We start from the raw sequence: 72,089 nt of genomic DNA, 5'->3' as shown, positions 1-72,089 counted from the left end.
TAGTTGCCTGTGTTGTGTAGCAGATAACCTGGGTAGCAGATTTCCTTCTTTGTTGAAGTTGGGGGCTTCACAACTGACCTGTTGTGCCACTAGCCTGCTGATCCAGGAACAAAGGTTTTCAGCTGCTGATCTGTGCTGTGGCTAAGAGCCTTCTACTGGCTCACCCAGATACCCTGTGCACTGTGCTTCACTCCCCTTTTACCCAAGTGAAACGGACCTTTCCTGAAGTACTTCCCAGTTACATAAAATAAGAAGATTATTCCACTTCATCCTTTTGTAGGTTTTGTTGCTCCAGAATCTGTTTGGAGGCTTAATTTAACATTGTTTCTTGGAAAAATTTGGGAGAACTCAGGTAACTTTCTGGTTTCTCTCCACTATCTTGGCTCTGCCCCTGGTTTCTTGATTTTCAAATTCATAGCAGAGTAAATGTAGATAAGGAAGGAAATTGTTTGCTCCAGACTGATACACAGACACAGATATACAGAGACAAGTGATTGCTGACAACCTGATTTCAAAAAGCAGACCAAAATAAACTCAGGGCAACATTAGGAGCCACTTATTGTAGAGGCAAAGAGCTCTATATTCCTTATTAGGCTCTAGGGCATTACCATGTTACAGCAAATTTTAATAACTGACGTTTATGGTGTGGCTATGTCATTACGAAAAGGTAAAATTTAATTTAGCATACTCTTTTTTCAATATCCAGTAAATAAGAAATAAGTTTAAGAAAAAATCCAACCTGAATGGTCACTATTAAAAAAAAAAAGGTTTGGTGATCCTACAACTATCTAGTAATTCATATCCAGGAGAGAAAAAAAAAGAGGTTCCTTCTGGATTTTTTTTCTTCTTGACTTCATTCATGTAGTGAAGAAATACTCTTTCCTAATGCATATTTGCAACTCTTCGATAATCTATAGTCTTAGACTAGGACACCAGGATATAATTTGTCCATGGTTGCATATTAAATAGATGTCACAAGTGGAACTTCAACCCAGATCTTCCTGATGTTAAAGCCCTATGTCTATTCTCTATACCATGAAGTCCCTCTAGAACAACATGTTAGGTGCTTAATACATATCTATTAAATTGAATTAAGTATTTCATAGTTGAGGTTCACTCTAGTCTGTTAAATATGTCATTATGTGCTCTTTTGTGATGAATGTGTGTATTACATGTTTATTCCTAGTTTTGTAGAAGCTTTGCTTCCTCAGAAAGACTCCAAAGTCCTTGTAGGAAAAAACTGTGTTTTACATTTCTTTTATGTCTCCCACAGTGCCAAGCATTGTTCGAGGCAGTAAAGATGTGCCTATCTTGCTAAACTGAGTTGAACTTTTTTATGTTTATTTGTGTATAGCATAACATTTAACCTAGGCTCCCATGTAGCATTTAAAATTTAAAAAAAAAAAAAAAAACCTCAAGTTGGGCTAGAGAGACTGACAATAGGCAAAGTTCTGTTTTGGCACATCTAGGAAAGCAGTCTGTTCTGTACTCTCCCTAACATACCTGAAAGCTAGCATTTCCCAGGGTTCTTAAAGGTAGTGATTCTCCAGTGGTTTGCTTACATTATAAGATGAAGCACAGCAGCTGTGGATACTGGCAGTGGTGCTGGGAGGGATTAGGCAGCAGGTAGCTTGTGCATATGGGGGCCACAATGGCCATGCCTGATAGGACAACATATCATCAATGGAAGTAGTGGAAAACATTGTAATTAAGACTTTTCCTCCTCTTCTACTGCAGTGTTGTTCACTGCTGTGAGACATTTGTCATCTGAGTTTGTTCTTACTTCACTGATAAGGAAAGTGTGCTAATGAGGGCAAGGAAGAATACTGGTGGTTTTCTCCTCTAGCACAAGAGTCCAAGTGCCAGGTCACAGACCAGAGGAAGCACAATAACTCTTCTTAGACTAATAGAAACAATGATGTCAAAGGAGATCAGGCTAGGAAGATTAAGCTACTGATTTGCATTTTCTTTAGCACAAAAGTAAGTTGCATGGAAATGAAAATATTCACTCTGGGGGGAAAAAAGAGGGAGAATAGCTTACTCTTTAGGATAAAATTCACCCACAGGAGAATATTTTGCTAGGAATAAAACTTCAATAAAACCTGAGTCAGGGTTTGTTTTTTTAATTTAGAAAAATGATTTTTTGGTAGTCAATATCGTAGAGCCTTTAACCATGAAACCCAGAGCTTCCCTGACTAAGGTCCAACTTAGAGACTAAGTAACTGAATTCCTTTAGCATTTATCTCTTTCTGTTCCTTCACCAAAGCAAAAAGGAAAATGAGAGTGTAGGTTGGGATAATAATAATCTTTCCTAGCTGGCATGCATTATGCAGAGCTGCCTGTGACCTTGAGCCAAGGCTAATCCTGAGGAAAGTAGGCTGCTGATGAGAGTCTGGCCAGGTTTTCCTGCTTGTATGTAGCCCATATGAACCTATTGGTGAAATTCTTTGCAGAACTGACACTTAAACATTCACATTTCTATTACTTTCTTAATGATTAAAATGAAAAACTATGACAGATTTAAGGTAGGGGAGGGATGAAATCACAGTCAAGTGAACCAAAAGGAAAAAAAAAAGACTTTTCCCCCCTCTTATAACCCTGAGATATTGCTCTTTACTTTGATTTCAGCCCAAGAACCAAATAACTTCTTCTTATGTGTGATCATTAATCTAAGTCAAATATATGGATATTTTTAATTCTCTTTTTTTCAAGCAAATCTGATCATTTAATTTAAAGTACACACTTAAGGGATCATTGGGGAAGTAGGATGAGAAGAGGGTTGTTTTAATTAGCTTTCCATTTTAATCCATGCTTTTCTTTTTAGTGGGAAATTTTTAAGCTTGTAAGTGACCCCACAAGATAAAGCGTTTTTTTTTTCTTCCTACTAATCAAACAGTGAATTTATAAGTCTAATGTGATGTGTAATTTTGACATCCCTGGCTTCATATTTAGCTCTTACATTTCTATTGGTTAAGGCTGTTCCCTACACAGCAGGCTTATTTATTACCAGCCAGGTAGAATTTCTCTTTCCCTATTTATGCCATGTTTCCAACCTTAAACCTGATAGCTTACCACCTATTCCTTAATCTATGATCACTATGGTCAACAAGGGCCAATAAGAAGTTGCTGTTGGAGAATAGCCAGATGTCATTATACCCTACGTTGTATGTTTAATTTTGGGACATAAAATGTATGAAAGGCTTTGAGGATGCCTAGCTACAACCTGTGACAACTATGAGTCTTGTATGTCCTGTACAGGGCTTCTGAAGTATGAACTCATGGAGTCCAAAGTCCTGTTATCTTTATAAAATGCTAAGTTCTGGGTTGTAGAGGTAGGGTCAGGATAGCCCTGGTGGGGCATAGAGACTGCTATTCATTTATCCTTCCCTCTTGGATCACTGCAAGCAACTTGTAAAGCTCAATGAGCTGTACCATGCAAAGTTAGCCAAGATGGACAGGTCCAGTAGAGAGTTCAGATGAGAGATGATCCACTGGAGAAGGAAATGGCAAACCACCTTAGTATCTTTCCCAAGAAAACCCTGTGGATAGTATTAAAATAATAAAAATATGATATATCATGTGTGTTAGTGAAGTTCAATGGATGAGAATAGGTGAATTCAATTCAGGTGATCACTATATATTCTACTGCAGGGAAGGAACTTTCAGAAAAAAAATGGAATAGCTTTCATAGTCAGTAAAAGGTGAAAAAATCATTAGTGCAGTATAGTCTCAAAAATGACAAAATAAGGGGCAGCTAGGTGGCATAGTGAATAAAGCACCGACCCTGGATTCAGGAGGACCTGAGTTCAAGTCTGGCCTCAGACATTTGACACTTACTAGCTCTGTGACTCTGGGTCAGTCACTTAATCCTCATTGTCCTGCCAAATAAAAAAATAGTATCTATTCTATTTCATGGCAAACCATTCAACATCACAATAATACAAGTCTATGCTGCAAATGCTGATGACAGAGGCCAACACTGATCAATTATATAAAGACCTGAAAAACTTCTAGAAATAACACCGAAGCAAGATGTCGCATTTATTAGAAAATCAGGCAAGTTTGGCCTTGGAGTATAAAATGAAATAGGGCAATGAATAACAGAGTTTTGCCAAGATAACTCAGTGGTCATAGCAAATACTCTTTTTTAACAACCCTAATGGTGTCTACACATAGACATCAGTATTTAAGTCAGCTTGATTATATACTTTGCAGCCAAACATCAGTTAAAACAAGACCTGGAACTGACTATGGCTCAGGTGATGAGTTTTTTATTGCCAAATTCAGATATAAATAGGAGAAAGTAAGACAAACCATCAGACCATAAAGTTTTGACCTGAATAACATCCTTTGTGAATATGAGGTGGAAGGGAACAATATATTTAGGGGATTACATGTGGTAGAAAAAGAACCTGAAGAACTATGGACAGAGATATGCAGTATTGTATGGGAAGCAGTAAAAAAAAATCCAAAGAAACAGAAAAGCAAGAAAGCAAAATGGCTATCTTATGAGACTTTGTAAATAGCTGAAGAAAGAAGGAAAACAAAAGAAGGTAAAGGACACTGAGAAAGACATATCTAACTGAATGCAGAACTCTAGAGAATAGCAAGGAGAGATAAGAAGGTTTTCTTTTTTATTTCTCTTATTTTAGTATTTTATTTTCACTAATTACATATAAAAACAATTTTTCACATTGATTTTTAAAAATTTGAATTCCAAATTCCCTCCTTTCCTCCCTGCCCCACATTGAAAAAGCAATCAATTTTATATAGGCTAAACATATGTACTCATGCAAAACATTTCCATATTACTCATGTGAAAGAAAACTGAAAAAAAAACTCAAGAAAAATACAGTAAAAAAATGTTTCAATCTGTATTTAGACACCAGCAGTTCTTTCACTGGCGATGGATAGCATATTTCATCATAAGTCAGAAGGTTTTTTAAAAAGAGAAATACAAAGAGAAGAAAATAATAGAATGAGAAAGACAAGAACTATCTTAAAGAAAATTAGAGATATCAAGGGAATGAAACATTTCCTGAAAAAATGGTTATGATAACAGACAAAAATGGTAGGGGCTTAACAGAAATAGAAGAGATAAAGAAGAGGTGGCAATAACATACATATGAACTATATAAGAAAGATTTTAACAACATCTATAAGCATGATAGTATGGTTACTCATCTGGAGTCAGATATTCTGTGGAGTGAAATGAAATGGATATTAGGAGGTATGTCATTTGAAATATTGGGGAGAAGCCTTTCCCTGTTCTAAGTTATTGGGGAACCTATCTGGGGTTTCTAATATATCGCTCCTTTTAAATTAGAGGCTACTGCAGCAGTTTTGGCATTAAGCCTTTATTAATCATATTAAATGTTAGTAAAGAGAGAGCACACGGCTTAAAATTAAAGTTCAGAAGCTCTACATCACCTCGACAGAGAGGAGAGGGAGGAGGGATGTGTAGCTGCTTCCTCTAGCATCCTAGACCAGAGAGAGAGCAAGCTTCCTGTGTACCAGAGGAGGGTGGCCCTTACACATTATTCCAATTGGCTAGCATCATTCAAATCAATTAGTTTACTGGACCTGAGGGTGGTCCCTATTAAAATGAGAAGTACATACTGAAGTCAGAATTCAGAGGACAGACTCTTTGAGGGGAAAAGGCTTTCAGGTAGGTGTGGTTTTAATCTCTATTGTCTCTACTGAGACTCTGATTTCCATTTCTAAGGACTCTGGGCTGGCTCTGAAAAACTAGCCAGAGTTTCTGAGTGTGGGGGGGGGGGGAGAGGGGGGGGGGTCTCTGCATTCCCCCCTCCAAAAAAAACCCATTACTAATAATTATTTTGTCACAGAAGGATTGCTAACAATAAGACTAGTGAAGGTGATGGAATTCAAGCAGAGCTATTTAAAATCCTAAAAGATGATGCATTAGAGTGTTGCACTTGACATGATAAATTTGGAAAATTTGGAAAACTCAGCAGTAGCCTCTGGATTGAAAAACATCAGTATACATGCCAAACATAGAGAAGAACAATGCCAGGGAATATTCAAATTACTGGGCAATTGTGTTCATTTCACACTCCAGAAAAGTTATGTTTAAGATTCTACAAGAGAAGATGGAGGAGTAAAACCAGGAAGCTGCCTGAGCTCTCCTAAATTTTGCTCAGAAACAATGTTAAATTAAGCCTCTCAACAGATACTAGAGCAGCAAAACCTGCAAAAAACATATGGAGCAAAACAATCTTCTGACTTAAGATAAACTAGAAGATCTTCAGGAAAGGTCTGTTTCATCTGCAAAGAAGGGGAGCATAGCTCAGCTCAGAGGGTGTCTGGTCAAGCCAGAAAAAGGCTCTCAGTCACAGATCAGAAGCTGAAGACTTGAGTTCCTAGCTCGACAAGCTAGTAGCACAGCAGGCTGATTGTGAGGTCTCCAGCCCCAACACAGAAGGCAATCTGCAAACTGGGGTATCAGCTACCTAACAAGAGAGCTAGGCCACTCCATTCCAGTGAGAAGCCACAAGCTGCTCATGCTTAAGAGCAGAAATCTGGTGACTCAGCTCCCCCAGCCCCAAGCAAAAGAAACTCCAGACAGTACATGCTATACCCCAGGAGCACTATTCTGCCTCAAAAGGCAAAAAAAAGGCTTAAATAAAAATTAAAATATGAATAAGAAACAAAAAAAGAACCCTTACAATTGACAATTACTATGGTTACAGGGAGGGTCAAAACAAACTCAGAAGAAAACAACAATGATAAAACTCCTACATATGAAGCCTTAAAGGGGGAAGAAGAACTGGTCTAGAGACCAAAAAGCTCTCCTGGAAGAGCTCAGAAAGGATTTTATAAACCAAATAACAGAGGTAGAAGAAAAATTGGGAAAAGAAATAAGTTATGCAAGAGAAAGTCAATAGCTTCCAAAAAGAAAATAATGCCTTAAAAATACAATTGCAAAATTGGAAAAGGAGAATAATTCCTTAAAAATCAGAATTGAGCAGATGGAAGCTAATGACTTAATGAGACCACAGGAAGAAATAAAGCAGAATGAAAAGAATATAAAAGGAGAAGAAAATATAAAATACCTCTTCAAAAACAACAATTAGAATTACACAGAGCCTGGCAACTTCAACATTAAAGGATCAGAGGGCTTATAATATAATATTATAGAGGGCAAAGGAGAAAATAACATATTACTCAATAAGGTTAAAATGTTTGCATCTCAACATGGGAAGAAGATACTTGTAACTCTTGAGAACATTATCTTTATTAAGGCAGATAGGAGGATTATGCACTAACAGAAGGTATGGGTATAAGTGGACTCTGATGTGATGATATTAAAAACAAAATTTAAGGTATTAAAAAAAAAGGATTATGGGGGCAGCTAGGTGGTGCAGTGGATAAAGCATCGGCCCAGGATTCAGGAGTACCTGAGTTCAAATCCGGCCTCAGACACTTGACACTTACCAGCTGTGTGACCCTGGGCAAGTCACTTAACCCCCATTGCCCCACCAAAAAAATTAAAAAAAAAAAGGATTATACTGGGAGAATAGGAAAGGGAAGGCAGAATGGGAAAATCACATCAAGTGAAGAAGCACAAAAGACCTATTACAATACAGGGAAAGAAGGGAGGGGTAAGCATTGTTTTGAATTTAGTCTCATCTGATTTGGCTCAAAGAAGGAAGAGCATACACACTCAATTGGGTATAGCGTTTTATCTTACCCTACAGGAAAGTAAAAAGGGAAAGGGGAAAGAAGGGCAGGGTGTTGATGAAATGGAGGTTAAAACCAGGAGAGTAAAGGGGGAAAAGACAAAAAGGAGGTGGGGCTGTTAGAAAGAAGGGTAGACAGAGGAGGCTAGAAACAAAACACTAGTGAGAAGGGATAGGGGAAAAGGAAAGAGAAAAGTAAAAACAAGGTGAAAAATGAGATGCAGGGAAATACACAGTTACTACTGTGAATGTGAATGGAATTAACTCTCCTATAAAACAGAAGCAGATAGCAGAGTGCATTAAAAAGCAGAATCCTACAATATGTTTACACAAAACACATCTGAAACAGAGAGAAACACACAGAATAAAGGTAAAAAGGCTAGAGCAAAATATATAAAATTTCAGTTGAAGTAAAAAAAAAAAACAGGGGTAGAAATTCTTATCTCATAGAAAGAAAAAAGCAAAAATTGACCTAATTAAAATAGATAAGGAAGGAAACTATATCATGATAAAAGTTACCATAGACAATGAAGTAATAACAATACTAAACATGCATGCACCAACTGGTAAAGCATCCAGATTCTTTGAGAATAAGTTAAATGAGTTACAGGAAGACATAGATAGCAAAACTATATTAGTGAGGGACCTCAACCTCCCCCTCTCACAACTAGATAAATCTAACCACAAAATTAATAAGAAAGAAGTTAAGGGGGTAGCTAGGTGGCACAGTGGGTAAAGCACCAGCCCTGGATTCAGGATGACCTAAGTTCAAATCCAGCCTCAGACACTTGGCACTTACTAGCTGTGTGACCCTGGGGAAGTCACTTAAACCTCATTGCCAATAATAATAATAATAATAATAATAATAATAATATCAGGCAGAGATAATTTTAGAAAAATTAAATATGATAGATCTCTGGAAAAAACTGAATGGGGTTATAAAAGAATATACATTTTTCTCCACAGCACATGGAACATACACAAAAATTGACCATGTATTAGGGCACAAAATCTTCACAGTCAAACGTAGAAAGGCAGAAATTGTAAATTCATCCTTTTCAGATTGTGATGCAAAAGAAACTACATGTAATAAAGGGCCATGGTAAGATAGACAAAAATTTATTTGAAAACTAAATAATCTCATCCTAAAGAATGAGTGGGTCAAACAACAAATCATAGAAACAATCAATAACTTCATCCAAGAGAATGACAATAACGCAACAGCATACCAAAACATATGGAATGCATCCAAAGCAATTCTTATGGGAAATTTTATGTTTCTAAATGCATACATGAATAAAATGGAGAAAATGGATATCAATGAATTGGGCGCACAACTCAAAAAGCTAGAAAAATAATTTAAATCCCCAATTAAATACCAAATTGGACAATCTGAAAATTTAAGGAGAGATTAATGAAATTGAAGGTAAGAAAACTACAGAATAAATAAAACTAAGAGTTTGTTCTATGACAAAAAATACAATAGATAAACCTTTAGTTTATCTGATTAAAACAAAGAAAAAGGAAAACCAAATTCTCAGCATCAAAAATGAAATGGGTGAACTACCACCAAAGAGGAAATTAAAGCAAGATTTAGGACGTATTTTGCCTGACTATATGTTTAAATTTGACAATCTAAATGAAATGGACGACTATCTACAAAAATATAAAGTGCCCAAATCAACAGAAGAGGAAATAAAATCCTTAAATAAGCCAATTTTAGAAAAAGAAATTGAACAATCCATCAATGAACTCCCTAAGAAAAAATCACCAGAGCCGGATGGTTTTACAAGTGAATTCGACCAAACATTTAAATAACAATTAATCCCAGTACTATACAAACTATTTGGAAAAATAGGTAAAGAAGGAATCCTACCACATTACTTTTATGAGACAAATATGTTACTGATACTTAAACCAGGAAAAACAAAAACAGAGAAAGAAAATTATAGGCCAGACTCCCTAATGAATATTGATGCAAAAAATTCTAAATAGAATATTAGCAAAAAGATTACAGCAATTTATCACCATGATAATACATTGTGATCAGGTGGGATTTATACCTGGAATGCAGGGTAGTGTAATATTAGGAAAACTATCAATATACTCAACCACATCAATTACAAAACTAACCAAAATCATATGATTTTTTTCAAGAGATGCTGAGAAATCTTTTGACAAAATACATACCCATTCCTATTAAAAAACACTAGAGAGCATAAAAATAAATGGAACTTTCCTTAAGGTGATAGACAGTATATAGCTTAAATCATCAGCAAACATTGCATTATATGAAATGGGGACAAGTTAGAGGCATTCCCAATAAGATCAGGGGTGAAATAAGGATGCCCATTATCACCACTATTATTCAATATTGAACTAGAAAACTTAGCCTTAGCAAGAAGAGAAGAAAAAGTAATGGAGGAATTAGAATAGGCAAGAAATAAACAAAACTATCACTCTTTGCAGATGATATGATGGTATAGTTAGAGAATCCTAAACAGTCAACTAAAAAAATACTTGAAACAATTAACAACTTTGGAAAATTGCAGCATATAAAATAAACCCACGTAAATCATTAACGTTTCTATATATGACCAACAAAGTCCAGTAGCAAGAGATAGAAAGAGAAATTCCACATAAAATAACTGTAGACAACATAAAATACTTGGGAGTCTACTTGCCAAGGCAAACCCAAGAAATATATAAACACAATTACAAATCATTTTCACACAAATAATATCAGATCTAAAAAATAGAAATATTATATTGCTCATGTGTATGCTATGCTAATATAATAAAAATGATAATGCTACCTAAATTAATTTACGTATTCAGTGCCATAACAAACAAACTACCAAAAATTATTTCATAGAGCTAAAAAAAATAACAAAATTCATCTGAAAGCACAAAAGGTCAAGAATGTCAAAGGAATTTATGGGGAAAAAATGCAAAGGAAAGTAGCCTAGCTGTACCAGATCTAAAACTATATTATAAAGAAGCAATCTTCAAAACTATTTGGTACTGGCTAAGAAATAAGAGTGGTGGATCAATGAAATAGGTTAGCACAAAAAATAGCAGTAAATGAATATAGGAATCTCCTGTTTCATCATCTCAAAGACTCTAGCTTCTGGGATAAAGACTTACTATTTGACAAAAACTTCTGGAAGAACTGGAAAATAGTATGACAGAAACTAGGCATAGACCAATATCTTATGCCATACACCAAAGTTAATTCAAAATGGGCACAAAATCTAGACATAAAGGGTGTTAACATAGGCAAATTAGAAAAGGAAGGAATAATTTATTTGTCAGATTTATGGATAAGGGAAGTATTTATGACCAAAGATGAGATAGAGAACATTACAAAATGCAGTGTGGATCATTTTGACTACGTTAAATTAAAAAGGTTTTGCACAAACAATACCAATGCAAACAAGATTAGAAGGAAATCAGAAAGATGGGAAACAATTTTTACAGACAGTGTTTCTGATAAAGGCTTCATATCTAAATATATACAGAGAACTGAATCAAATATATAAGAATACAAGTCATTCCCCAAAAGACAAATGGCCAAGGGATATGAACAGGTAGTTTTCATATGATGAATTTAAAGCTATCTACAGCCATATGAAAAAATGCTCTCAATTACTATTAATTAGAAAAATGCAAATTAAAACAACTTTGAGGTACCACCTCATACCTGATTCTCTAATATGACATAAAAGAAAATAATAAATGTTGGAGAAGATGTGGGAAAATTGGAACACTAATGCTTTGGTGGTGGATTTGTGAACTGATCCAACCATTCTAGAGACTAATTTGGAACTATGCCCAAACTGAGTATACCATTTGGCCCAGCAATACCACTACTATGTCTATGTCCAAAAGAAATCATAAAAAAGGACAAGAAACCTCATGTACAAAAATATTTATAGCTGTTCTTTCTGTGGTGACAAAGAATTAGAAATTGAGGGGATGCCCGTTAATTAAAGAATGGTTAAACAGGTTGTGGTATATGATTGTAATGGAATACTATTCTGTTGTAAGAAATGATAAGTAGATGGATTTCAGAAAAATCTGGAAAGACTTACATGAATTGATGCTGAGTGAAATGAGCAGAACCAAGAGAACATTGTACATAGTATCAACAATATTGTAGGATGTTCAACTGTGATAGACTTAACTCTTCTTAGCAATGAAATGATCCTAGACGATGCCAAAAGAGAAAAAAGAACTATGGAATCTAAATGCAGATTGAAGCTTACTATTTTCACTTTTGTTGTTACTTTTTTGTTATTATTCTTGTTTGTTCTTTCATTTTTCCCCTTTTGTTCCGACTCTTCTCTTACAAATATGTTTAACATGATTGTAATGTATAACCTATATCAAATTACTTGTTGGCCTCAGGAGGGAGGAGGGAAGGGAAGGTAGTAGAAAAACCTGGAACTCAAAAAATATCTTCACATGTAATTAAAAAAATATTTAAAATAAATTTAAAAATATTAAAGAAGAGAAAAAAAGATTCTGCAAGCTAGGCTTCAGCCATATGTGAAGCAAGAATTACTAAAAGAGCAGGCTAGTTTATGAAGAGGCAGATGAACTAGAGACCAAATTGCTAACATTCCCTGTATTATGCAAGAATGCATAATGCAATGCAATAATAGAATGAAAGGGAGTTCTGGAAAAAAAAATACATTTCTCCTTCATTTACTACACTAAAGCCTTTAATTGTGTGGAGCACAAAAAATGTGTCAAGTCCTCAATGAAATGGGAGTACCAGATTATCTTTTTTGTCTTCTGAGGCACCTATATGTAGGCCAAGGGGTAATGATTAGGACTGATGGAACAACTGATTAGTTTAAGATTGGGAAGGAAGTACTACAAGGCTGTATATTGTAACCTTATTTATTGCACTTAAATGCAGAGTATATCATGTAAAATGCTAGGCTGGATGAATCAAAAACTGTAATTAAAATTGCTTTGAGAGATATCAAAAATCTCAGATATCCATATGATACCAGTCTGATGGCAGAAGTGAAGAATTAAGAAACCTCTTGATGAAGGTAAAAGAGGAGAGAGGAAAAGATGTCTTGAAGCTTAATATAAAAAAAAAAACCCAACAACAGCAACAACAACAAAACAACAAGAAGATATTGGCAATTGGTTAAATCAATTTCTGGCAAATAGGGAAATGGAAACAGCATTAGGTTCTATATTCTTAGGCTAAAATATCACTATAGACTACACCCATGAAATTAAAAGATGCTTATTCCTTGGAAGGAAATCTATGGCAGATCTCAATGGCATACTAGAAAGCTGAGATATCATCTTTTCAACAAAGGTTCATATAATCAAAGTTATATTTTTCTAGTAGCAATCTATGGCTATGAGAGTTACACTACAAGGAAAGCTGAGTGCTGCAGAATCCCCATTCAAATTGCAGTGTGTGAGAAGACTTCTGAGAGTCCACTGGATAACAAAAAGATCAATTTAACAATACTTGAAGAAATTAATTCAGATTATTCACTAGGAGGTCAAATATTGAAGCTGAAGCTTAAATGATCTGGCCAAATGATGAGAAGGCACCTTCTCATATGGAAAGAAAAAGCAACCTCTGATGTCAGGAAAGATTGAAGGCAAAAGGAGAAGAGAATGGCAGATGATGAGATGAATATATAGTGTCATGGAAGCAATGAACATGTACTTGGATAGATTTCAGGAAACTGGATAATAGAAGGCCTTAGCATGCTATGGTCCATGGAGTCATGAAGAGTTGCACATTGTGATGTTTAAAATTTAATGTCTGGTTGCCTTATCCCTATCCCAAGTGTAGGGAAAGCTAGCTAGGGTTTACTTATAAATTGGAAGCTTTAGCACTAGTTTTGGGGCATTAAGAATTTATTAGAGCATACCAAGTATTAGTAAAAAGAGAACACTTGGCTCAGAAAGTTAAGAAAAGGCCTATCTTGCTTAGAGTTCCAGCCTGTCCTGGTTCTTCCTCAAGTCTTCCTTCATGAGCCTATTTGACAGATGAACTGACCCAGGATCCTTTCCCAAATCTTGAGGAGAGGTAGTCCTTCCACCCTGTTTCAAGCTAATTGACTAACATCACTGGAGTCCATTGGTTCACTGGACTTGAGGATGGTACTGTGTTAAGGTCAGAGTTTCACAGCCTCTGAGAACACACCCCCTTCAAAGTCAGGCAGATGTGCATTCAATTGAATTAACTTTAAGTAAGTTAATTAGCAAGTCAGTCCAATATAATCTGTCCAAATCAGTCCCAGCTGGGGCCTCTGGGCATTGGCACAGTCCATTGTTTTCTTACAACATAACTGGGTGATCAACAACACCAGCAAGTCATTTAATTCTAGAGTTAACAAAAATAACAAATTTCAGCCTGGTGATGTAAGCCATTAGAATGGACTATCACTGCTACATTTCAGTATAGCAGATTTCCAATAGAATGTAAATTCCTATAGGGTAACAACATGTACACATATAAGTACATATGAAATAGATGTTCAGATATATCTATGATCTTGATTTTGAAGTTATACCAATAATTAAGATTCGCAACCCATCCACAACTACCCATTACATGAAATTCTTGTCTACGTCCTCCACTAAGTTTTCTACAAGATGTCTACTGAAAGCACTGCTGGCTTCTTTGCTTTCTCCTGACATTGTAAGGATATTAGCATAACACTTGGTGAGACTGTCTTTTTTTCTTTTCCTTCACCATATGGCCAGCTCATCTTTCTGATTTTTTTATGATTATGATTGTTTTTTCAACTATTTCCTTTACACGTCTTCTTTGAAGTTCTTTATTATTTATTGCAGCCTGATCACAAACCGTCTTTATATTCTTTTCATTGCCCTCTATAGGGCAACCATATAACAACATTGGTAGGATGTAGGCATTAAACATGTGGTTATTTATTCCTGAGAGAAGATTGGAGTTGGTTATTAAAAGAGGCTTGCAATTTCCTGAAGGCAATGTTGTTTTTTCTCTTATTTAATCCTCAGTTCAATTTGCTTTCACTTTTTATACTCCATTCCATGGTACAGACAATAGAAATGGTAACAAATGTATACACAGTCACACATGCATAGAAATTAAATTTAATAAGCAGTTTTCAGAAAAAGAAATAAAAACTGCTTATACTCACATAAAATGCTCTAAATCACTCTTGATTACAGAAATGAAAATTAAAACAACTCTGAGGCCCCACCTCACACCTAGTAGATTGGCTAATATGACAGAAAAGGAAAATAACAAATGTTGGAAGGATGTGGGAAAATTAAGACATGAATGCACTATTGGTTGAGTTGTGAACTGATTCAACCATTTTAAAGAGAAATTAGTAACTATGCCCAAAGGGCTATAAAACTGTGCATAACATTTGATCTACCAATACCATGAATAGGTCTGTATTTAAAAGAAATTTCTGAAAAAGAGAAAATTATCTATTTTTACAAAAAATATTTACCACATTTCTTTTTGTGGCAGGAAAGAATTGACAATTGAGGGGATATCTATCTATTGGGGAATGACTGAACAAGTTGTATTATGTGATTGTCATGGAATACTATTGTGCTATAAGAAATGATGAGCAACCTGGAAAGACTTCAGTGAACTGATACTGAGTGAAGTGAGCAGAACCAGAAGAACATTGTACACAGTAACAGAAACATTATATGATGACCAACTGTGACAGATTTAGGTCTTCTCAGCAACAAAATGATATAAGACTATTCCAAAGGACTCATAATGGAAAATGCTCTCTATGTCTAGAAAAAAAGAACTGTGGAATCTGAATACAGATTGAACCATACATTTTCTACTTTTTTTGTTTTTGTTTTTTGTTTCTTGGGTTTTTTCCCTTTTGTTCTGATTCTTCTTTTACAACATGACTAATACAGAAATATGTTTAGTGTGATTGTACATAAATAACTTACATTAGATTGTTTTCTGTCTTGGGGAGGGGGAAGGAAGGGAGGGAAAGAGAAAAATGTAGAACTCAAAATCTTATGAAAATAAATGTTGAAAACTATCTTTATATGGAACTGGAAAATAATGGAATACTTTTTGATTAAAAAAAAGAAATGATGAGCAAACAGACTTCAGAAAAACCTGGAAAGACTTACACGAATTGATGCAAAGTAAAGTGAGCAGAACCAGGAGAACATTGCACACAATAACGGCAGTATTTTATGGTGATCAACTGTGAATGACTTAGCTATTCTCAGTAATACAATGATCTAGGATAATTAGAAAGGATTTATGATGAAAAATGATATGCAACTTCAGAGAAAGAAGTGATGGAGTCTAAATGCAGATTGAAGCATACTATTTTTCACTTCATTAAAAAAATCTGTTTTCTTTCACAACATGACCATTATGGAAATGTGTTTTTTTATGATTGCACGTAAAAACCTACATCAAATTGCTTACTGTCTAGGAGAGGGGCAAAGTTAGAAAGGAAAGGAGAGAATCTGGAACTCAAAAGTTTTTAAATTAATGTTAAAATTGTTTTTGCATATAATTGGGAAAAATATATTCATTGAAGAAAAATGTTTATAAGTAATTAAGAAAAAACTAAGAATGAACAACATTAAAAAGAAATTAATCTGACATATGTAGATATATATTTACATATACACAGTCATATATATATATAAACATAATTTTTCAAGTGTGAATATTTATATACACAACCCACATATGGACAAACTCTAGGATTTGTTGATTCCTTTGCCTCTAGCAATCAGGGAAACATATTCTTCATCTATTTGGTTTTTCCTGTCAATGAATTTTTTAAATTGTGTTGAGTGATTACAGATCTCTTTCAGGGGATTCTGAAGTATTCCAGGAAATATTATAAGTGCAAAATTATTCAAATTATTCAAAACCAAAATCATCCCAAGAATCTCACCCAAATCTCTCTTCAACTTGAACTATGCACTGGATTTCCTCTATTTAGTAACAGATGTCAATGGTTTTATATCTTTTAAGGCATCTTTAATGACTTTGATGTATGCATTATAATTTTTTTTGGAAAAGAATCTTTAAGGTATGATTTCATTTTATAAATCAATTAATAGCAAGCAATAAGCAATAGATCTATTCTCTACATCTTTCAGTCAATTCTGTGATACAAATGCTGTTTTACAGTAGAATATTATTTTTAAAAGTAATCTTAATTCAAAAGTATCCAATGGTGGGGGGGCAGCTGACTGGCACAGTGAATAAAGCACTAGTCCTGGATTCAGGAGGACCTGAGTTCAAATCCAGCCTCAGACACTTGACACTTACTAGTTGTATGACCCTGGGCAAGTCACTTAACCCCTATTGCCCTGAAAAAGTATCCTATTGAAGGTGCTTTTGATACTTATGTAGCTTTTTCTTACAAATATTACATTTTCCTTTATTAAAAGGTCTGAGATTTTTATACATTGTCACCTTCCTCAGAAACTTTGTGAATTCAGATCATTCACAATGATGCTACTTCTTGATATTATATCCTATACATTATTAAGATCTGACTGCTTTTCCTGTATTCATTCTTTTTTACCTCCTCTAAAAGCACATCTCTGACTGTGACATTGACACTCAAGTCTAGCGATTATTCTATTCTTGATAATGAAAAGGTAAAAATCATTGCAGATCATTTCTGTTTCTTTGTTATCTTCTTTTCAGTTGCTTCCATCAATTCTGTTTTACTTTGTTCTTTGGCTGAATTATCTTTAAGTTGGGCTTATCTTCTACTGCTTTTACTAGTCTCTATCATTCTTCTCCTGAGATTTTGTGAACAATTTCAGATTCTAAACTTTTACTGTTTTTGGCTACCATCTCTCTTGGCTTCCTAAGTATATCAAGAGTTTTCAATCCAGGGTGTTTAATACTTTTTTGACCTGCTTTTTATGGTAATTGAGTTATATTTTTTATGTTTTCTTACTTTTTTTTCTTTTAACTTTGTATTAATTTTTATCTTTGCCTAACAAATTGGATGGTATGTAAGTAGATAGACAAATGATCAACTGATACAGGTCACTGTATGACTCCTGTGTATTTAACAGTCAACTGTATCAGTTGGCAGGAAAGGTCTATTATACCAGGGTGAGAGTGGAGTGCAGATCCATGTCACACTATGCAGACCCAGCTCCAGGACAAGAGAATAAGGCCTCCAGAGCCTTGGAATCAGCTGAGGCAATGGCTACTTCTGTAATTTCATTCACAGACCAGTGAGGAGTTTGAGTGGTTTGCCAGGGGGATATTGCAGAGGTCTCTGCTTGTGCTGAGGCACAACTCTGTAGTGTTGCCTGTGTTCAGAACCAGGAAGCAGTCTTGAGTGGTGGCCCAGGTTGGGGAGGAGCTCAGGTAGCCAGAGCTTGCAACCACAGTGAGACCAAATTCTGGTCCTGGGTTAATGAGCAAGTATACCTCTGGTTACTTAGGGATGAGAGCATGGTCCAGGGGAGTGTAGAATGTTCCTCTCCTGAAAACATACCACCCGGGGCCCCCTGAAGCTTGGAACAGTGTGCCCTGGAAGCATGGCCCAATTTCAAGGAGGAGTTAAAAGTCAAGAAATAGGCTGGCTAAATGAGAAGACAGAAAAAAATGTGGACACTATAAAGTTTCTTTGGTGACAAGGTAGATCAAAATATACCCTCAGAAGAAGATAACAAATTCAAAACCCCTACATCCAAAGCTTCCAAGGAAACATGAATTGGTCTCAGGCCATGGAAGCACTGAAAAAGGACTTTGAAGATAAGATAAGAGAGGGTGAGGGAAAAAATGGAAAGAGAAATGAGAGTGATGCAGGAGGGATATGACAAAAGAGTCAACAGCTTGAAAAGCCAAATGGAAAATGAGGTACAAGAGCTCCCTGAAGAAAATAATTGCTTAAGAATAGGACTGATCAAATGGATGCTAGTGACTTTATGAGAAATCAAGACACAATAAAGCAAAACCAAAAGAATAAAAAAATAAAGGGCAATGTGAAATATCTCCTTGCAAAAGCAAGGAAAGGAGATCCAGGAGAGATAATTTGAAAATTATTGGACTACCTGAAAGACATGATCAAAAAATTGCTTAGAAATCATCTTCCAAGAAATTGTCAGATAAAATTTCCCTGATGTTCTAGAAGAAAGTAAAATAGAAATTGAAAGAATTTGCCAATCAGTTCCTGAAAGAGATCCCAAAATGAATACTCCAGCAATATTATAGCCAAATCCCAGAACTCCCATTTCAAGGAGAAAATATTGCAAGCCTTCAGAAAGAAATAATTCAAGTACTGTGGAGCCAAAGTAAGGATAATACAAGAACTAGCAGCCTCTACATTAAAGGATCAGAGGGTTTGTAATATGATATTCTGGAGGGCAAAAGAATTCTGATTAACGACCAATATTCACCTACCCATCAAAACTGATTATAATCTTTCATGGGGAAATATGGGAATTGAATGAAAGAGAGGACTTTCAGGCATTCATGATGAAAAGACCTGAGCTGAATAGAAAATTTGACTTTCAAATACAAGAACCTAGAGAAGCATAAAAAGGTAAACAGGAAAAAGAAATCATAATGGATATTAAAAGGTTAAACTGTTTACATTCAAACATGAGAAGATGATACTTGTAACTCATAAGAACTTTCTCATTATTAGGGCAGGTAGATGGAATATATTTAGACAGAAGACACAGATATGAGGTGAATATGAAGGGATGATGTCTTTACAAAATAAAATTAAGGGGTAAGAGAGGAATGCAGTAGTAGAAAGGGAAAGAGAGAAGTGGAATGGGGTAAGGTATCTCACATAAAAGAAGCAAGAAAACACTTATGGAGTAGAGGGGAAAATGGCAGAGTTGCACGGGAGTGAATGAGTCTTACACTCATCAGAATTAGTTCAAAGACCTTAATCTCTTCAGCGTTGGCTCAAGGAGGGAACAACATACACACTCAATTGGGTAAAGTAATCTATCTAACCCTGCAGGAAAATAGGAGAGGAAGGGGATAAGGGGGGGAGGGCTGAAAGAAGGGAGGACAGATTGGGGAGGAGGCAGTCAGAACCAAAACACTTTTGAGGAGGGATGGGGTGAAAAAAGATAGAAAATGGAATAAATATCATGGGGAGGAAATAGGATGGAGGGAAACTCAGTTAGCAATAGTAACTACGAAAGAAATTGAAGCAGATGAGAAGAATCAGCTGCCACTTTCCTTGTTTCAGTGGCTTATCTTTCCTCCTTCCCAGATTGTCAAGTTCTAGGCTAAATAAATCTGAAGGCAGAAAAGTAAAGAAGAATGAGCTAAAGAAGATGAGGAAAAGGAGGAGGAGGATGGTGGTGGTGAAGATAATGATGATGATGATGATGGTATTTGCTTTGCTGGGCTATTGTGAAGAAAATTCTTTGTCAGAGATAAGGTACTTTATAAATGTTAACTATTATTGTTGTTGCAATAATCAACCTCATGGGTGTTTTGTAAGGAAAGATCCCTTTAAAGTGCTATATAAATGTAGTTTTCTATAAAGAAAGATGAACCAGATGCTATTAGAAAAGCCTGGAAATACTTACATGAGCTGATGCAAAGTGAAATGTACTGTAAACAAAATAACAGCAATATTGTAAGATGATCTGCTGTGAATGACTTGGTTATTTTCAGCAATGCAATGATGCAAGACAACTCTGAAAGACTTATGAAAAATGTAATCCATCTACTGAGAAAGAACTGATGGTATCTGAATACAGATTGAAGCATAATTTTTTTTTCTTAGTCCCTTTATCTGAAGTTTTGGTTTTGTTTGTTTTCAAATGTTTTGCATGACTACTCATGTATAACTTATACTGAGTTTCTTGAGTTCTTGGGGTGTGGTGGGGAGGGATGGAGGAAGAGAATTTTGAACAAGAGGTTTTAAAAAATTGATGTCAAAATATTGTTTTTACATGTAATTTGGAAAAATAAATTTCTAAATAAAATTTAATTGATTTCTTTTAATTTTTTCTTCCCCTTTCCTTTTTTTTTTGCTCTGTTCTTCACAAGGTATCAATCATACTGACTCTTTTTTCAAAGCTATTTATTATGTAGAATCACAAAACCTCTATGTAGATATTATATATCCTTGGTCTCTTATTTCTTATTCTTGATCCATTTTTAATGAGTTTCTCATTATGTTAATCTATTCCCACCTTTGCATTGAAGTTACTGAGTTTTAATTTGGAGGTTCTTAATGTTCTTCATAGAACTTTTCTACCTCTTTATGCTTTGAAACAGATGTGAGTACATAAATTGTAATTGTTTTCATAGTGATCCATTCCCAAATGTTTAAATTAAAAGTGCCTACTGCATAATCAGCAGACTATCCCTCCATTCACTGGCTTCCATTGTCCCCTCTAGAGCTTTCCTTCTTGAGTATCAGTTTCTTGTTAATATTGTCCAACTTTTGTCTTCCTTTGCTACCCCCAAGGTCTTCTCCAGTCCTGAGCCCAGGTGGATTATCTACTCTGAGACAAGACACTGTCAACTATCGCAGCTTCTGTTGTCCCCAAAGGCTTTTTCTAGTATTAGGCCTTAACTTTACCCATTTATGCATATTGTGAAGCTAACCTCACAATATTCCAGCCTTACAGCACATATGACCATGTGTTGTGAGGAGGAGTCCTTATTAAGGATTTAAAACAGGAGAATCCCTCGAGGGATCTCACTCTACCAATAATACTTTGCCTGGCCTCCTATTGCTCAATGGTTAACATACTTTGACTTAATCATACTCTGGCCCTACAAATGATTTTGAACTTTCTTCTTGCTATATAAAAACCCTGTTCCCCATCCCCAATTTTCCTTTAAATTACTTTTTTTTTTTTGCAGAGCAATGAGGGTTAAGTGACTTGCCCAGGGTCACAGAGCTATTAAGTGTCAAGTGTCTGGGTCTGGATTTGAACTCAGGTCCTCCTGTATCCAGGGCCAGTGCTTTATCCACTGGGCCACCTAGCTGCCCCGTTAATTTACTTTTCAACTACCTCAACCCTAGTGTCCTCTTACCCCCTGATATACCAGTCCAGATCTGCCTAACTCCTTGCATTATGACCTCCAGAATGCTTACTCTGTATTCAACAAACTTCTTTTTATTTTAAATATCTTCATTTATTTCTCTTTTTATCTTGTGGAACATTGAAACTTGACTTCCTCTTAATAACAATGCTTTCCTCATCATTCTTTTTTTTTTTTTTTTGGTGGGGCAATGAGGGTTAAGTGACTTGCCCAGGGTCACACAGCTAGTAAGTGTCAAGTGTCTGAGGCCATATTTGAACTCAGGTACACCTGAATCCAGGGCCAGTGCTTTTTCCACTATGCCACCTAGCTGCCCCCCCCACCTCCCCCATCATTCTTGAGAGTTTAGCCAACACTTTCTCTTATACTCCTCAACTCACTGGTCATGGTAGTGGAACTGGAATATTGCTTGTTCCCAATTGCTACTGTTAATCTTTCCCTATACTATCATTCAGTAACCTCTAGTTCTTTGAGGTTCATGATATCTAAATTTACTACTCAATCTAGATCCTGGTAGGTATTGGTTAAAACCTCCCCCTCTATGACATTTTCCCCCTTTCTCAATGAGTTCACATACTGGCTTATATGCTTTCTCTCTACTCTAGTTCCTGCTCTCAAATACTTTAAATGCCCAGTTTTTCAATCTACTTAATTGTCTTGACCTACTCCTTAATATCACACACAGAAGTGATATTGTTAATCTTGCCATTATCCATAAGTATTCCACTTTCATGTTCATGACCTCCAAAATTCCTTTCTATGGAGATAGATTTTTTATCATTCCATCTTTCTCTATGCCTTAGGTCATCTATACTTGTTCTTGTTCCCAATAATAAACTCCATTCCCCCCATCCTTCACTAAGTTCTTTCCTAGACTACCACCCATGTACATTATCCTTCCTTATCTCAATCCCTTAATGAGGCAGTTTAATCTGCATTTTCCTCTTACCTCCACTGTTACTCCTATCTCAGATGAAGAGGTAGCATTACTCCTTGACAAGGATAACCCTTCTACATGTACTCTTTATCCCACCCCCTCCTCACTTCTTTAACAGATTATTCCCACTATCATCCCCAACCTGTCTAATCTTTGATTTCTCTCTATCTATTGGTTCTTTCCTTACTACCCACAAACATACCTATGTCTCCCTATCCTAAAAAAACATTCACTTTATCTGACCATTCCAAATATCCATCATCATAAAGCTCTCCTCTCATTCTTGGATAAATTCTTTGAGAAAACTCTCTATATTGGTGCCTCCACATCTCTTCTCACCATCTTCTAAATAATCTACAATATAGCTTCCAATATTATCACTCAATTGAAACTGTTTTTGCTCATGTTACCAATTATCTTTGCATAATCTAATGTTTTTTCAACTACTCATATTTCTTGACTTTTCTAATGTATTTAATATTGTTGATCAACTTCTCCTAGTAGTTCCTACCTGATCTATACATTTTCATGAGATTTTTCTTCCTACCTAGGTAAATGCTTTGTCTCATTCTCCTTTTGCTAGATCTTCATATATGAAATGGAAACTAATCATAGACCTGCCTGAAGAATTTGTTCAGAGCTCTCTTTTCTTTTTGGTCCATGCTATCTCATTTGGTGATTGCAATACACACCATGGTTCATGAATATATGTGAATATTTCTGAGATCCATATATGTAGCCACCATCTCTCTAGTGAGCTTCATGTCACCAATTGCCTTTTTGACATCTTAATTTAGTGTTTACTTCACCACCTTGCTGTATATTCAAGCCACTATGCCATTATAAAATGTTATTCAAACCTCAAATATTTATCAATTTTTGAAAACAATGTCTCATTCATTTGTTTGTTCCTTCAACACATTTTTTATTTTTCTATTGAATATATTGATAGAGATCATCTAAACAGAATATCCTTATGCATTTCAAACTCACCATTCCTAAAATAGAACCAATTATCTTTCTTCCAATACCTTCCCATCTTCTGAACTTCTGGCACCATTATTCTCCTAGTCAACCAGGCTTGCAACATTAATGTCATCATTGATTTCTCACTCTCTCACTCCAAGTATATAGTCCATGGCAGTGAACTATTTTTAACTTCAAAATATCTCCTACATACATTGTCTTCTTTCCACTAAGAAAACTACCACCTTAGCACAAGTCTTCATCAACTCACTCATGGATTATCTCAATGGCCCTCTAATTGCTCCCTGACTCATCTCTTTACTTTGTAATCCAAAGTCTATTCAGTTGCCCAAGTCATTTTGCTGAAGTGCAGGTGTGACAATATCGCCCCTTACACAGTAAAGTCTATTGGTTCCATATAAACTTCAGGTTCAAATATAAACTTTCTTTTTGGCATTTTCACCTCTTTACAAACTGTCTTCTACCTACCTTTTAAGTCTTCTTATAATTTGTTCCCCTCCACACAACCACACAATCTACTATCTAGCTATAATTCCTTCCTGTTTCTTGAACACAAAAATAAATTTCCCACCTCTGTGATAATCCATAATGCCTGAAATTCTCTCTCTCTCTCTCTCTCTCTCTCTCTCTCTCTCTCTCTCTCTCTCTCTCTCTCTCTCTCTCTGCCTCCCTCCCTCCCTCCCTCCTTCCCTCCCTCCCTTTCTCTCTCTCCTTACAGGTTGTCTCTTGAAATCTCTGATGTCTTAGAAAACACAACATAAATGAGCCCTATCTATTGGAGATCTTCCTGGTCTCATTAATAATTTGAGGTTTCTCTAAGATGACCTTATCTTCTGTACCTTTCATATAACTATTTATTTACATGTCTTTTCCATTGGTATTTAAGCTTCTGAAGAACAATTGAGATTTAAAATTTTGTTGTTGTTGTTTTTGCAACTTTTTTTTTGTATCTCCAGAATAGCTTAGCAAACATTTGTGGATTCCACCATCTTGCTGGACTATAAGCCACTATACCATTTTAAAAGGGCATTCAACTGTAAAATATGGATCAGTGTCTGAAAACAAATTTCAGACATTCATTTCATCACTGAATACATTTAAAACTTTTTTCTATTGACAACATTGATAGAGGTTATGTAAAGAATGAACAATATATATATATATATATATATATATAAATTGAAAACTTTATTTACTTGTCTTGATTTTTTACACTTCTTTACATTTTAACAGTATCTTGGCTGGTTTATATCATATCCAATTCACATTCTTTCAACTCAATTCAGATTTTTGTGCCATTTTCATATTAGTAAATTGAATAGTTGTAGGTAAGATTAAATCCTTATTTGTTGTCATTGAAAACTACATATTTTATAATAGTATTTGGTTCCTCATTTTTATTTCTATGCCCATCCACTTTACTAGAGAGGGATATATGTCTCTCAAGAAAACTTTTGATTCCTTATTAATAAGAAAAGTGTCATACTAAGCATCAGCTTTCCTCAGAAGTGTTCAACAGATTTATTCCCCCTAAGAATGGCCTTAAAAGTAACAACTCAGTAAGGATTTTTTATTTCCCATAACATTTTGTAATGATTCAATGCTAATTATAGTTGAGGTAAACATTAATTGATTCAAACATACAATATTTACCTTAAGGAATAATATATCAAATATTCTTGTAGTTGAAATGGATTCTTTATTATTTTCTTGAACAATATACTTTTAAAAACTTGGTAGGTTGAGTAGTTATTTTTAATAGAAACTATTTTCCATTTTAACAAATATTGTTTCACTTAAAATGTTAGCAAGAATATAAACTTATTAAAAATAGATATTAGTGACTATGTGTTGTAAAGGAAAGAAGCTTGGATGAGGAGTCCTAAAATTGTGTTTAAGTCCTAGCTTCTCTGATGATTCCATGTGTCATTTGGGTAAATCTGTATCTGGAAAATATACCACACTTCCTCTCTTGCAGAGATTTTAAAAGTAGATTTCTAAAATAAAAATCATTGTGTTTATATCACCTAAATTCTCTCCTATATTCTTCCACTCTCAAAGAGCCACAACATATTATGGAGTTTTTTTAAGAGAAAAAAAGAAGAAGAGGAAAAAAATCTGCAAAACAAATTAATACACAAAAAATTGACATTATGCAATGTTTCACACCCATGTAACCCACATATCTGGAAAGGAAGGAGGTGTGAGGAGGGAAGCAGAATTATTTTCTTGTATCTCTTCTTTAGGATACAAGCTTACTCTTTGCAATTTAAAAAATTAATTTGAAATATTGTTTTATAGTTGTTCTTTCTACTAACATTGTTCTAATCTTTGTGTATATTGTCTTCTTGGCTCCATTTACTTCACTCTGCATTAGTTAAGGAAGCCTTTCCATGCTTCTCTGCATTCATAGCCATTGTTTCTTATTAACATAGCAATATTCCATTACTTTCATGACTTCAAATTGTTCAATCTTTCTCTATCAAAGGGTATCTACTTTATTTCTGGTTCTGTAACCACAAAAAAATATTGACATTTGTATCTTGGTGTGTACAGAGCTTTTATCTTCATTAATGACCTTATATTATACCCTAAGCCATACAATCTTTGGATCAAAGGATACAAGCATTTCAAACACTTTATTTGATGTTGTTTAGTTCATTAGTCACATCTTACTCTTTATGGCCCCCTTTGGGGTTTCTTGGCAAAGATACTGGATTGGTTTGCCATTCCCTTCTCCAGCTCATTTTAAATATGAAAAAACTGAGGTAAACAGGCTTAAGTGACTTGCCCAGGGTCACACAGCTAGTAAGTTGCTAAGCCTGATTTAAACTTAGGTTCTCCTGACTCCAGGGCTACCACTGTATCCACTGTGTCGACTAGCTGCCCCTAGTCAATTTATTTGCCCAATTCAAATTGTTTTTCATAATGGTTGTACTAATTTACAGCTCTACCAACAATGCATTAAATATGCCTGTCTCTCTACAATCTCTTTAACATCTCCAAGATTTTTGTGAGAATCAAATGAATATGAAAGCCCTATAATATTTACAAAGCTCTATACAAATGTAGGATAGTATGACATCATCTTCTTCACTTTCATCTCTCTTTCTACTCCTTGGAAAAACCTTTTCCAACATATTCAACCAAAAATTATACTAGGAAAGTTAGGTAATAATAATATTAATAATAATAATAATAATAATAGCTCACACTGATAAAGAACTTTAAAGATTACCACATACTTTATACACAACAACTCCATGAAGTAGGCCATGTAAACATTAACACCCATACCCCTTTTCCACATGAGAAAACTGAGATTCTGAGAGTTGAAAAGACTTGCCTAAGGTCAGACAGTTAGCAAGAGTAAAAGATAATATACAAACCTAATTCTCCTGAACTTAGATCTTAAACTCTTTCTATCATATTGCCCAGTCCCATGCCAGTGCTCATATAATATGTACAGAAACAATTTTCAGAGATGAACCACAGCATTTTAAAAATGAGTAAAATACAGTCTTGTTTTTATTTTGTCTGATAATTAGAATTGTCTTTTCTGAATCAAAGGAGGCTAAATCAAACAAATTCCATCATTTGTACACCAGAGAGAGACATTCTAAGGTGGGTCACTCTGACATTAATTCAATCAAATTTTGGAGAAATTCTAAAAAATAACTCTCTCTTTCCTAGAAAAGAATAATAGAGCCATCATCATCACAGTGCAAGTACTCTTTGCATAAAGCCTTTATTTCAATTCTATTATCCATAAAAACTCAAGCAGGAATTCAAATGAATAAAAATCCAAATGATATGAGAAATTATCTATAGGCTTCCACAACAATTACTAGTATTTCTAGAGGCAGTTACATATTCACATAGAAGAAGGAAACAAAATTTGTGAGACTGTTTCTTTAAAAAAAATTAACCTTTAATATTTTTCTAATCTTCTCTCAAGTTTACTAGAGCCAAAGCAGCCCTAATCACTTATAAAAGGCCACTACATCATGTGTCATCTTAGATCTTAAAGGCAGAGAAGACCTCACTGTGGTTAAATGAGCAAACTACGTTTTGATAGAGGACTCATTTGGGGAGATGATTACAACTTTTGTGCTGATGGTCTTCTCCTATCACTTAGCATTATCATTCTTATTCTGTTCAATTTCAAATGTCATTCAATCCTCTGATAATTATTTGATTTTTCTGGACAGTTAGCTTCCAGAAAAAGCACAGAATAGCATTTTTTTAAAGAAAGAAATTGAAAGTTGGTGACCATCAGCTGAAAAGACTGACCAAAGAATCTGCATCCTCTTTGGTGGACTCTGAAGTGTCACTCACTCTCTATGGCCCGGTCCAAACAAAAGGCCATAAAAGGAACCTTCGAGTATGTAGCTATTCTGTTTTTTTTTTAAATATCTTAATATGTGATTTCATTGATCTAGGGAGCTCCTAAATAATAGAATTCCTTTCACCAATGCCAGTTACAACTTGCTTTTATGACTTGGATTCAACTCTTGGCTCTGAGACAAGCTTTCTTTGCATTACATATACTTCTTAGCTATATCTTCTTGCAATATATAGCTTGTTGCTCTAAATAAACTTAGCTAAAGCCTGAAGATGTTTAAGAGGACCCTAAGACTTATTCTCCATTGTTTTATTATTCTAAGAGAGTGGATCCTAAATCACTATTTTATTTCAGCTATAGAATGGGGCAAAGTCAAATAAAATAAATTCACACAGGGGTCATTTCCAAAATTGTACATAAAAGCCATACCATTCAATGGGGGTTGTGTGAAGAGGCTCTTCCCTTTGATGGACAATGGACAGTAAAGTTAAACAATTGAGAATATTTGTCCTCTAAATGTGGAGCATTTTAATTTTACTCACCCATGTACTTTTTCAGCACATCTTCCTTAGCTTATGTACAAGAGGAGTTTGCCTAAAAATAGCATGTCCCTATTTGGTCAGTCAGGATGAAAGACAATTTCACAGAAAAAAGAAGATAATGTCCACAAATATTAGCTTGTTTTTCGTGTAGTTTCTGAATCCCAAAAGATAACTACCCTCCATCTGCTATGATAGACTTGAAAAGCTGTCAGAAGTGAATCCCTTTTACATTAACTGTTTACTAGATTAATATATCACAAAGAAAAAAAAATAGCATCCAAGAGATAAGTACTAGGCCTTCCAGAGCAAATGAGTAGAGAGGGTATACAACCTATGGTTGCATAAAATGAAACAAATAATACCAAAACAAGAATAAATTTGAAAACTAGAGCATTCTAACAAAAATACCCATTCTGTTAATGGTTCCTTGGGCTTCTCTTTCCCAATGCACTTTTAAAAAACAACAACATGCAATTGTTATGCTCCTTATGTTTGGGTATGCACACATAAATATATGCATTTTAAATTGTGAAATATAATTTTAAAGCAATACAATTTGTGGGTTTTCACCTAAGTTGCAGAACAAGCAGAGATGGAAGTAAAAGCAGTGTGGCATCCGGGATATGTTATCCTGGATTTGAAATCAAGAAAGCTTGTATTCACATGCCTTCAAATACTTACTTTGTGAACCCAGGCCACACATATTTAATCTCTCTGAGGTTCAGTTTGCTCACCTGTAAAATGAGGATAATACTATCATCTACTTACTGAATTGTCATGAGGATCAAAAGAGGTAGATATGGAAAATCCTTTGTAAGTCATAAAGCTTTATGTCAATTTGAACTATTATGATTTCGATGCCTTTAAATTTTTATGATTTCTGTGATGGAAACTGAGTGAGTAATAAGTGTTCTACATCTCATAAAGTCATAGAATCTTTCAATTAGGAACTTGATATTATGAAGTTTTATATCTGGATTAGAAAGATCAGCTGCACAAGAGAAGAATGGGGAAGACCTGGATAGAAAGCAGCTGGGATTGGACCTGATGAGTAACAGACTATTGTTGTAGTCCAGGTTGATATTTGGAATGAAATGAAATAATCAAAGTTCATCTAGAATTTTAAAAAAGTCTTTATTTAGTGAAGGTCCAGAAAGAATATTAAATTAATCCAATTTGCTGCAGTTTCCCCACCTCCAAATCTTCCTTAGTGGAATGCCAGGTCCTAGTATATATCCAAATTGTGTTATCCTTCAATTCCACTCACACTGGGCTTCTGAACTTAGGTGACCAAAAACCTACCTAAGTTAATGGTTCCAGTCTTTCTCTCTTGACAATCATCCCCACCCCAAATGGAAAAAAAATACTTTATTTCCAATTTTCATAGTTAAGCAAAACACATTTACACACTGGTCAAGTCCAAAAACTTTAGTCTCATCCAGTATATTTAGTCCCTTACTCCTCTGTCAGGAGATGGATAGCATTCTTCATCCTTAAAATTCTAGAATCACAGTTGGTCTTATTTCTTAAGTCTTTCAAAATATTTATTTTTACAGTGTTCCCATTTGCAAGGATAAGATATTTTCCAATTAATAAATGGCTAACTTTGTGAATAAGCATTTTCTGGGAGAGAGAGAGACAGAGACAGAGACAGAGGCAGAAGCAGAGACAGACAGTGAGACACAGAGAAAGAGAGAGAAATACAAGCCATATCTATAGTCAAATCACCAAAAACTAGAGAAATGAAAAAAAGCAATTCTGAGTTTCTACTTTACATTCATCATATTGAAAAATTTGGCCAAAAAAAGCAAATGACAAATATTGGAGCAGTTGTGGGAAAACAGGCACATTAATGAACTTTTAGTTCAGTTGAGGATAGGTTAGATTATTCTGGAAAACAATTTGGAACAATGCTTCAAATGTTACTAAACTAAGCATATCCATTGACCCAAAGATACCACTACTAGATCTGTAAGCCAAAGAGGTTAAAGAATGAGGAAAAGGTCACACGTGAAAGAATGTATTTGTAGCAGCTCTTTTTTTGTATGTATGATGGAAAGTATTGGAAATTAAAAGGGTGTCTATCAATTGAGGAATGGCATCGGAGGGTTATGGAATACTATTGCACTGTAAGAAATATAGAAAGAAATGGTTGCAGAGAAACCTGGCAAGTTTTATATGAACTAATGCATCAACATTTTTTTTAATCATTTTGAAAGACTTAAGAACTTTGATCAGCAATGATTCCAGAGGGCTGATGATGAAGTGCAACTCACCTCCTGACAGAGCAGCAGTAAGGGACTCAAGATGCAGAATGATACATACATTTTTAGACACAGCCAATATTAGAATTCTCTTTTTTTCTTGTCTATACCCATTTGTTATCCTTTGAACCAGAGATACTACTTCTTGCTATTGTTAATTTTTTAATTATGTCCAAATCTTTGTGACCTCATTTGGTGTTTTCTTGGCAAAGATACCAAAGTGGTTTGCATTTGTTTCTCCAGCTCGTTTTAAAGATGAGGAAACTGAGTTAAACAGGGTTCATTGCCTTGCTCAGGATCATGCAGCTAGGAAATGTCTGAGAAAATATTTGAACTCACATCTTCCTAATCCCTACTTGTCCCTGAGATACCACAACTAGACTCAATTTCAAAGAAATTAAAGAAAAAAAAATATGTGTACAAAAATGCAGATTAGCTCTGTTTGTGGTGGGAAAGAATTGGGAACTAAAGGAATGCACATCAATTGAGGATTGACTGAAAAAATAATTACATATTAATGCAATGGAATACCCTTGTGCCTTCAGAAATAATGAAGCGGGTGGTTTCAGAGAAACCTGGGGAGATTTGCATTGATTAATGCAGATTAAAATGATCAGAACCGAAAGAAGAATTTATACCATAACAGCAACATTGGCTTTTGGGTAAAAACTAGCCCGGACTACACCTAACTGGGACCTTGAGCTGAAATCTTCCTTCTTACGACTTCCAACCTTTAGCTTACCCCATGAAGGGTATACAGAATTAGTCTAACAGATCTTCCTTATGATGGCTGATCTATTAGATCATGTTCTTTTTTCTTCAATTATGTGTGTGTTCCAGTATAAACATCTATAGTTTATAGTTTAAATGACATGGTTTGGATACCCTTCATAATCCTGACCTCCTTTGGATACACTCAAGTTTCAATGTACTTCCTGAAATGTGGTGCCTAGAACCGAACACATATGTGGTTCCACCAGAGCATAGAATAATAACGTGCTTTACTTTGAAGATTATGCATCTGTTGAGGGAGCCCAAGATCTTGATTACTTTTGTGGCTTTTGTATCACACTGTTGACTTATTTTAGAGTTCACTAAAACAAATAAACAAAACTCCACAGGGTTTTTTATATGCCCTTTTGATCAGTTATTTCTGCCCCCCCCACCATAATGATTATACTTAGGCTTTTGATTTTTGATAAAAATGCAGGATTTGACTTTTTCCATATTGAATTTAATCCTATTAATTTTGACCTATTTTGTCCAGACTGTTGACATCTTTTCCATTTTGATTATATTATGCAGTATTATCTCTTCCTGAAAATTTGATAAATATAACATCTATATCTTCATCTAAATCACTGATAAAATATATTTGAGAAGTACTAGTGACAGAAAACTATGGAAGTTGGGTGTTTTTGGTTGAAATTGATCAATTAATCACTATTATTTGAGTCACTTCTTTACTCAGGTCAGAATCTAATTAACTGAGCTATCTTATATTCCATATCTCCCTTTCTTGTTCATAGCTGTTCCGTAATGAGTTTTTGAGAAAATCTGTTAAGTGACTCACTAAAATTCAAGTGTATTATCAAAGAATCACATAAGTTTAGATTTGAAATGGTATTAGTAGCCATCTAGTCGACATGCAAAAGAGGCAGCTAGATGGTGCAATGGTGATAATAATTGCACAAGATGTCATATAAATGTTAGGTTTGTTAGCTATAATATCCTGGGCCTGGAGTCAAGATCTGAGTTCAAATGCAGACTCAGACACTTACTAGCTGTGTGACCCTAGGATCACGACACAAAGTAGATGAGGACAAAAGTAGAAATTCCTCATTCGGTAGCATATTTCCAATATCACTGATGGGGCTAAACAATCATCTGCACTAGTTTGTTATGGTTTGTTTGTTTGTTTTTGCTTTTGCTTTTGCTTTTTTCAGTTTCTAGGGATGTAGCTATTATGGACCAATATCTTCAATTCATTAAGGACAGTTATGAGGACTCTTTATAATACCTTACTAATACTGATAATCAACTACTAATCATTTCTATTTCATCCTTTCAAATCAAAAGGCCATCTTCATTGTCAGAGTAATAAGGATTAGACAGCAATACTCAATCTAGGTTGTCAGTTATCCTCATCCCATCCACCTGGATCAGGGGACCTGTCTTTTTCACCCTCTCCCTTTTCCCATTATAGTTTTTAAACAACATTTGTTCTTATTGTTGTTGTCCTTGACTTTCCTCACCACTTCCAACACATTCTGAGCTGGTAATAGTGAGGCACTGAAGGTCCTTGAGCATAGGAGTGAAAATTAAAATTCTACTTCAGGAAGATATTTTGATAGATCTAAAGAAGATGGATTGGAGAGGGGGGAGGCTGGAGACTGGAAATACAATTAAGTGCTCTAGAAGAGGTGCTCCCTGTGTTAAAAGCCTCAGAAAATCAAGAAGGATTTAGACCAAGAAAAGGCCATTATAAATAGCAATTAAGAAATCCTTAATGACTTTAGAGAGAGGAGTTTCAGTTAAGTGGTGAGATCTAAAGCCACGTTATTATAAAGGGTTGAAAAATGGGTGAATGAATAGAAGGTTAGTATAGCATGAAGTATATCATTTTGTTTAGGACTCTGACCATGAAAGGGAGGCAACATTGAGAAGTTAGTTTCCTATTCAGACTGTTTTTATAGCTACTTACAAATTCTGCTATACATGGTAGGTCCAGTATGGCAGGCATGGGGAGTGATCTGATAAATATCTTCATGTACCTGCCTCTCCAATCCACTACCATCTATACACACAATGAAGATCATCCGGTTCATGATAATGGTGGCTAAGGACTAATATCAGGGAGAGATTCCACCCTCTTATGAACTAAGAGTACAGTGGTAATGGGAGCTTGTGCCAATCTGACCCAGGTTGAGTAGATGCATGCTTTAGTACTCTTGTCTCCACTGGATATGAGGAGAAGAGGTGGCCAAAGAAAGTTTGTCCCTTTCAAACTATCTCAAGTCCCTCCACTCCTAACCCCAGTATCTGTAGGTGACTGGGCTATACCTTTTCTCCTTAGAATCATAGGTCATGCTATATGCAGAAGTAAAGAGTCCAGACAATTTTTAAAGTGGGGAGTGATTATGGTGGTGGCCTTCCCAATCCAATAGACTGCTTCCTCCTCCCTTCAAGACCTGCTACAGCAAGTCACTGTGAACTGATATGAGTCTTTTGTTCTGAGCCTACTATCTACCTTGGAAGAAGGAGCCAGTTGAATGGATTTATAGAAAAAACAGAGTCTGATGGAAATTGATAATGGGGGGTCAAGCAATCCCATGCTTCCTCAGTTTTCTACACTCTTCTCTGTTCACAGGTATCCAGATTGTGTCCAATATCCTCAGCTTGGGTGGGAAATGTTCATTGTGTGTAATTTAAGATTCTAAATGTGGATTCTAATCTGTTCCCCCCGTTTTGGGGGAAACTGACTGAAATCACTGATGAAACGAGTTTAGGTTTTTAAGGGTTTATTGGAAAATAGAAAGAAAAAGATTGAGAACAGAATTCTAACAGCCTGGCATTCCTATCTTTCCTCAAATTTCCTGTGAAGTCCTCTGCCACCACCACCACCATCAAGTCAGGAACCCAAAAGAGCAAGAGCTCTCTGCGCAGGCTCTCTTTCCTCCTTCCTGTCTCCTCCCAGAAAATAGGAGGCTCCTCAAGTTGATTAGCTGGTAGCCTTGATAGACAGCACCCATGAGCAAACATCATTTCCTGACGCCAAGGAAAAGCCACATGGCCTTGCCCTCTGAGGCATTTTCCTCATGGCAGAGCTTTCCCACAGCAAGTCTCCAGTAGGTGGCATCATTCCAATCATTACAATTGTTAGAGATGAAGTAACTTGAGTCAAGTGCAGATGTATTTTTCTAGCTATTTCATACTCTGGTGGAGGAACAGGAATTGAGTGGTGAAAGCCTTTTCCTTCTGGAACCTTTCTGAGTCTGAATTTATAGTCCACCATTCTCCCATACAGGAGCCAATTTGGTACCCCCTGAATTCAGTCATTCCTGGGGAAGGAAAAACAAACTTACTGGTTAGACTCTAGTAATGGTTCTGATATCTTGCCTCAACACAAGGTTTGCTAATTTCATCTTTCCTGAACTCTTCAAGTATTCATGCCTTCTATTCAAATGGGCTATAGTATATTCTGATGACAAAAATCTCTTCCAATTCTCCCTTCCTTGGTCTTCACCTAAATGCCCTTTCCCAGTCTTGTTCCTAGATTTCTGTACATGACTATACACATGGCTATGCACAGGACTATTTCCTAATATACAATCCCCATCAATAATATACAATAGCCCATCAACCCCTCCCCATCCTATTTCTTTTAAATTAGATCCAGAGTCTTCTTCCACTGTGTCTCAGTGATACCCATGATGTGAAATTTAGCTTTTATTTTAGGAACTCTTATTGCCTAAACATTGTGAATTTGTATATAAATATTTGAGAACATAAGTGTTATTACTTCTCCCTCCCCTTTAAAAATTGTTGTCTTCTATGAACCTCTGGGTAGCTCAACTGCCATTCTGTCTGCAGAATAAGTATTCCCCCCCGAGTCCCGTGGTTAAGTGACTTGCCCAGGGTGACACAGCTAGTAATTGTCAAGTGTCTGAGTCCAGATTTGAACTCAGGGCCTCCTGAATCCAGGGCCAATGCTTTATCCACTGCACCACCTAGCTGTTCCTCAGAACAAGTACTTTTAATGGTATCTAGGTTTTTGGTTATAAAGAGGCTTTTTTTTCTTTTTCTACTCCTTCTCAACTCAAAGTCCTTTCATTTAGCTTTGCAAATTGTCAGGCAAATATATTCTTGCCAGTCTAGGCCAGGGTGAATTTTTTCTTATATTTTAAGCTATGGTCTAGAAATCCAAATTCATTTCTCAGATCCTATACTGTTAGCAAGCTGTCAAAATGGAGTTTTGTAGGGCTTATAACCCATCCCCCACTTACCACCAAATGCTCTCAAAAAGTGATGATAGGGGGCACCTAGGTGGCACAGTAGATAAAGCACTGGCCCTGGATTCAGGAGGACCTGAGTTCAAATTCGACCTCAGACACTTGACACTTACTAGCTGTGTCACCCTGGGCAAGTCACTTAACCACAATAGCCTCACCAAAAACAAAAACAAAACCCAACCCCCCCCCAAAAAAAAGTGGTAAGATATCAGCCATATTAGAAAAATTAAAAGCACAATGTCTGCACAAAATATTTGTAACTAAAACCAGATGCATTGGGATGAATTTTTAGGGTTCATTTTTCTGGATTTTGGTCACATGAAAAGACAAAAGAAAACATTTAATGACTTGTTTCTCACACTTTTCAGGTTGTGGTGTTTTCTGCCAGTATTATGCTATTTCCAGCTTCAGGCCCACAATTGACTACAACAGTGTAAGTACAAACAGCTAAAGCTCTGGTCCATAAAAAAAGCAATAGACCAGGGTTGGGGCTTTTAGTTTATTCCATATAAATAGACATGGGTGTTTCCTAAACTGGGCTTGCATTTTTTTCTGTTTTTCTTTCCTCTAAGATCTATACTCTATAGCATTCAGGAGACCAGAGGCAAAACTTAAAACTTAGATTGAGAGCAATTCTTTGTTTTCACAGTCCTTGGACTTAGGTCTGTGAAGTTATATTCTTATTTGCCCTCAGAATCAGGATGTTTTTAAGAATTCTTTACATAGGCATTTTAGAGTCTCATAGCATTTGTGGCCAATAAGAATTTACCTCAGCCTTAGGAATTTAAGTTGAATGATAATCCTGAGACCACTGAGGTATTTTAGCAATGCTAGAATACAAATTTTTATACATATATAGACATATAGTTCCTTATTCTAATAGAAATGGTTTCCTGACTAAAATCATATGCATATACCCTTTGACCCAATAATACCACTACTAGGTCTGTATATCAAAGAGATCATAGAAAAGGGAAAAGGACCCATATGTACAAAAATATTTCTAGCAGCTCTCTTTGTGGTGGCAAAGAGTTGGAAATCGAGGGAATGCCCATCAATAGGGGAATGGCTAAACAAGTTGTGGTATATGAAGGTAATGCAATACTATTGGGCTGTAAGAAATGATGAGCAGGCAAATTTCAGAAAAACCTGGAAAGACTTAAGTGGGCTGATGCTGAATGAAGTGAGCAGAACCAGGAGAACATTGTACATAGTAAGAGTTACATTGTGTGATGATCAACGGTGATAGACTTGTCTCTTCTCAGCAGTGAAATGATCCAAGACAATTCCAAAGAACTATCCACACCCAGGAAAAAGAACAGTGGATTTTGAAGGCAGATTAAACCATACTGTTCCTACTTTTTGGCTGGTTTTTTTTTTCATTTTTGAGGTTTTTCCCTTGTGTTCTGATTCTTTCATAATATGACTAATGCAGAAAAATGTTTAATGTGATAGTACATATATAACCATATCAGATTGTTTTCTGTCTTGGGGAGAGGGAAGGGGAAGGAAGAAAGGAGAAAATTTTGGAACTAAAAGTTTTATGAAAACAAATGGTGGAAAATATCTTTATATAAAGCTGGAAAATAATAAAATACTTTTAAGATAAAAATAAAATAAAATCATATGCATAGCAAAGTGTGTATGTGTGTATGTCTGAATGCAAGGACCATATGAGACATTTATTGGTGCAATACACAGGAGGGAGTTATCTATTTTTAATGAATATTAGTAAAATATGGCTCTAAGAAAAAGGAGCTTACCTTGATCTAATAGTAAATCAGATATTGCTTAACGATAGAACAAGTACCACTATTGAAGTATAAAAGTCAGAAAAATGCTAATATAAATTTGTACTTGCTAGAAAACATCCCTGCTTGGTTCATAACAGTAGAGAACACTCTTTATACTTCTAAATGATTTTTCAGTCTCTTATTCATGCATAGACAAAACTCGAGAACCTTTCCTTCAAATGATTGTCTGAGGGGAGAAAAGCAACTGAAAGCCTCTCCTTCAAATGATTGCCTTAAAGGAAAGGAAAACAACTGAGAATTCAGTATATTCAATAGAAAAAGCTTAGAATATTTCCTTATTTCCCCAAATGTTTTCTCAATTGTGTTAAGCAGAGTTTACAATATATAGGAATAAATACCCACAACTCTTGCTTTCACATGTTCTTCCTATAAGTAAAGCTCCCTGCAAAGCCTTATTACTAAGAGGGTCTGGAATGTAAAGAGAAGAGGTTATATTGTGATAAGGTAGGATAGTCTATAACCTGCAACCAGAAGAAGAGAAGTTAGGACAATCAGTTTGCTGTTTCAGTGGTGTCTACCTCATCATGACACCATGTGGGATTTTCTTGGCAAATACACTAGAGTGGTTTGACGTTTTCTTCTCCAATTCATTTTACAAGTGAGGAAACTGAGGCAAACAAGTTGAGTGACTTACCCTGGGACACAGATCATAAATATCTGAGGCCAGATTTGAAATCAGGAATAAAAGTCTTCCTGACTCCAGGCCTGGCACTCTATTCACTGTACCACCTAGCTGCCCAATGGATAAAGTAGGTGAGTAAGTAAGAGTAAGAGTCAGAGGTAGAGCAAAACAGCAGAACTTAGTAACTCCCCCATTAAGGAGTACTGAGAAGCTTTAAGTATATTTTTTCCTTCCTCTTTTATGTGATATCATTATACTTACTTTTTCCTGATACAGGACAGGTTTTCCTTCTGTCATTTCAGATGCTTTTTCATTGTGTTGTTGTTATTGTTGTTGTTTTTCTTCATTGAGAGTCTTCACCCATTTGGAGTGTTGAGTGTTGGAAAAGGTGCAGGGGACACTGAATTATCCCTGATAATCTGCAGAATGAATAGGTATTCTTCAAGCCCCTTTACCTTCCCTTTTAGTTGAAAGACTGGCCTGTGCCTGGCACATTGAGAAGAGTAGCTTGGCTGTGGCAAAAATATAAACATTGTGTGCTAAGTGCAAGTCATGAAAAATGTCTCCCTGTTCTTCATATTTATTGAGATTCTCACCTTAATTATTCAATTCTCATCTTAACAATTCAATTCAATAATTCCAACTGATTATAGATGTTCATAATTCGCCTTCTAAATGCCTCCTTTTTTTGGTGAGGCAGTTGGGGTTAAGTGACTTGCCCCAGCTCACACAGCTAGTAAGTGTCAAGTGTCTGAGGCCGAATTTGAACCCAGGTCCTCCTGACTCCAGGGCCGGTACTCTAAATACCTCCTTAAAAGCTCTACATGGTTTTCTCACTTCTTAACAATTTGACAATGTACCCAAGTTCCTTTTCCTTCACTGGACAGCTTGACAACCAAACCAAACTTTCCTTTTCCTCTCTCATTAAACTCTTATTTTGTTTTATTTACTTTTGTTTACTTAATATGACAAACAGCCTTCTCCTTTCCCTTCAGTCCTATTTGTTTCATCATGTTTTTTTTTACTCCTTTAACTTTTCTTCAAATCTAGCTAAATAGCTCCAAATTTCTTTTCTCTGAAATAAATTCAACCTTTGTCTTTCACAAGGCCTAAGCCCTTTAAGCCACTTTTGGTTTTACATTTACCTTTGAGAGAATTTTTTATTATTATATTAATAAGAACTTATTAATTTGGGATGCAGGTTTCTCTATTTTATTTCCTTATTTAAGGCCCAGACTCTAAAATGTCAGTCTCTGGAGGATATTACTGATTGATGAGATTGTCCTAGCCCTTAAGGCATGTGGTCTTCAATCTTGGGATAACCAAGAGACCCAATCTGTTTAAAGTATAAATAATGTCCCTGGAGGAAAAGAGTTCCTGCTCTCATACCCCTCCATTACAGTTTAGGATAACCCAGATTATGAAGGAGAAAATCAACCAGAGTGGTTTGGATGTAGATAGAATCTCCTGTCTAGATTGCTAGAGGTGACTGAGTCTCATGATGAAGTCACATTCTCAGAAGGAAAAGCTGAATACTTTTAGCCTTCCTCCTCATTAAATCTCCACCAGTCAGGGTTGATTTTCACTTTTTTTTTGGGGGGGGAATGAGGGTTAAGTGACTTGCCCAGGGTCACACAGCTAGTAAGTGTCAAGTGTCTGAGGCCAGATATAAACTCAGGTCCTCCTGAATCCAGGGCCCGTGCTGCACCTACATGCCCTGATTTTCACTTCTCAAGTGTATTTCTTTCTACAACATTATTTAAGGCTTTTAAGATCTTCATGGTTTTGTCTTTGGCTACTGAGAGAAACTACTGACCATCAATTTATTGATTGTCAGCTAGTGTAATTAATTAATTGATTATTAATTACCGAGAAACTCTTTCTCTTGGGGTTTTTCATTCATTACATCTTCTCCTCATCATTTCTAGTTTTTCCCTCCTCTAAATTCATTTTCCCATGCAATGTTCTTCTTTGGATGCCAGAACTAGAAGCACATTCATTGACTCAGAGATTTAGAGATCAAAGGAAAATTGGAGGGTATATCTAGTTCGATCCTCTAATTTTATAAGTAGGAAAACCAAGGTCCAGAAAGTTCATCTACTGTGTCCAAAGCTACACAGTTAAAGGCAAAGACAGGATTTGAATTTGCATCCACTAACTCCCAACTCGGGGTTCTTTCCCCCAAAACATCCTGCCTTAGATTTTTTTCCTGACCTGTCAGTTTAGTAATGTTAAAAGAAAGGAACTCGTGCTAACCTAACATGATTTCAATTGAATTCAATGTTAATTTAATACCTACAATGAGTAAGGCAGTATTTCAGGTGCTAGGGACATGGAAAAGCAATAAAACTTAGTTCCTCTTCACAATCTAACAGGGCTAAGAAGCAATGAACACAGATAACTTTACTATAAAAAGAACATAAGGAATACAAATAAAGGGTTTAGATAGTGTCATAGGAAATTCCAAGAGGAAAAAAAAAGTCATCTTCATCAAGGTTTGGGGTGATGTTATAAGAATTCATGACCAAACAATTTCCTTTTCTCTTTTTCACTAACCTCTTATTTTGTTTATCAAATGTTCTTTTTCATCTCTGCCAACTGGTATGCTTGGCTGCCTTTAATTCTCGGCAAAAATTCTCACCTTATATAATTACCTTCTCCTGATCTTCCTTAATATTAATGCCTTCCCTCTGTGATCACCTCTGTGTTATACTGTCTATAAATTATCTGTACATAGTTCTTTACTTGTTTTCCCTCATTATATTGAGAGCTTTTTGAGGGCAGGAATTGCTTTTTTGCCTTTCTTTGTATCCCTAGCATTAGCTTTGTATCTGGCACAGTAGAAAAGTAATAACATTTGTTGACTTGACTTCAAGGAAATCTTCAGAAAGAAAGCCACATTGGAGACTGGCATTGAAGCTATGGAAAGATTTTAATAGGCAGACTGGAGTGTGGGGTCACTTCAATCATGGTAAATGGCAGAAGGAAAGGAATGGAGAAAGGGCAGGAGAAGAATGAGGGGCAGTAAGTAATCCAATTTGTTTGGATATAGATAGAGCTTATTAAGGGGAAATGTTCAGAGATAAAACTGGAAGGATCATTTTGTACCAGACTGTCAAAGGCCTTTAACATCTGGAAAAGGAGCTATTGTTCTTTTCCATACACAATGAGAAGGCTTCAATTATTTCTTAACATTGCCATGGTGTGATAAGATTTATGAACTGAGTGACTGGGAGAATGGTGCTACCATTATCAGAAATAAACAAGTTAGATAGTGGGGACCTGTTTTGGAGCCAAAGATAAAACATTTAGTTTAGAAATTTTTGAGTATTAAAGAGATATTGGATACCTTTTTTCTTAACCAACCTGTACTATCTTTTAGTGGTCATGATGTTTCCTTTCATGTGATCAGAAAAATTACCTTTAATAATCTGATCTAGAATTTTTCTAAGAATCATTAAAAACTTCACTAGACAGTTTGAAGCATCCACATTCTTCCTTTTTTTTTCTTTTTAAATTGGCACAAGTGTGGTCTCCAGTTATGTAGCACATTTTCCACTCCTCACTACTCTTCAAAGATCATCTTTGGCAGTTTAATAACCTACCCAAATCATTTCAGTCTCTTTCATTCACTATGACAAAGTGCCTTAAACTCTTTGAAAGTAGATATCTTAATATCTCATTTATCCTGGTTTTCAATTCCTCATTTACCATTTTTGTGTTATATATATATATATATATATATATATATATATATATATATATGTGTGTGTGTGTGTGTGCATATATATATATATACATACATACACACACACACACACACACACACACACACACACACATATATATATATATATATATATATATATATATATATATATATATATATATATATATATATAAAATTTTACTTGATAGAGAAAAACAGAAATGGAATAGGGGTTAAATAATTTTACCTTTTCCCCATCAAGTTATTATTGTTTCATCAGTCAATAAGTAAGGATTTCCTTTTCCTTGTTCTTCCTATTATACTGAGCAATTTTGTTTTCTAAATCTCTTTTTAATTGTCCTCCATATTTATCAAAAACTCAACTTGCCTCCTGACAATATTTTCATAATATTTTACCACTTTTTGTATTTGTCCCTAGTTACCTGCTGCTATGTCCCTATTTTGTATATGTCCTTTCTAAATCTCAGCTGGTCAATAAACCTTCTCTACAATCACATCAGTCTCTTTCCATTTTTTCCCAACCACTTTTTTCTTTTTTTGTCAGAGTTTTGTTCATGGAATCCTTTCATCTCTCTTGAGCAGGCATCTTTCAGAGTATCAGACCAAGAAACCCTATCTGTCTTTTTTTTTTTCAAACTCTTCAAAATCTGCTCTCCTAAAATCTAGGATATGCAACAGATAATTTCTGGCTATTGCTTCATTATTTATTAGGATTGCTAATGCATTTCTACTTTAGCAATCACTTGCTAATCAATGGTCATAAGTTTTGACCTGAATTCTTGCATAATAATATCATATTTTAGAGCAACTCTTATAGGAAATGATCTCAAGATGATTCACAAAAAGTTACATGTAAGAATGAAAGTACACAAAAGAAGTCAATTTTTTTTAAGTCGAAAAATAAGATGTCACAATCTAGAATCTTATTTCCTCTTCTAATTTTCTCTCCTATCTGGAGGATAAAATTATTAGCAAGGCAAATTGGGAATTTACCATATGCTCTGCTTAGAGCAGAGACCAATCCAGCAGATGACCTGTCAAAGACTTGTTTTATATTTGTTAGAGATTGAGCTGAAGTCCCTTTTTCCTTATACCCATTCGCTTTTTGGCTGAATGTGACAAAATGCTCCACTGGGACAATTAGTAGAATAAACAGCCTAATCTCATCAGAAATATACCATGGTTTATGTGGTATATGACATGACAACAAATGCTAATAACACAAAGGGCTCCCTGTATGACTCATGTGAATGAGCCCCATTATAGATGTAGCCCCCCCAAATGTCAGCATTTGGAGCAATCCTGCTACCAATGATCTCTAATACCCATGCATTATTCTATCATTCATTGTCATCATTGTTTAATTAATCTCTGATGAGAGATATTAGAAATACTATAGGATAAGCAGAGAAAGAACTAAAGAGGTCACCCAACTTGTCATAGCCCTTCAGATCTCTAAAAATCTGAGTGACAAGGTGAGGAAGAATAATATCTAATCAGTGTTAGTCTTCTAACAGAATTAGAAAGAAAGAAATGGAAATGAAATTGCTATGATTAAAATAAGGTCACTCATCATGATAGGCTTCAGTAGTATAGCATATTTTATTATTTTATCATCCTTGTAATGAAATAAATTGCTTTTTTACTATATAATTCATGAAAATAATAAGTGTCATTATTTGGAGATCCTGGATAGGGACAAAGTTTGGATTTTGCTAAATAATAGTCTAAAATTCTTGGCATTGAAAGCACTTGACCCAGTATGGGAGAAATGGCTTGTATTGTTAAAGTGGGCTCAGGCTGCCTTTAGCAATGTTGGTCTGTTCATTCTTTACCAGTCACCTGCTCTTGTTAGAGACTCTTTTGCCATGGCTATAGAATATTATCCCTCAGCATAAGTGGTATATTGTGGGCCAGAGCCTGACCTTACACAAACCAGAGGTTGGTAGGCAATCCCAGGCTCTGGGATGGAGAGTTATGGGTATGAGGAGTTAGTCTGATATTTAAGAAAGAATGCTGGTCCTAGGGTCAGAAAAAAAAAACAGGGTTCAAGCCTCAGCACTGCTCCCTGTGCACCATATGAGGACTTTTTGGGCAAATGACAGGGTCTCAAGATTTTTGTTTGAAAAAGAGTAACATTGAACTAGATTATCTCTGAGGACATTTATAGTCCAAAACAAGCAATTGGACAGGTATAAAAGAATAATGGGGAAAGAAACTGAGAGGGAAAAGAAGTTTCGAGCAATGTTGAAAAATCAGTGAAACAAACATTTTTGGTGGTACCCCATTTATTAGTTTTATTGCTATAACAAACTATATCCCTTAATTTATTTTATATTTGTTTCTTTTGCCAGAGAGGATCCTAAGATATTCCATAGGCATTCTAAGGACCGCCAAACTCTTACATCATCCTTGTTAGAGTCATCTAGATTCAGTATAGGGATGAAAGCAATACTGGATGCTATGTACATTTCTGATGGCTGCATCTTGAGAATGACATAATTAAACCCTAAAAGGACAACTAAAGAGACCAAAGGGATGAAGGGAATTGTTTAAGAATATGCTAAAACATCTGGACTCTTTTGTTTAGAAAGATGAAGTCTGAGAGGCTATGTGACTAAAGTTCATAAAATCACAAGTATGGAGAAGATGAACATTTACTGATTCACTCAATTTCCCACTTTCCGGCTGGACTGTGTGTGTCCCTCTCAAAGGCTTGAGTTCTACATCTTTGGCTGCCTTTTGAACATATCCAAATAGATGCCCCATAGGCATGTCAGCCTCAATAGGTCCAGAACATAACCCATTATCTTTCTCCAAATCCCACCCCCATCACTTATATTCCTCACTTACCTATTTCTTTTTGCAACCTCTAATTCTTCCCTCTCCCCCACCTCACATGAACAGCCAGTTCCCATGACTTGTCAATTCTACTTCTACAACAAACATCCCTCACATATACCTCCTCTCCACTCGCATGGCCATCACCTCTTCTTCCCTGGACTCCTGCAAAGCTCTACTAATTGGTCTACCTAGATTGCCTCTACCCCTAATCTCTGTCCCTTACAATTTATCCTTCACACAGCTACCAAAATCATATTCCTAAAACACAGGTCTGACCATACCACTCCTCTGCTCAGGAAAACTCACTGGCTCCCTTTTGTCTATATTTCAATTTTCAACCCCTTTACAATCCATCTCCATTCTACTTTCCTTGAATACCTGTGTGTTACTGTTCCTCACATATTCCCCTTCCCAATCAAACTCCTCTGCTTATTACCTGTGCCCTAGATTTCATCTTACATTTCTATGACTTGGTACAGGTTGTTCTCCCATGCCTAGAATACATGTGCTTATTATCTGTCTTCTAGAATAACACGTTTCCTTCAAGACTCAGGTAAAGAGCTATCTCCTATAGAAGGCCTGTTCTGAACTATGAAGGTATGAATGTCTTATACCCTGAAAATTTCTTTATCTCTACTTTGTATACATCTTGAATGCACTTACCCATATTCATATTGCTCTGCAGCCTTCCCGTGTAAACACCAATACAATGTAAGCTTCTTGAGGGCAGAGACTACTTCATTTTTTCTTTGTATCCCCAGACCCTAACAAGATACCTGACACATAGTAGATGCTTAATAGATGCTCTCTAAATATGTGCTTAATTTGGAGTCAGAAGACTTAGTAAAAACCCAACTCTGCTACTAATTAGTTGTTTGACCTTGAGTGAATCATCGATTCTCTCTGGGTCTCAGTTCCTAGTCAAGAATCATAGTTTGAGGCAGCAAGGTAGTACAGTGAATAAAGCACTGGCCCTGGATTCAGGAGGACCTTAATTCAGACACTTGACGTTTACTAGCCGTGCGGCCCTGGGCAAGTCACTTAACCCTCATTGCCCACAAAAAAAAAAAAAAAAGAATCATGGTGTCTAAATTAACTTCAAAGGATAAATGAAGGAAGATGCTATCTGCATCCAGAAAAGGAACTGATAAAGAGAAGGATGTATAGAATGATTTTACATATATATGTACATATACATTCACATATACATGTGTGTAAATATCATACCCACATATTTGTGTCTAATGGCAGTCAACTTTAGAGTAGAGTGGGGGGACTAAAATCAAAATATTACATGATAACTTTATTATATATTTTTTAAAATAGCAAGTGGTACATAACAGATTTGCATTTTCATATGAAATCTTTGTTATATATTATTAAAATGTTTTTTATTTCATAAATTAAAAAGAAAATAAATATTTGTAAAAGAATGATAGGTTCATAGATGTAGAACTAAAAAGGATCATAGAACTAATTTAAAACAAGCCTTTAATTTTACAGATGAGGAAACTGGGGCCCAGGGAGGGTAAGTGGTTTTCCTGAGGCTAAAAAAATACAGGTAATAATGGCAAGACTAGAGATCAAAATCAATTCCTCTCACTTCAAAGTCAACCCTCTTTAAACTGTACAAATTCTATGGTTCTTTGAAACCCATGCTTCTGGAACTAGAAAGCCCCTTTTGAAGCTTTTAAAAAAATTCATATAGGCTGACCATGCTTTATTTAACATAAGGCATCAGTGGGTATCATTACCAAGGATGGCACATGGAGTTAAAGAGGACATTGATTGTTCTCTTCCAGAAGGGTGGTCCTTATGTTCCTATGGATCAGGTGACTGATCAATACAGGCAGGCTCTTTAGAGGAAGACTGATATCAGTAGCCAAAGGGAAGCCCTCCCTATATAGAATATGAGGGACTGTCTGTCCTACATCAGTCCCTTAAATATAGATAGTAGTTGCTACTAATCACATCACCCTCTTTTAACTTGTCTTTTGGTATCTACCCACATAAGTTTGGCCATGACATTAGGGATCCAGAGAGCTGGCTACTGTAAATTGGCCTTGGATTTGACCTGGGGACTAAGATCTTGAAAGTAGGACATATGAGCAGTAATAATGGTACTAGTCAATGATTGAACAATAGCACCCTCCTGGATCACTGCCTTATTATGGCAGAGGGGCTTGCATGCCTCAATGAAACTCTGAACTATGCCCTCAAGATGGACAGGTAATAGTGGACAGTTCTGAATAAAGGTGATCCATAGGAAAATTAAATATATCCTATATCTTTTACAAGAAAACCCCATGGAGAGTATTAGGGCCTAGAGTACTATGGTCCATGATGTCATGAAGAGTCAGACATGCCTGAACAACAAATAGTAGTAATAGTAGGAGTAGGAGTAGGAGTAGGAGTAGGAATAAAATAGTATTACTAACAACAAAAAACATTTATATAACAATAAGTTTTGTGAAGTTCTTTACATATATATATATAATATTAGATTATAGATATATATTATCTATTAGATATCTATTAGATAATAGATATCTAATTAGATAATAGATTATATATATATATATATATATATAATCTCATTTTATCTTCATGGCAATTCTGGGAAGTAGGTTCTAATATTATCTCCATTTTAAATATGATGTGCAGAAACTAAGAGAGGTTAAATGATTTACCCAGGGTCACACAGCCACAAAGAGATTAAAGCATTATTGGAATTCAGGTAATAGAAATTAACATAGCTTTAGAGCTAGCTAGAAGGGAGGTTATAGGCCTTTGAGTTGCCCCTCTCCCCATTTTTACAAATAAAAAAACCTGAGGCTCAGAGTGGTTAAGCAGCAAATCTAATGATATGAAAGTTAAGATCAACACATCAAATCAAGTCAACAAGTAATTGTTCAGTGCCTCCTACAAGCAATGCACTATGGGGGATTTTTAAAAGTCTAAGATTAGAGTCAGAACTGGGCTAGAATCCCTGCTCTGACACTTAGCAACTTTAATAAAAATATTATCTGGCATTTAATAGAACTTTAAAGTTTTCTAAGTATTTTAAACGCATTTTCTCATTTGAGGTTCTAGATAGATAATGCTTTTAAATTTAGAGTTGAAAGTTATCTAGTAGCTCATTTAAACCAATTCTCCCTTTTAACAGATGAAGAAAACTGAAGCTCAGAGAGATTAAGTGAGCTGTTGGCTGCACATTTAGTAAGTATCAAAATGAGGATTTGAACTCTGGGTCTTCTCCTTTCAGATGCCAGAACTCTAGCAACTATGCTGAGCTCCTCTAAGCCTGAGTTCTTCTACCACACAGGGTTTTTATAAGGAAAACACTTGGTAAACCATAAAATACCATATAAACATGAAATGTTCCTTTTTTCCCTTTGGGGAAATAAAATCCAAATGTGTTGCAGGCTAAATTATTATTTAAAAGTTAGATCATTAAAGAAAACAATGTGATGCCATTAAATAGTATTTACCTGATAGTCAAATTCATTATATAATTAATGATTTGTATAGGATTTCTATAAGTAGTACAGTGGATGGAGCACTAGGCCTGAAGTCAGACAGACTTACCTTCCTGAATTCAAATCTGGCTTCAGAAACTTACTAGTTATGTGACCCTGGGCAAGCCACTTAACACTGTTTGCCTCATTTTCCTCATGTGTCAATTGAGTTGGAGAAGAAAATGGAAAACCATTCCAGTATTTTTGCCAAAAAAACTACAAATGGGGTTATGAAGAGTTGGACATGAATGAAAATTACTAAAGAGCAACAACAATAGGATTTCAGAAGAGAGAGCGCTCTGGGTTGAGATAGGCAAGGAAGAAAAATTAATTTAAATGAAATCTCAAGAGATAAGTTGAATTCAACACCCTTTTTTTCCCCCCAACCCTTCTTCTCCCTCTCACAAACACCTTACCTTCCAATACATTATCACCTTAACCCTCCATTACATTATCAGCAGGGTAGTGTTTCTTATTTCATCTTTCTATCCCAAGGGTCCAGGACGATACCTGGTACACAGTAAGTTCTTAATAAATATGTGTTGAAATAAGGGTATCTGGATCCTTCTTTGTGAGGAAGGGGGTGGAAAGATAATGCATCAATTCAAACAGTTAAAGAAGAGAATCCAGCTTTCCAGACCAGAGTCCAGAATCCAGTTTTTCCAGACCAGAATCCAGACCAGAGTCCAGAAAGGAAAGAGTCCAGGTGGAAAGATAGGCTTCCCAAGCTGTAATGTTACCATTTCACAACCTTATTCTTTCTGAGATATGTGCATCTTTCTGTTTTCCATGACATTGAGAAGGTCCCTGAGTATTTTGTTTGTTTCTTTGGGTAGTAAGTGCTGTGTGCATGCTAGTGAAGACCAAGATGTGTCAGTGATTGGCTCTCATAATCCCACAAACTGTGACATGGGGATGTTTGAGAAAATAAGATTCAGAAGTTGTTATCAATGGAACGTAGATGGAGAGATCAATGTTACCTTAGAGGCTTAGTCCAACTCCATTAAATATATGAGGAAACTGAGGTACTGAGAGATTGAATGACTTGCTCATGGTCACACATCTAATAAGTGTCTGAGGCTAGATTTGAACCTGTGTCTTCCTGCTTCCAAGACCAGTGCTCTAACCATTAATACCTCCCCACACCCCTTAGGAATGATTTTCAAGGGAAGGTTCCATTTCCAGTGATGAATTAATGCATGCACGCATACATGAAAAAAGCACTGATTAAGTGCTTATTATATATATATATATACATATACATATATATATATATATATACATACACACACACACACACACACACACACACACACACACACACACGCCAAACAGCAATCTGAATGTACAAATACAAAAGAGACATGGGCCTTGGCCTTAAAGAATTTACATTTGAAAAGGGGGAGACAACATCTATAGAGTAGTAGTGTGTAGACATGTCAGGAAGGGTAAATAAAGCCAAATGATTGGGGGCAGCTAGGTGGTGCAGTGGATAAAGCACCAGCCCTGGATTCAGGAGTACCTGAGTTTAAATCTGACCTCAGACACTTGACACTTACTAGCTGTGTGACCCTGGGCAAGTCACTTAACCCCCATTGCCCCTGCAAAAAAAAAATAATAAATAATAAAAAATAAATCCAAAGGAAAACTGATTGACTTGCTCTTTCTAGAAGGACTGGGGTTGGAGGAGGGAAGGCAGGAGGGACCATGGTAGCAAGAAGATGAAGCAGGTGATAAAGTTAAGTCAGGAGGCTGCAGTTTTGCTACATGTTGCAAGCTGTTCCTTATCAGCATGGCCCCAGAGCAGGAGGAGTTGTGCGGGTAGATGACCTTGGAATACAGTCATTACTGCTCAGTGCTTTGATATACTTTGCCTAATTGCAAAATTGTATAGCATAGCCGAATGCACAAAACCCAACCCCTCCCTCCTTCCAGGTACCTACACTACACAGGCACACAGGAAAAGCCACCCAAGTAATGACTTTCCAAAGAGATACTGCTTCATCTAAAGTAGTACCTACTAGTTCTTTTCTGTCGCCATAGTATGAGAGTACCAGTTTGCCAATCCAGAGGCCTGTGCTTTCTTGGTTTTCATGCAATACCTACAGACAGATTCAGAAAAGGGGATAGGTTAATCTTCTCATTAGGCTTAATGGAAGCAGCTGCCACTTTCCTCGTTTCAGTGGCTTATCTTTCCTCCTTTCCAGATTGTCAAGTTCTAGGCTAAATAAATCTGAAGGCAGAGAAGTAAAGAAGAATGAAGAAAGAGTGGGAAAAGAATATGGAATGGAGCAGAAAAGAAACAGAAGAAGGGTAGAGATGAGAAGAATAGAGAGAAGAAAAGATGGAGAGGGGAAGAAGAGGCTTTATTTCATTTTGTGGAAGGTTGTCATGACTGCATTCTCTATAATAGGATTTAATTGCTCAAGGCTGGAAATGATTGACAGTCGTGGCCCCCAGGGGATGGAGGCTATAGCAGACTGGTTCCTTTAGAATTAAGACTCATGGCAAATCTTGTTGGTATTTTTCACAAGAAGAGTTCTCTCCTTTCCCTCCCCAAATATCTGGGTGCTAGGAATAAGGAGACTTCAAGGGAGAAAGAAGGTAGAGTATGATATAGTGAACTCAACTACCCTGCCCCCCATTGAAGGAAATCCTATTAATAGTCCATTAAAAAAGACTACCCAGTTCATCCCAACTGAAGGTTATGTAGAGTTATTTTCCTCCAGAGCAATTACTCTGTTTCTGAGCCACAGATATTCTCCTGGGAACAGTCTTTAATTAAAGTCTATTATTATAGGGGAAATTCTTCCTCTGAGAGAAATGGTTGAAAACAAAGAGGCAGTGTGAAGATGAATTCAGACACACCAAGAAAGTTGGGTTCTTTAACTGCTAGAGGCAACATTGAGTCCTAGTAAATTGGTCAGGTATAGAGCAGAAAATAGTAAATCCACCAACTTTTATCTGGTTCATCTTAGGATACTGTGACTGTGATAGGAGTAACATCTACTAGGATTTCTGACTGGGCTGGGCTTATTTTCACTAAAAGTCAGGGAAGTTGTCCTTGAGACGTGATTGGTCACAGGAATATTCCTGATTCCCTATGGCATAAAAATTTAGCCCCTGAAAAATATGGGCCACTTGCTTGATGGACTAGATCTCACTATTATACAGGTCAAAACAAAACACTGATATGACAAGGTGCATATCTATATGGAGACAAGAAAGGGATCTACCTTCAAAGAAAAGGGACAACAAACTATTTATACAAAAAGACCTAGCACTTCTTTTTTTCTGGCCAAGAATTGGAAATTGAGGATATGTCCATAAATTGGGGAATGGCTGAATGAGTAGTGATTTATGATTGTTTTTGGAATACTATTGTGTTAAAAGAAATGATGAACAGGATAGTATGAAAAACAAACCAAAACAAAACATGGGATTGATATAGAATGAACTGAGCAGAACCAGAAAAATACTGTACATATTAAATCAATATTGTAAATATGATCAACTGTGAAAAACTTAGCTATTCTGATCAAGACAACGATCCAAGATGATTCCAAATGACCCATGATGAACAATGCTATCCTCCTTTAGAGAGAGAATTTATTAATTCTGAGTGAAGATGAGAGCATACTATTTTTTTTTTGGTGAGGCAATGAGGGTTAAGTGACTTGCCCAGGGTTACAGAGTTGGTAAGTGTCAAGTGTCTGAGGCCGGATTTAAACTCAGGTCCTCCTGAATTCAGGGCCAGTGCTTTATCCACTGCACCACCTAGCAACCCTGAGCATACTTTTTTAAACTTTATTTTTCATGTGTATGAGTATTTTCATTTGAAATATAGCTAATATAGAAATTTTTTGGATGACTTCACAAATCTAATCAATATCATATTGTTTGCCTTCTCAAAGGTGGTGAAAAGCAAAGGAATGAATTTAGAACTCTACATTTTAGAAAATGAATATAAAAAATTACATGTAATTAGGTGATATTTAATGATTTTGTAAAAAAAAGAAAAGGATATACTTGAACCAAGGTAGTATTCTTGATAGCTTTCTTTTTGATGATATAGGTAACCCTCAAGTCCCCATCCTGGGTTTTCATATCTTCTTCCATTTCTAAATCGATGATTCTCATATATATTTATCTAGCCCTCTCTCTTGCTTTACCTCCAGATTTTCATATTCAGTTTCCAATTAGACATCTTGAACTGGATATCCCACAGTCAAATTGAACTCAATGTGTCCAAAATTGGAATTATCATCTCCCCCCCCCAACTTTCAGTCTTCCTAACATGCTATCTGATGGTACCACCATCTTCTTGGGCATCCAGGCTCACAATTTAGGTGTGATCTTTGACTCCTCATTTTCTCATCCCCTATATTCAATTTATATGCTATTAGTTTCTATTTTTGTCTTTTCTCTCATATACTTTTTTTTTTCGAAAGGCAATGACTTGCCCAGGGTCACACAGCTAGTAAGTGTCAAGTGTCGAGGCTGGATTAGAACTCAGGTCCTCCTGAATCTAGGGCCAGTGCTTTATCCACTGTGACACCTAGCTGCTTCTCATATACTTTTTTTGTGGGGCAATGGGGGTTAAGTGACTTGCCCAGGGTCACACAGCTAGTAAGTGTCAAGTGTCTGAGGCTGGATTTGAACTCAGGTACTCCTGAATCCAGGGCTGGTGCTTTATCCACTGCACCACCTAGCTGCCCCCTCATATACTTTTTACTCTCCCATTCCATTACTGGTGCAAGTCCTCATTAACACATATCTGGAATATTGTAATCACCTGCTAGTTGGTCTCACTGCTACAAATCACTCCAGTCTATCCTGTCAAATTAATTTTTATAAAGAGAAGATCTGATCATGTCACTCTCTTATTCAAAAATCTACAGTGACTTCATATTATCTCCAGGATCAAATAGAAAATCCCGTTATTTAATGCCCTAATAACCTGGTCCCTTGCTACTTTTCCAATTTTTTTCTTCCACCTTACTTTCTTCCATGGACTCTGTGATCCAGGGACACTGGCCTCCTTTTCCTTGTGTGTGGCACTCCATCTCCCAACCCTAGCCATGTTCAGTGACTGTACCCCATCCCTGGAATTCTCTCCCTCCTCATCTTTGACTCCTGGTTTCCCTGATTTTCTTCAGGTCCCAAGTAAAATCTCATCATTGGCAAGAAGCCAATTTTCCCTCAATGCTTAAACCTTCTTTCTGTTGATGATCTCCAATTTATCTACATTTTTATTGGACATGTAGTTGGATAAAGTTAGACTCTTGTCTCCTCAGACAACTCTTTGTTTCTCACCTGGCTGCACTCATTTTGGACTTCTTCAGCCTCCTTAGAAGCACTCAATTTGCATTTCACCAATCCTTCTGGCAGCATTAGCTTTGGAGCCCTCTGACCACTCTCATTTCTGGACTTTTTTGGGGGGAGTGGGGTGAGACAAGGACATTTATTTAGGGGGAAAGGGGAAAACATATAGAAGATTCACAGATTCTTCAACCACTAGAGGGAAGGACCCTGAGGATCCTGATGGTGGCTGGGGATGTCAGGAATGTTGCCATCATCTCAAACAGGAACAGGGTAGTTGTAAGGTGTAGCTTGGTTGATCATGCCTACATACTTAGTATAGGGGCTTAACAGAGGTAAGAGCAGAGCCATGGTTCTGATGGCGAAGGACACCATCAGCACCGGTTTCTCGGCCCAGGCCTCCTTCAGGAACCGGCCTCATCTGGCCACCATGTTGGCCACTTTCCCTCTTTTCTGGACTTCTTTTAATTCTCCCTTATGTCCCTGAAGCAGATACTAATATTGACCTCCTCTTAACCTCATCCCAGCTTTTCAGCTTTCTTCTCCTATTAGAATGCAAGCATTTTGAGGCACTTTCTCCTTTTAGTTCTTCTATTTGCAGCACTTAAACATATTAGGTGGTTATTAAAGGTTTATTGGCTATTTATTCACTGCTTATTGTCTTCTCCATTTTTGTGATTCAGCCATGTCTGACTCTTCATGACCCCATGGAGTTTTCTTGGCAAAGATATAGGAGTGGTATGCCATTTCCTTCTCCAGTGGATTAAGGCAAAAAGAGGTTAAATTACCTTCCCTAGGTCATATAGCTAGTAACTGTCTAAGACCATATTTGAACTCAGACCTTCCTGACTCGAGGCCCAATGCTCTACCTACTGAGCCATCTAGTTGCCTCCTAACTTCCCTGTCAACTGGATTTTTCTAGAACTAGTCTCTAACTTATATATGGCTAGAGCTGCACAGAACAGGCCAGACTGGTGTCAGGAATTAGAGAGAAAGTTTATTGTCTAAGTGAGGAAAAAGGCTTGCAACCAAGGTTCAGATCTTTCATTCTACTAAAAACCTGGCTGCCAACTCCCTTCTTACTCTCTATATCTCACTTGAAGGCTCAGTTCATTATCCAGTTCCTACATGAGGTCTTTCCTGATCCTTTCCCAACAATTGCTAATTCTCTTCCCCAGAAATTACTTGGTTTTTTGTTTTGGTTTTTATAAAGTTACGAGGTAAATTCCTTGGTTCCCAGGCCAAAATTTTAGAAAAGACTTTTGTATTCTCTGTTATTCTAGTTAAATAAATAGATCATTAATCATCTCATACTTGATATTAAGGGCTATATGACCATGCTTTAACTAAAGGTGATGTTATTTATAAATGTTCAAGCCATCTGTATGAAGCCTCTTTCTTGAGCCCAAGTATAATACTACAATTATTCCCACTGGCATCCATTTTCTTAGATTCTAGTAAATGTTCTATTCTGCAAAGTTCATTTTGAATCTCAGCTCTATTGTCCATTGTGTTCATTTTCCTTTGCAGTCTTGTTCTATTTGCTAGGATAGTGGTATATATATTCGGTTTTTTTTCTGAATATTTCCTTAATGCAAGATACTGTGTTAAGCACTATAGGGAATACAAAGATGAATAAAATGTGCTCTTTTATTCTGGAAAACCAAGAGTATGAACTGTAGTTGTTTCAGCATACAGAGAATTCTAAGATGGAGGAGAGATTTTTTTGCTGTGATGGAAGGGGCGTAGATCCTTTGCCTCTGTTAGCAAAATCATACAGGTGGACAGAAGTACAGATAAAGGTAGAAAGGTGCTGGATCAGTGCAGTTTGTCTCTATGTACTGATTTGGGAACTCTGAGAGATTGATGGGGACCAGACCTATGATTTCTTTGCCTTCCTAGTGAGGAAATTCCCTCTACTACTGCAGATCAGGTAGTACCCTGAAACTTAATGGTTTTAAATAGTTGCTTGGGGCAATAGTTTGCCTAAGGTTCCATTTAGAACCACACAGGACTCACTTGTCAGAGGTGAGAAGTGAACCTGCATTCTCCTGACTTGAAGCAGATTCTCTATGTACTGAGGCATGCCATCACTCTTTAAGAAATTTTATACAACACAGAAATATAATCAATCTTTTAAAATAATAATTGTTTTAAGATTTGCAAAGTGCTTCACAAATATTATCTCAATTTATCCTTGCAACAACCCAGGCCGGTAGATGCTATTATTACTCCTATTTTACAGATAAGGAAACTGAGGCAGACAAAGGTTAGGTCATACACCTCTCTGGAGCAAGGTCATACAGCTCTCTGGAGTTGGATTTGAACTCAGTTCTCCCTGATTCCAGGTCCAGCAATCTAGCCACTGTTCCATCTAGCTGCTTCTGGTGAGCTAATCAATATCACCTATCTTGAAGAGAGACTTTTCCACATGTGTGCTCTTTCCAAGGCTTTACTGGAATCTGAGGTGAGAGAACAGATACTTTGTAAAATTATCAACACTGAGATAGTGATCTGATTTTAGTAAAATTCCTGGACCCCATGAATTGTATTGAGTACAATTCCAAAACCTTTAGCTATGGATCAGTGCATTGTAGCCTCCTCGATGTATCAGATTAGCCTTTTGTTGTAATAGGTTAGTGAGCACCCACACAGTAACATTTCCCAGTGCTGGTCAAGTTCATTAAAGCCCAGTGGACTGTTAAATGAATCCTAATGTCTTACTAAAACAAAGACTGGAGTAAATTAGTATTTTACACTTCAGTTGTTATTTCTGATAATTTCTTTATGGAAAACATAAAAAGACACACATACTTGGAATGATTAAAAAATATGCAGCATGAAATCTAATGCAATAAGTATTTCTTAGGTGTCTGTACAAGACACTGGACCAGGTGCTGGAGATATAAAGACAAGATGAAGAGCAGACTTTGACTTGAAGGATCTTACATTCCCCTGGAAGAAATGTTCTGTGTAACACAATACAGACATGATAATTTGATGAGGAAGAAGAAAACATTAACAACTAAGGGCAGGGGGCAACTAGGTGGTGCGATGAATAAAGCACCAGCCCTGGCTTCAGGAGGACCTGAGTTCAAATCCGGCCTCAGACACTTGACATTTGTTAGCTGTTTGACCCTGGGCAAGTCACTTAACCCTCATTGTCCCACAAAAAAAGAAAAAGAAAAAAAAAACCAACTAAGGGCACCAAGAAAGACTCCCATAGGATATAGGCACATGAGAAAAACTTCTGAAGGAAACTCGGGATCCTAAGAGGTAAAGATGAGTGGGGAACATATAGAAGACAAACTAGCTAAAGACAGAGAAGGAAGAAGTGGAGCACCAACTTCAGAGAATTCCAAATAGGCCAATTTAGCTGTAATTTAGATATGGGAAGGGAAGTCTGCGCCATAAATGTGTGAAAAGGTAAATTGAAACCATCCTATATAGGGGTTTGAGGGCTAAGCTGAGAAGTTTGTGTTATCCTAGAAACGTTAGAAAGCTATTGAATTTTCTTGTGCAAGGGAATGACAAGGTCATATGCTTTAAGAAGGCATTTTTGAGTTGTTGGGGTTTTTTTTGGCATCTATATGGAGGATGAATTGCAAAAAAGAGAGAGGAATCCAAGAGCTCAGTAAGGAGGTTGGTTTTATAGTCTGTTTGAGATGATTGCAGGGAGTTTGTTGATCAGAGGAGTTTCTTGAACAAGATAATTTTGGCTGTTATGTGAAGGTGAGATGAGGAGCCAGGTGTCCAATTAGGAGGTTATTCCAGTGATGAGCAGAACAACCCACAGACAAAAAGTAATAAAGTTCTGAACTAGACAGGCAGCTATGTGAGAGGGGATAGATGGGAGACACATTGTGGTACAAACTGTACAAGTCAAAAGAACTAATTCAACATGGAAGGTGGAAGAGAGAGAAAAAATGATGGGACCATACAATCATTGTCAGGAATATAACTATTTCACCCAAAGTAGATGTATTGTGTTCTAAAAAGATTTTTAAATTCTTTGTGCTGCAATGTGGATAGGCAACAAAACAAGATTTTGACTAAAATGCTTTATACAACAATTCTATATAGACACTCTTACTCTCTGCATGAAAAAATCTGAAGAGAAATAGTTTACAATCCTTTTTACTTAATCAGGAAACAATTATTATTTGGATGATTTATAAGCAATTTCTTGTACCAATTAAGAGGAATCAAACCATATTTAAATACAGTAGTTTTTTTCTAAATATTAATTTAAGATTAAGCAAATTTATCATTAGGCATACATTTCACTTTGAAACCTGTAATATTCCATTCCCATATCAATGACCTCAGTTTGAATTATCATTATCCACCATGTAGAATATTATAAGACTCTCCTAACCAAACTCTTTTTCTTCATCCTTTCCCTTTCAGTCTCTCCCTCCTCCTGTCCTCTCTACAAATGAAAAATTCTTCCTTTTGTGTGACCTTGGACCAATCTTTTAGTCTCTCTGAGCCCTAATTTACTTATCTGTAATATGAGGGGATTGGAATAAATAGCATTAAACATTTTTTTCAAGTATAGATGACACAGAAGTCTGATCACTGATCTTATGATGCTAAACTAATCTTCCTAAAGGTCAGAGGTAGGAATTAAACCCATGTCTTCTCAAGTCCACATATATTACTTTCCTCTAAACCACATTGGCTTTCCTCTTTAAGGCTATCTTGAAATCTGTCTCATCCTTTGGAACACAGGTCAAAGGCCTCTTCCCCTTTGACTTCTTTCCTGAATATTATAAGCAGCAGTATATTCTTCCTTTTGTGAATTTCTTTAGAATTCTTTTATGACCATTATCTCATTTTGCCTCTTTGCTTAATCTCTTTACTTTTTAAATCTTTTTTTTCTGTACATGTATTTAATTAACTAGATTGTATTTCCACAGGGATAAGGATAATCCTCTTTTATTTTTTGCATTTCCATAGTGCCAAGCATTTAGTAAATGTTTAATAAATTATTTATTGAACTAAAATGAACTTTAAAATTGTTCTAATTGTCTAGTCTAAAATATTGACTCAAAAGTATCTAAAAATTTACAGTAATATTAATTTCAAATATATTTATTTGAGGTAAAGCAATCTTTGATAAACTCCAAAGTGAAATAAAAGGTTTTTTTTTCCTAATTGAGATTTGAACCCACAAGAAAATAAAACCTACCTGTCAAGAGATATAGATGTTTATAGATAGCATTTGTCAGTGGAGTAATAATATATTACAATGTAATCTTACAACTGGCTCTCAAAAATAATTAGACTGTCAAAAATCTATTCAAGCAAAACAAAATTTGCATTATGAAATTTCTAATCAATGAGTGCATAGAGAAGGATTTTTAGAAGTGTATTAGGGTCTTGTTAGAGCCCCTAAAATAGAGCATGTAGGCAGTGGATTACTATGGCTCCTATAGGCATGCCTCAACTTGTCCCACCAAATTAAAGTAACAAAAAATAACCCATATACCAATGAAAATGGAATGGAAGGGTTAGAATTTAATCCAGTATTCTTATACAATTTATAGGCTTTCATGAATTGTAATTTGTTTTCATTTAATCATTCATATCCCTAAAGTTTTCCCCAATCTTTCCCCTCTCCTTTCTCCTCTTGCCTCTGCTTCCCTTCATCCCACCATTTCTATTAAGCCTTTAATATAATAAGGAGAGGCAGTAGATCAAGCATTTATTAAGCACCTATTATGTGTCAAGAACTATGCTAAGCTCTTTATAAATGTTATCTCATTTGATTCTCATGACAACACTATGAGGTGGATACTATTACTCTCCCCATCTTACATTTGAGGAAACTGAGGCAGACAGTGGTTAAGTGACTTTCCAAGAGTCACAAAACTAGTAATTTTCTGAGTTTGGATTTGAACTCAGATTTTCTTGACTCAATATACATCTCTATCCCTTGTGCCATGTAGCTACCTATCAGGATTTATATTCATAGCTAATAGTGACATAACACAAATATATATTATGGTTGGTATATTTCCTCCTTCCCTTAATCCACATATCACATAATTCCCCATTACTTCTCCTTTTCAGGCCAATCTTTGATAAAGAGATGGCTCTTCTCCTTGCCATGGACAACTCATTTACCCTTGAAACTGTGATCTCCCATTTCCTCCACCAGACTCCCCTCATTACCACTGTTTCTTTTTCCTTCCCTCTAAAGTTCCATCTCTTGTGTTTCTTCCTTGCTGCTTATTAACATATCCATCTTTCCCCATTTTATTAGATTTTACCATGTCTACTAAAATTTTAATTCTCTGCTACTCTTCTTAGCTAAACTCTTTGAAAAAGCAATCTATACTCAGTTGCTCCACTTCCTCTCCACTTGCCATCTTCTAAACCCTCTGTATGCTGGTTTTCAAACTCATCATTCAACTGAAACTGCTCTCACTGAAGTTTCTCATAATCTCTTTAATTGTCAAATCTATTGACTTTTTCTCAATCCTCATCTTTCTTCACTTCTCTATCTCTTCTTGATACACTTTCTCTTCTAGCTTTTTATGATGCATCTCTCTCCCTGTCTGACTAATCCTTCTCAGCCTCCTTTGTTGGATCTTCAGCTATGTTAAATCCACTAAATGTGGTACCCTCTGGCTCCATGCTGTGCCTCTTCTCTTTTCTCCTTATACTCTTTTTCATCAGCTCTCATGGATTCCTCTCCACGTACTTAACTCCCCATATCTATTCATCAAGCCCGATTGTCTCTTCTGCATTCTAGTCTGTGTCATCAACCTACTATTGGGTATTTTAAAGAATATGGCTCATAGAAATCTTAATCTCAATATATCTGAAACAGAACTCATTCACACTACCTCCTTATTACATAGTGGTCAAAGGCAATACAGTCCTGGTCACCAAATTTTGAAATTTTGGTGTATTCTTATTCACTCCACATATTAAATAGTTGCCAAATCATTTCTATATCTATAACAGTTTTTGTTTATTTCACCCTTTCTTTTCTCACACAACCATGAAAGTATTTGAAAGACCCTTGTAGTTTTTGTGTATGGGGGCGCAGCAGACTATTGCATCTTTATTTATCTCCTTCCCTCAGGTTTCCTTCTGTATTCAAGTTTCCAACTGCCAATGTGAATTTCCTAAAGCACAAATGTCTGACCTTGTAACACTTCCCATCCTACTCCCCCGACCTTGCAGAATAAATGCCAGTGGCTCCCCATTATCTGTACAATTAAATGCTAGCTGTGCTTTTTGGCATTTAAGGTTCTTTCCATCCTGACCCCATCATTTCTCTACAGTCTTCTCCAACATTACTGTTTTCTATATTCTCTATAGTCAAAATATTTTGGTCTTTTTGTTCTATTCCTCATATTTCTCCTGTCTAAAACTTTTCACTAGTTATCTCCCAGACTCAGAATGCACTCCCTTTTTTCCTCTGCCCCTTAGACTCTAAAACATTCTGTAAGGCTCAAGTCAAACATCTTCTATAAAAGACATTTCTTGTTCCTACCAAAGGCTAATGAGTGCTTCTATAATAACCTTGTATGTGTCTTGTTTGTATCTTGTATATACATAGATAAATACATGAGTGTCCCAATTAAGCACCTGGAGATCAAGGACTGTTTTTGTCTTTCTTTGTACCATTAGCACTTATCTCATTTCATGACATACAACAAGTGCTTAATAAATGTTTATCAATTAATGAGTCAAATTGATTATACCACAGGATAAGTCATGAAGAGGAGCCCTACTGTGAAAGGGGCTGGCCCTGAGTTGCAGGAGAATTCAGATTATCCTCTTGCTATCTGTCCCTTTCCTCCTTCTCCTGAGCAGAGCCAATACCCCTGACAGGAAAACTGACACTGAAGATTTCTTGTCAGTAACTGTCAAGGAGTCTTCAAATACCATCTTCTTGTTGGCCAAGGCAAACTGATAATGCTCAGGTGCCTTGAATCAAAAAAGCAACAGAATCTCTTAGGCTCCTATTGGAACTGCAGTTGCTGCAGACGTTTCCTAATTTCCAGAGAATTCTACAGTTTTATTCCAGATTCCTATAGCTTCCTTATAGACTTTGAAGACTGTACAACAGTTTTGAAGTTGTTTTTTTTTTTAGATTTTACTCTATTTCCTTGTTTCCTGATGGTTACTTTGGTTACCTGGTCATTGTTTTAGCATGTGAGAAAATTTCAGTAGGAAAATTACTGAATGTTTGGAATCAAAGAACCTGGATTCAAATCCAAACTCCAATGCTAACTACCAATAAGAGCTTGGATAAATCAGTTTGCATCTCTGGGCCTCAATTTCCCCACCTATTAAAATGAGGGGGGGTTACTAAATGAGCTGTAAGGTCCCATCTAGCTCAAAATCCTATGTTCCTTTAAAATCTATTCTCTCTGACCTGAACCATTGACCTGTGACTGTGCAACCATATCCAGACAGGCAGATCACATTGAGCAGCTAAAAGCAAGGGACTAGATTTGCCCATAATGCATGGCAGAAGAGGACATATCTCAAGGGGAAAAAACTCCATCACTTTAGTAACATTGTCTAATTAAATGTGAAAAATGGAAATGACCCAAAGCAAAACAGTAGCTCTGCAGAAACTTATTAGAATCATCTTTTCAGTTCTCTATCAAGGAATCTGATTAGATTTCCAAAGGCAATCATGTGAAAAGGTGAATTCCATCAGAGCACAAAACAACCACAAATGACCACAAATGCCTCAAATCTCAAATAAGTAACTTGTTTACTTCTTAGAGGATAGGCTGTAAACCTAATCAAAAGTGTGAGCCACTTGCTCCTCCTTCAGTTTGCACAAGAGATGATGGGATGATAGCATTATCTTTCTATGAAATTTTATTAGTTATTTAAATAAAATTAAAGTTCTATGGAGGGAAAATACTAAAAGAATAATACACTAGAAAGCAGCAAATTCATTCAGAGCTTGCTGGTACGAATCCCAGACCTTCTGTCAATAGAACACAGAGGCCCATGTTTCTACTTTGTGATTGTGGTTTTAATGATCATCCTCAGGAGTCAACATTGACTGTGGGTTGCTATGGCAACTATAAAGTTTCGCCTGATCAGAACCCTTGCTGGGTAAAGAGAACATTCTAACCATAGATACCATCTATGGCCAAGCTCAGGTAGGTAACTAAAGCAGATGAGAGACATTATGCCAGATTACTCTCTCTTAAATGATTCTTCTTGTGTGTCTTGTTCTCCAAATTACAAAACACCAGGGCTCTTGTGCCTCACCCCACCCTACCTCAATCACAGAATATGAAAACCAAGTTTCTAAATCCAAGTTCTAGATTCTATTATAGGGTTATCTTTTCAGCTGTCCAAACATAAAGATGTCTTAATTTCCTGATTGTATTTACTAGTCAATTTTATACTTCTTTTTTTAAAACCATAATCTTTAAAGTGGAACTATGGATGGACTTGGCATGAGGGGCCTAGACTTATATCTTGTGTGTTTTAAACCCTTATTATTTGTGTGACTATGGCACAACCTCATGTCAAAATGTCTTGGTCTCCTCTTCTGTAAAATATAGATAAATATTTGGACTGCTCACTTCATAGGGTTGTTGTGAGAATTAAAAAACAACTTAAAAGTGTTACAGAAAATTTATTACTTTACAATTATTGTTACTGTTTTTGTTATTCAAGGGAGGATGATAGTTAAAGGAATCTATCAATCTTCAAATTGTTATGTGCATCCCTTCACATCTTCTGTTTCTCACTTTCCTCCATTATTAAATTGAAAGGGGTGAGATTAGATCATCTGCAGGGCCTTTTCCAACTTTATGATTAGTATAACACTTGTTTGCTGGCCAGCCCTAGCCTGAATTGAGTGCAATGGAAAATGTAAAAGAATCATAAAGCCCCAGTAAGCAAGTAGCTTAGAGAATAGTTGTGGGAGTAAGATAGCCCTGCATAAAAAAGAAAAATAAAAGCTAAGATAAGAATAATATATGATGGTATATAATGCAGTCTTAAATTGTATGGTGCAGAATATGTTTACTAGCTCAAAAGGTGTTTTTGTTTGTTTTTGTTTTGTTTTTTCGGGGAAATGGGGGGTTAAGTGACTTGCCCAGGGTCACACAGCTAGTAAGTGTCAAGTGTCTGAGCTCAGATTTGAACTCAGGTACTACTGAATCCAGGGCCAGTGCTTTATCCACTGCACCACCTAGCCACCCCTCAAAAGTTTTAATGAGCAGCTCAAGAGTTGTTTTTGTTTTTGTTTTCATTTTTTTGCAGGGCACTGGGGGTTAAGTGACTTGCCCAGGGCCACATAGCCAGTAAGTGTCAAGTGTCTGAGGCCGGATTTTGAATTCAGGTCTTCCTGAATCCAGGGCTGGTACTCCATCCACTGTGCCACCTAGCTGCCCCCAGCTTAAGAGTTTTAATAAGCAGCTAGGAAGATAGAATGCCAGGCCTGGGGTCAAGAAGACTCATCTTCCTAAGTTCAAATCTGTGCTCAGATATTTGCTAGCTGGGATGACCTTGGGCAAATCCATGAACCCTGTTTGTCTCTCTTTCCTTATTTTTAAAATGAGCTGGAGAAGAAAATGGCAAACCAATCCAGTAGTTTTGCCAAGAAACCCCCAAATGGTGTCATGAAGAGTCAGAAACAACTGAAACAACAAAGCCCAAGAGTTTGGGGAGGGCCACTGGACAGAAAAAGTTCCTACCTGCATTGATACAGGGCATCTTCTCATCTGGAGCTTCACTATATCAATGAAATTACAGGTCCAGTCCTATATATTACTAAGGAACCATAAAGTTTGGTCTGGGGTAAGGGTTCTTAACCTTTTTTGTGTCGTGGATCCCATTAACAATCTGGTAAAGTCCAAATACCTGTTTTCAGAATAATGTGTTTAATAACTGAAGGAAATGCTTAATTTCAGTTAGAAGTTAGTGAAAATAAAGAGATAATTTCACCCCCTCTAAGTTACAGACCCTTCTGAAATTGATCTGCTTTGCAAACTTCATAATTATCTATTACTGTCACCGTGACAGTAATATCGTGTCCTCATCCTCATTCACAGATTCTTGTTTAAGAATCCTTGTTCTGGGGTCTAAAGTGAAGAAAATTGGGAGGAAAGGGAGAGAGATAAAATTGGATTATCATTGGGTAGGGAATGACTGTAAAAGGAACATCACATGAAGCCATAGGAAAACAAAGAGAAATAAATCTATACTACTTCCTTTCTCTCTCTCTCTCTCTGCCTCTGTCTGTCTGTCGGTCTGTCTCTCCATCTCTCTGTCTCTGTCTATCTCTCTTTGTCTCTCTGTGTCTCTGTCTCTCTGTGTCTGTCTCTTTCTCTTTCTGTCTCTCTCTGTCTCTGTCTCTGTCTCTGTCTCTCTCTCTCTCTCTCTGTCTCTCTCTCTCTGTCTCTCTCTCTCTCTCACACACACACACACACACACACACACACACACACACACACACACACACGCGCGCGCGCGCGCGCACATCTCCCTGGATGCTGCAAATTCATAGCATCTTTCTAAATGCCCTTCTTCAGGTCTGATTCCATTTCTCTCAGCATGAGTCCATTTAAAAAACTATAGTCTTAGATTTTGTGTTTCTATTGTAACTGCTATAGTTCTCTGGAGAAGCCTCCATAGGGGCTTGGGCCTGAGGGGCACTGACAGCAGCCACCAAATAGTCTTCTTGTTTTGTTCAGTGCCATAGGTTTGGGGAGTCTGGGGATGTGCTCATTCCTAATGCACAGACTCAAATTCTATGAAGTTGCAGTTCTGTATTCTGAGGTGCCACATTGCCTCCTATTCCTACGGCTGCATCCTTCTGTTAAAAAAATACATTTCTGTCTAGACTTTATATAATATTAATTAACATAATATTAATTAAGTATTCTACTTATAATATCTCATGCCCTTAGAGGTCTCAATAGAAGGGAAGAGCAAAACAGAAAAAGAAATCCCACAATCTAATATTTGTTACTTGCAGAATGCATTCAAGTCTATGCAGACAATAACTTTGGGCTATAACTCCCTTTTCTATTTTACTTAGAATTTGTCTTTGTTTATTTGTCTAACTCCTTCTTAGACAAGCATGTGATGATTATAGAATCAATTGGCTTCAATCTCTCACATCCTGCATGTCATAACTGAAATTGTTTTTCCTCTTTGGGCTTTCTACCTTTCTTCTTTTCCCATGCTCTTCCTTCCCCACCTCCATCCCGGAACTCAGGCTCATCTCCAGATGGAAGGACTTCAGTTATCTTGCTTTTGGAAAGAGATTCCACCTTTTGAAAAGGAAGAGCTCAGTTGGCTGCTCTCACTTCTCTTTCATAACTGCCCAAACACCTGCTCCTGTTGTGAAGTTCACTTTTAGATCTTGCCAGTTAAATGGCACCATTTCTCTGGACCATTTCTCCTGGGCACAGACTGGTCAGAGATGAAGGAACCTTGGTGGTCTGAGTCTATTTATGATTGGATAACAGCTCGAGAGGACACTATGTCCTTCACCCACAGTTTCCCAGAATAATGGATCCACAAAATGCCATCTGGAAGGGGCCTTAGAAATAATTTTACAGAGGAGAAAACTGAGAATTAAAAGGTGAAGAGATTCGCTTAACATGGAGAGTTAACAGTGGAGCTGAGACCAGAATCTCAGTTCTCCTGATTCCCAGGTCATTGTTCTCTCCACCACATCTGTACTCTTTGCTTCAATATAGTTAAGATTTTTGTGGCAGCTTGTTGCACATTACAAAGGTCACTAGCTTTGGACCAAGGAGTGAAAGGACCTGGGTTTCAATCCTGCCTCTGTTATTGACTCACTAAGTGACCATGGATGGGAAAAAAAAAAAAAAAACTTTTCTGGGACACTTTCCCTTAATCTAACAAATGAGGTTCAACTTATGCCTCTAAAATTCCTTACATCTCTAAACTTAAGGACCTATAGCTAATAAAGGCCAATGAATTTGGTTATTTGGGACATGCCATTTCATTAGCATATCTCTTCACTACCTACCCCTGGCCAGCCTTTCAAACATTACTTGGCCGAGTTTTCCATAATGGTCAACAAAGTTGTCCCTTGGACCCAGTTGGACCCTGCAAAATTCCAAGTAGCCTCTGGCCACATTGATGCACCTTCTTGTTTAACTAAGGGCAGGGATATATTAGTAAATGTTTAATAACAGTTTATCTGGGTTCTCTGGATGTAATCATGACATACATTTTATTTTAATCTACATCATTAAAATGCTCTCTATCACTTAAGTCCAGACAGTCAACAAACTGGTTAATCAAGTTCTGGCTTGTAGCTTTTGTTGATTCCTGAGGTGTAGATGCTCACACTGAAAATTTAACAATCAGTTTGCCCCAGCCAATGTGAGCCGGCTCCTGCACACCACTGCTTAGGCATCAGAAGTTCCACCTACATAGAATCCAGGCCTCTTAGATTTCGGGGGGAAACCATATATTTTCCTGTCACAACAATCACTGAAATGTTTAAAATCATATGCTAGACTTCCGGGGCAGAGCCAAGATGGTGGAAGAAAGGCAGTGAGCTCTCAAACTCATGACACAATCGCTCCAAAAAACATCCAAATAACACCATAGGAAAATGCCCGGAGCAGCAAAACTCACAGAAGAATGTGCTGAAATCAATTTCTAACCAAGAACGGCTTGGAAGGTCAGAAGGAGGGAGCTGCTGTGCTGATACAGGAGTTGAGCCCAACCCCACAGTCACCCTGACACAGATCCAGTCCCAGGAAGGCCTCACCAGAGAAGCAGACCCCCAGAGCCTCCGAATCAGCTGAAGCACCAGTGTTGTCTGGAACTAAGCTCACAGTCTGGTGAGTGGGCTGATCCCTGGGCAGGGGGGGAGACTACAGGGGTCTATGCTGGTGCTAAGACAGAACTTGGATTTTACACCCCTGCTAAGAACCAGGAGGTAGGCTCGAGTAGCAGTGGCCCAGGTGCGGGAGAGGCACAGGCTCATCTGAGCTAACAACCACAACACACAAAGCTGGTTGATTAGCAAGTTGGTCGGGGTCATCTGAAGACCAGGAAACAGGTCAGGTGAGTGAAGAACCTGATTCTCCTTAAATCATACCACCTGGGACTTCTTAAGCTTGGGATACTGCAGCCTGGAAACAGTGCCCCACTTTAAGGAGCTAAAAGTCAAGTAAAAGAAAAGCAAGATGAGCTGACAGAGAAAGGTGAGGACCATAGAAAGTTTCTTCAGTAACAAGGAAGACCAAGGGGCACCCTCAGAGGAAGATGTGAACATTAGGGCCCCTATATCTAAAGCTTCCAAGAAAAATATGAATTGGTCTCAGGCCACAGAGGTGCTCAAAAAGGACTTTGAAGATAACGTTAGAGAGGTAGAGGAAAAAATGGAAAGAGAAATGAGGGTGATGCAGGAAAGACATGAGAAAAAAGTCAAAAGCTTGAAAAGTCAAATTGGCCAAATGGAAAAGGAGGTACAAAAGCTCTCTGATGAAAATAATTGCTAAGAATTAGGACTGAATAAATGGAAGCCAGTGACTTTGTGAGAAACTAAGACACAATAAAGCAAATCCAAATGAATAAAAAAAAGGGGGCAATGTGAAATACCTTCTGGGGAAAACTGATGACATGGAAAATAGGTTCAGGAGAGATAATTTGAAAAATATTGGTCTACCTGAAAACCATGATCAAGGAAAGAGCTTAGACACAATCTTCCAAGATATTCTCAGGGAAAATTGCCCTGAAATTCTATAAGCAGAAGATAAAATAGAAATTGAAAGAATCCACCAATCACCTCCAGAAAGAGATCCCAAAAGGAAAACTCCTAGGAATATTATAGCCAAATTCCAGAGCTCTCAGGTCAAGGAGAAAATATTGCAAGCTGCCAAAAAGAAAGAATTCAAGTACTGTGGAGCCCCAGTCAGGATAGCACAAGACCTAGCAGCTTCTACATTAAAGGACCGTAGGGCATGGAATATGATATTCCAAAGGGCAAAGGAAATGGGATTACAACCAAGAATCACCTACCCAGCAAAACTCATCATAATCTTTCAGTGGAAAAAATGGACTTTAATGAAAAAGAAGACTTTCAGAAATTTGTGATGAAAAGACCTGAACTGAATGGCAAATTTGACTTTCAAATACAAGACCCTAGAGAACCATAAAAAATTGGAGCTGAGGACATACCTGGGGTGATATAGTGGGTGACTGTCTTGTGTCTGAGGCCAGATTTTGGCTGGGATACCCCTGGGTCCAGGGGTGATGATTTGTCCACGGTGTCACTTAGCTAGGTGATGACATCTTTAGGGTTAAATTGAGGGGTGAAGAGAATTCATTGGGGGAGGGGGAAGGGCAGAGGTGAAATCCTACATGAAAGAAACAGGAAAAGGCTTATGGAGTGGGGGAAGAGATGAGACAGGAGCAGGGCAGTAAATTAATTTGACACTCATCAGAAAAGGTTCAAAGACCTTAAACTCATCAGAGCTGCCTCAGTGAGGGACTAACAGACACACCCCAATGGGTGGAGTAATCTGTTTAATCTGGGAAGTAAATGAGCCTAACACTCATCAGAATTGACTCAAAGACCTCAATGTCATTAGAATTGGCTCAAGAAGGAAATAATGTCCACACTCAATTGGGTGGAGTAATCTATCTAACCCTGCAGGAAAATAGGAGGGGAAAGGGATAAAGAGAGAGGGACAAAAGAAGGAAGGGCAGAGTGGGGGAGGGTACAGACAGAAGCAAATCCCCTTTGAAGAGTGATAGGATGAAAGAAGATGAATAATAGAATAAAGGTCATGGGGAAGGGAATAGGATGGAAAGGAAACAGTTAACAATAGTAATCATGAAAAAGAGAAATGGGGAAAAATTGTACAAAAAATATTTATAGCAACTCTTGGTGGAGGCTAAGAATTGAGAATCAAGGGAATGTCCATCAATTGAGGAATGATGGAAAAAGCTGTGCTATATGATTGTAGTGGAATGGTCTTGTGCTACAGGAAATGACAAACAGGATGATCCCCGAAAAACCTGGAAAGACTAAAGAACATCATGTATAGTGAAGTGAGCAGAGCTGGGAGGACATTGTGCATAGTGACAGCAGTATTGTTCAATGAGCAGTTGTGAATGACTTAACTACTCTCAGCAGTGCAATGATCCAAGACAATCCCAGGGAACTAATGAAGAAGCTTACTATGCACCCCTTTAGAAAGAACTGTTAAAAAGAACACTTGTGTACATATATAACCTGGTTATGATCTTGTGGAGGGGGGAGGAAAGGGAGGGAGGTAGGGAGAAAAATTTGGAACTCTAAATCTTATGAAAAATGAATGTTGAAAACTACCCTTACATGTAACTGGAAATTAAAATGTTTGTTGCTAGAAAAAAAGCATATGCTAACATATATTACAAATATATGTAAACACAGACACTTATCTTACTTTACACCACTTTTTATTAGATAGGCAATGCATGAAATGAAAAATGAATTGCCAAGGAGTGGACATATCTCTGCTTTCCTTCACACCCATACCTCCAATCTTCTCTGGAATTTGGGCAGTCCCAGGATCACCTATTTTATTTTATTTTATTTATTTATTTTTTCATATGAGGCAATGAGGGTTAAGTAACTTTCCCAGAGTCACACAGCTAATAAGTGTCAAATGTCTGAGGCCAGATTTGAACTCAGGTCCTCCTGAATCCAGGGCTGGTGCTTTATCTACTGCACCACCTAGCTGCCCCCAGGATCACCTATTTTATTCCCCACACTGAGAAGTGGCTCTATTCAAATCAGTCCCCCCACCCCCAAACTGTGAGTCTATCCTCAAAGACATATAATATTATAGTAGAAAATGTCATAAGCTATCTTATCATCTGAACTCCTTATTTTATCAGTGAGGTAACAAGTCTAGAAAATTGAGTGACGTTGAAAATCACACAGCTAGCTAATTCAGAGCAGAGATTTCTGATTGCTACCCACCCTATCTTCTATCTTCTATTTAGGAAAAAAATGTCTTTTAAATTCATAAAATATTAGTTAGAAACCACTGGTGTGTGTGTGTGTGTGTGTGTGTGTGTGTGTGTGTGTGTGTATGTGTATACTAGACCAGAGCTAGGTTTCTTCTCTCCTTTTTGATAAGAAGAGGAAGATGTTTTTAGCATACAGTCCTTAAAAATGGTAATTTTGTCCTTTTCATGAAAAGGTTAAACTGGCTATTAATTGGGGTCACGAGAAAAGGATTAACACCACATCAATTCTGGTTAACAATTTTCAACTGAATCCCCTCTGTGACTTGACACAAACACTTTAGTGGAAACAGTATGTTCTTCTTTTCACATGTAGGGGTTGCTGCTATTGGCTCAAAGGACCAGGAGCCTAATTGCTCTGATCTCTGTCTCCTTGGTCCCAGACTTTTGTAAATATATAGCATTGGCTAATGGCAAGACATTATATTTCTAGCTCTGAAGAGCACTCAGTTATTAAACTGCATTTTAAGAGGAATGGATGGCATATGTATACTTCTTTATTTAAATTTCCTCTTATTAACAACTCTTGGGATTTGTAGTGTGATTAGAATCGAAGAATACTCAGCCTTATTTTAAAAAAAGAAATATCCTTAGCATATTTTAGAGGAAAAAGGGGGATTTTGCTCATAAATATTTATTTTTTGAACTCAGATTTCAGGTATGGTATTTATGAGTGCAGTTTTATTGGTATTGTGCAAGCTGGTGCTTTAATTTTTAAGTTCAGGAAAGTCCTAAAGTACCCACCCTGCTGTTTGCCTGTAGGAAGATATTGATCCTAAAATGGTGAGTCATCTCCTGTGATGGAGAATCAGGTTTTTTATGAGTTTGTTTGTGATTTCCTGGTGTAAATTCAGATTGTTTTTTAATTTTCAAGTTTCAGAAAATTTGTAATCATTAGTTTATGCAACTTGGGAAACTTCATAAAGAAGACAGACCAAGAGTTTTAAACAGCAGAGACAGGGCTAAAAACCTGACCTGTGATTTTACTCAAAGAATTAGTTTTTGTTAAGGAAGCTTCCTCTACTAATGGAGGTTGGTATTTTCTTTACCACTTAGAGTCTTAGAGAGCTTTGTGGGGCACTGAAAGATGAAGTGATAAGCCCAGGGTATTCAGCCAGCATATACCAAAGGTAAAACTTGAAATCAAGTCTTCCTGGATCTAGGACTAGCTCTCTATCCATTTCGCCAAGTTGTCTTTACACTGAAAAAATAATATTTTAAGAAGGATTATGCTTAAGTCCATTCTATGGTGCAGGTCTGGTCCCCAAAGCACTTATATTCATTTGGATGGATATAATATGTACCCAGTTATGTAAAAAGAAGATAATTAAAGTTAGGGAGGGCACTAATAACTAGGGACATTGTTTTTCAGTCATGTCCAAC

General features: G+C 36.6%; 1 pseudogene; it reads right to left on the bottom strand.

Annotated features, from left to right (window-relative positions):
• Positions 1–53,867: 53,867 nt before the first annotated feature.
• LOC122739286 lies at positions 53,868–54,122 on the bottom strand (annotated as a pseudogene).
• Positions 54,123–72,089: the final 17,967 nt, after the last annotated feature.

This window comes from Dromiciops gliroides, chromosome 1 (assembly GCF_019393635.1).
Source record: "Dromiciops gliroides isolate mDroGli1 chromosome 1, mDroGli1.pri, whole genome shotgun sequence".
Taxonomy (NCBI): domain Eukaryota; kingdom Metazoa; phylum Chordata; class Mammalia; order Microbiotheria; family Microbiotheriidae; genus Dromiciops; species Dromiciops gliroides.
The sequence above is the reverse complement of the archived record's forward strand: the minus strand, read 5'-3'. Positions and strand labels throughout refer to the sequence as shown.